General features: G+C 47.2%; 1 protein-coding gene across 1 annotated transcript; it reads right to left on the bottom strand.

Moving 5' to 3' along the window:
* Window positions 1-41,067: 41,067 nt before the first annotated feature.
* On the bottom strand, window positions 41,068-43,472 carry LOC123401998 (protein LYK5). Its single transcript, XM_045095851.1, has one exon. It carries the CDS (start codon window positions 43,357-43,359, stop codon window positions 41,314-41,316), a length of 2,046 nt encoding a protein of 681 aa, XP_044951786.1. The 5' UTR covers window positions 43,360-43,472; the 3' UTR covers window positions 41,068-41,313.
* Window positions 43,473-72,089: the final 28,617 nt, after the last annotated feature.

Raw genomic sequence — 72,089 nt, 5'->3', positions numbered from 1 at the left:
ACGTCGTGGCAGCATCTACATGTGAAGCGGAGTACATAGCTGCTTCGGAAGCGGCTCATGAAGGGATATGGATGAAGGAGTTCATCATCGACCTTGGAGTGGTTCCAACTACTTCAGGTCCAATGACACTCTTCTGTTATAACACTGGAGCCATTGCCATAGCCAAGGAGCCCAGATTTCACCGGAAGACCAAGCACATCGAACGCCGCTACAACTCCATCTGGACTAGGTCCAGAGAGGAGTAATAGATATTTGTAAAGTACACATGGATCTGAATATTGCAGACCCGTTGACTAAACCTCTTCCTTGAGCAAAACATGATCAACACAACAATGCTATGGGTGTTCGATACATCACAATGTAACTAGATTATTAACTCTAGTGTAAGTGGGAGACTGTTGGAAATATGCCCTAGAGGCAATAATAAAATGGTTATTACCATATTTCCCTGTTCATGATAATCGTCTAGTATTCATGCTATAATTGTATTAACAGGAACGGTAATACATGTGTGAATAAATAGATCACAATGTGTCCCTAGAAAGCCTCTAGTTGGCTAGTTCGTTGATCAATAGATGATCATGGTTTTCTGATCATGGACATTGGATGTCATTGATAACGGGGTCACATCATTAGGACAATGATGTGATGGACGAGACCCAATCCTAAGCATAGCACTAGATCGTGTTGTTTGTATGCTAAAGCTTTTCTAAAGTCAAGTGTCTTTTCCTTCGACCATGAGATTGTGCAACTCCCGGATACCGTAGGGCTTTGGGTGTATCAAACGTCACAACGTAACTGGGTGACTATAAATGTGCACTATGGGTATCTCCGAGAGTGTCTATTGGGTTGGTACGAATCGAGATCGGGATTTGTCACTCCGTGTGACGGAGAGATATCTATGGGCCCACTCGGTAGAACGTCATCATAATGAGATCAGTGTGACTAAGTAGTTAGTCACAGGATGACGTGCTACGGAACGAGTAAAGAGACTTACCAGTAACGAGATTGAACAAGGTATAGGTATACCGACGATCGAATCTCGGGTAAGTTCTATACCGACAGACAAAGGGAATTGTATACGGGATTGATTGAATCCCTGACATCGTGGTTCATCCGATAAGATCATCGTGGAACATGTGGGAGCCACCATGGGTATCCATACCCCGCTGATGGTTATTGGCCGGAGAGATGTCTCGGTCATGTCTGCATGCCTCCCGAACCCGTAGGGTCTACACACTTAAGGTTCGATGACGCTAAGGTTATAGGGCATTGTTATATGAGGTTACCGAAGGTTGTTCGGAGTCCCGGATGAGTTCCCAGACGTCACGAGGAGCTCCAGAATGGTCCAGAGGTAAAGATTGATACATAGGATGGATGGGTTTGGACGTCGGAAATGTTTCGGGCACCACCGGCAAAGTGTCGGGACCGCCGGAAGGGTTCCGGAGGCCTACCGGGAGAAGCCAGCAGCCCCAGGAGGCTAGATGGGCCAAGTGTGAGACGGAACCAGCCCCTGGGTAGGCTGGTGCACCCCCCCCCACACACACACAGCCCATGGCACCTAAGAGGGGAAGGGGGAACCCTAGTGCAGGTGGGCCTAACGCCCACCAGGGGGTGCGCCACCCCCTCCTCCCCTCCTGGCCGGCACCCCCTCCCCCCCATCTAGGGCTGCCCCCCCCCTAGGGGTGTAAACCCTAAAGGGGGCTTCACCCTCCCTTCCCCCTATATATAGCGGGGGTTTTGTCCATTGGAGACACGGAATTCCATCTCTCTCTCGGCGCAGCCCTGCTCTTCTTCTTCCTCCTCTCCCACGGTGCTTGGCGAAGCCCTGCCGAGAGACCTCGTCTTCCATCGACACCACGACATCGTGTTGTCGGAGATCTTCCCCAACCTCTTCCTCCTCCTTGTTGAATCAAGGTGCAGGAGACGTCACCGGGCTGCACGTGTGTTGAACGCGGAGGTGCCGTGGTTCGGCACTAGATCGGAATCGCACCGCAATCTGAATCGCCGCAAGTATGACTCCATCAACCGCTTTCTAGCAACGCTTCCGCTTAGCGATCTTCAAAGGTGTGAAGATGCACTCACCCCTCTCTCGTTGCTGGTCTCTCCATAGTAAGATCTGAATATGGCGTAGGAAATTTTTTGATTTTTGCTACGTTACCCAACAATATATAATTCAAGATATAGGTTCATAAGTTAATCAAGTTCGCCAGTTTTATTACGTCCATGCAACCTACACGCTAATAGGTAAAGATAGGTCCTAATCCCAACCGAGTATGTGTAGATTGGGTTCGTTTTCCCATGCTCTGCTCCGGATCCAACACAAAATTCCGGCAACACCTCCCCATTGTTCTCCTGATACACGTCTCGGCAATAAACAGAGAGGATGTGTATCCGTAGAACAACAGGGAGGCGCTGACGAAATTCTGCATCCGATCCAGAACAAAGCATATGGGAAAACGAACCCAATCTGCACATACTCGGGCTGTCCATGGATAACGTTGGCCAATTTGTAAGAATCACCGTTATAAATATATGCAAATGCATGCATATTTATAACTCTAACCCTTTCGAACAGGAGACGCATACTGGTCACGCATACTGATAATTTAATGTACCTATATCTAGGAAGTCTCATGTACAGACCGACCCAGAGCAAATCAAGGGGCGAGGAGGAGATGTCATTTGTACTCACCCACGAACGCAGGGGCGGAGCTCGTCGAACGCACGGGGAGGTCTTAAAACAGCAGACGAGACAATTGCACATGTAAATCCATCTGATCCACACAAATATTTTGTGTTCAATAATAAAATAAAATAAGAATATGATCTAACACAAATATATGACCTATATAGATGTCATCTAGGGTTCCATCGACGTCGAGTAACCCCCTAAATCTCTCGTCCCCGGCTCCCTCAGGTATGGCGATGCATGGTCGAAGGGTCAGCACGCCAACTCTTCAGGTTCCGCAGACCCCTCTTATGTGCCTCTCCTGTCCTCTCCAAGCATTCTCCTGGTGAGGTCCGCAGCCACCTTTTCGGTCAACAAGAGGCCGAAGAGGTGTCGGGGGTTGGGGTCAGTGGCGTCGGGGGCGGCGTATTAACAGTTGCACGGAGTTTTGTGCCAGGATGTCGTGGGATGTCGTGTCGGGGTATCGGGCGTCGTGCCGGGGTGTCGGGGCGTTGTGTCGTGGTGTCGGGGCATCGTGTCGGGGTGTCGAGATGTCACCTTCTTCTTCCTCTTCTTCTTCTTCTTCTTCTTCTTCTTCCTTCTTTTCCTTTTTCCTCTTCTTGTTCTTCTTATTCTTCCTTATTTTCCTTTTCCTCTTATTTCTTCTTCTCCTCCCTCCTCCTTTTCTTCTTCTTTTTCTTCTTCTTCTTCTTCTTCTTCTTCTTCTTCTTCTTCTTCTTTTCTCTTCCTCCTCCTCCTCTTCCTCTTCTTCTTCTTCTTCTTCTCCTTCTTCTTTTCCTTCTTCTTCTAATTCTTTTCTTCTTTTCCTTTTTTCTTTTTCATTTTTTCCATCTTCTTTTCTTCTTTTCTTCTTCTAACCTAACTTACTAACCTAATTGACCTAATAAACTAACTTAATAAACTATACTTATACTAATTAGGCACTTCCTAAAAATTCCCACATTAATTAGATTTTATGAGCCGTTAATCTGGTGGGTCCAAATTATTACGGTGTAGATTGACTCATAAAAAAAACTCACGAGTCCTTCTCCCATGACGTAACTCTCTTAATCTCTCCACAAAAAATTCTCACAATCTCTTACGTCTATTTATCTCTCCAACGATAAAAAATAACTTATCTCTCTCCCGAGACCCAAACTCTCACGCATCTCTAAGAAGCTCTCACACGTATTTTCAAAGAAAAGAACTCTCTAGTTCTCACATCCAACTCCTTTCTCATGTATCTCTCCCCCACAAACCAACTCTCTCATGTCTCAACTAGCTCTCAAATAAGCTTACATGGCTCTAAAAATATCTTTCACGTATATCTCTCAAGCTCTCACGTCCAACACTCTCACGAATATATCTCCCATGAACCAACTCTCTTATATATCAACTAGCTCTATAAATATCTCATGTATCCCTCTCAAGCTTTCACGTCTAACTCAAATCCCCACGGAAAAACCCAATATTAAAGCATTTTATTTCTATTATGCACTGTTGTAAAATTCATGTTTGGAATGACTGAGTTTTTTTTAAAACTTCCCTTTTAACCAAGTGATAGTGTTTGTTTATTCAATGACAATGGAAAAATAAGCCATGTAGTTCAGATGAAAATAAAAATTTGTCACCTAAGACCATCATCGATATATTATATCCATAGTAGCTACGATGCATCTTTTGAATTTATACATATTCCAACATGTGATTCAAGTGCATGTAATACATCGATTATATGTAAGGATCTTTGCTATTTGACAAAAGCTCTTTCAATGTTGTCGCTTTCTTCAAAATCTAAACCTATCAAGTTGTGTCACTTCTTTTAATTCCAACTTATTGGTGGTATCATTGCTTGGTTTTGAACTGAAAATATTCCATACGAAGTGTCGAGCATATCAAATATCTAAAAATATTCTTCTTATTATTTTCACTAGAATTAGTTAATTTATAGGAGAAACATTTTCTGTTATTGAGTAAAACATATGATTAGCTTATCACAGGCAATACAATATAGTCAGAGAGGATTGTACTCGGTAAAAATGCTAATATTGTGTGATAGTACACGTATAAAAGTCCACGAATATACATAAACAGAGTAGACCTAAGCAAATAAGAAATATATTAGGCTACTCTCGGCATACTTTGAAAATGCAATATATTTTTTCAAACTTCCCCATATATATAAAGGATAGTGAAATCATATGAAAAATTAATATCAAGTTAACCAGTTATAATTATTGTATTTTCATGCAACTTACTCATTTGCGGAAATGCCCTCTCCTATGAATCCCAATGTTGCATGTCCTTTATGACTTATTAGATGTCACGTCTAAATTTAACTGTACGCAACCCATCGCTATATATATTAATTATCTAGACCGTGCGAATGCACGGGTTGGCGACTAGTACTAACCTAATTAGCCTAATAAACTAATAAAACTAACCTAATTATAAACTAACTAAATTAACCGAAAAAACATAAAAATGGAATAAAAGGAGGCGGCCGGCAGAGGTACTCACCGGCAGGGGGCGGCGGGGCGGCATGGGCGGTGGTGGACGGGGGCAGCGCGGGAACGCCGGGGACGCCGCAACGGCAGGGGCGTCGGCGGCATCGTGGCGGCTTGGGGCAGGGTCGCCGGGGGGCAGGGGCGGCGATTCCTGCCGGGCAGTGGAAGGCAGGGGCGTCAGGGGGCAGGGGAGCCGCGGCGCGGGGCTGTGGTGACGGTGGTGGGCAGGGGCGTAGGGTTGTTTGGGCGGCGAGGGTCAGAGGCGACGGGGCCGGATGGGCGGCGGGGGCGGCCGAGGAGCGGGGCGGCGCAGCACGGGGTGAGAGCGAGAGAGAGAGAATGAAAGAGAGCAAGAAAGAGAGAGGGTGGCGGTGACGACCTTAGGTATAGGGCAGCTTTGCCATCTGCTCGCGGACGGCAAAGAGCCCCAGGCAGACGGAAAAGAGTCTGTATACGGCACGCCACACCCCACGGGACCTCTGGGGCCCAAGTGGGGTCTTTGCCATCTACCTTCGGGCTCTTTGTCGTCCGCTGGCTGACGCAAATCCGTGTGGGGCCCTGATACGTCTCCAACGTATCTATAATTTTTAATGGTTTCATGCTATTATCTTGTCAAACTTTGGATGTTTTGTATGCCTTTTATATCTTTTTTGGGACTAACTTATTAACTGAGTGCCAAGTGCTAGTTCCCGTTTTTTTCTGTGTTTTTGACCCTTTTCAGAGGAGCATTTTAAGTGGAGTCCAAACGGAACGAAACTTCCAAAAATATTTTTTCCGAAATAGAAGAAGATCGGGGAACTTGAGAACCAAGGCAGGGGGGCACCAAGGACCCCACAAGCCCCCTAGCCGCGGCCAGGGGGCCCGCGCCTCCTAGGCTTGTGGGCTCCCTGGGCCACCTCTGCCCTAGGTCTTTCGCCTATATATTCCCAAAAATTCCAGAAAAAATCAAGAGATCATCGAAAGTACTTTTCCACCGCTGCAAGCTTCTGTCTCCGCAAGATCCCATCTGGGGCACGTTCTGGTGCCCTGCAGGAGAGGGGATTCGGATACGGAGGGCTTCTTCATCAACACCATGACCTCTTCGATGATGCGTGAGTAGTTCACCATAGACCTACGGGTCCATAGCTAGTAGCTAGATGACTTATTCTCTCTCTTGGATCTTCAATACAAAGTTCTCCATGATCTTCATGGAGATCTATCCGATGTAGTCTTTTTTTGCGGTGTGTTTGTCGAGATCCGATGAATTGTGGATTTATAATCAGATTATCTATGAATCTTATTTGAGTTTCTTCTGATCTCTTATATGCATGATTTCATATCCTTGTAATTCTCTTCGAGTTGCGGGTTTTGTTTGGCCAACTTGATCTATGATTCTTGCAATGGGATAAGTGCTTTGTTTTGGGTTCATACCGTGCAGTGACCTCACCCAGTGACAGAAGGGGTAGCGAGGCACGCATCATGTTGTTGCCATCAACGGTAAAAAGATGGGGTTTTCATCATTGGTTTGTGTTTATCCCTCTACATCATGTCATCTTGCTTAAGGCATTACTCTGTTCGTCATTAACTCAATACACTAGATGCATGTTGGATAGCGGTGGATGTGTGGAGTAATAGTAGTAGATGCACAAAGTATCGGTCTACTTGTCTCGGGCGTGATGCCTATATGTATGATCATTGCCTTAGATATAATCATGACTTTGCGCGGTTCTATCAATTGCTCGACAGTAATTTGTTCACCCACCGTATTATTTGCTATTTTGAGAGAAGCCTCTAGTGAACACTATGGCCCCCGGGTCTACTTCACACCATATTTTCAGCCTTACTCTTTTACTTCGTTGCACTTTCCGCCTTCAGATCTCACTTTGCAATCAATCTTGAAGGGATTGACAACCCCTTTATAGCGTTGGGTGCAAGCTCTTTGTGTTTGTGCAGGTACTCTGGACTTGACGAGATTCTCCTACTAGATTGATACCTTGGTTCTCAAACTGAGGGAAATACTTACTTCTCTTGTGCTGCATCACCCTTTGCTCTTCAAGGGAAAAACCAACGCAAGCTCAAGAGACGACAGAAGGTTTCTGTCGACATAGCAGGCCCAGGTTGGTTCTTTGCCGTGTGCCTTAGGGCTCTTCGCCGTCAGCTGGCTGACAGCTAAACCCTGGCACATGGCAAACAAAGTCTTTGTCGTCAGCCTTCCCTTTGCCGTCCGGTCTTGCACAGCTGATGGCATAGGCTTTCCTTTCCATCCGCCAGTCGACGACAAAGAGCTGGCTGACTGCAAATTACTGAATTCCAGTAGTGTATGTTTATCTTTTTTATCCGGTTTGGCAATTCTAGAAGCTTCATCATAGAAGTAAATAACATGCCCATCGATATTATTGACAAAGAGATCTTTAATCATAGCAACACTAGGTTCAACTCTGATTTGTTCACCTAGTTTGGGTGTTCTAACATAACTTTTGTTAACCATAGTTGAAGTTTTAGTATGTTCCTTCATCCTAACAGGCAAAGGTGGTTTTTCAATATAAGAAGTGGGAACAACTGGATCAACGTTGTAAATGATAGTTTCTTCTTTAGCTTTTACCGGTTCTTTAATTTATTCTTTAATAGGTGGGTGATATTTAAATCACTTATCCATAGGGAGATCAACACGAGTAGCAAAATATTCACAAAAGGAAACTCCTATCTTAGAGTCAAGTCCGTATTTAGTGCTAATCTTTTGAAAAGCATCGGTATTCATAGAAGATCTAACACAATCAAACTTAGGTTCAATACCTGACTCTTTACCTTCATCGAGTTCCCAATCATCAGATTTGCATTTAATTATTTCTAAAAGATCCCACCGGAATTCAATAGTCTTTTTCATAAAAGAACCAGTACAAGAAGTATTGAGCATGGATTGATCATTACGAGAAAGTCGAGCATAAAAAGTCTGAATAATAATTTCTCTTGAGAGCTCATAATTGGGGCATGAATATAACATTGACTTAAGCCTCACCCAAGCTAGAGCGATACTTTCTCCTTCATGAGGCCAAACATTATATATATAATTCCGATCACGATGAACTAGATGCATATGATAAATTTTTTTATGGAATTCCAATTTCAACCGATTCCAGTTCCAAGATCCAATATCATCTCATAGCCTATACCATGTCAATGTTTTCCCTTCAAAGATAAAGGGAAAACCTTCTTCTTAGCTTCATCTTCGGATAAACCTGCAAGCTTAAACAATCCACAAATTTCATCCACATATATCAAGTTTATATCAGGATATTCGGTTCCATCTCCTGCATAAGGATTAGCTAGTAGTTGTTCTACCATATCCGAAGGAATTTCATATTCAATATTTTCAGTGGGTGCAGTAGGTTGAGGGTCAACTAATTGTGGTTTCGGTCGAGGTGAAGATACCCTGAACAAACCCCTCAAAGGATTGTTTTCCATAGTAGCAAGTGACAATAAATTTCAGCACGTGGTAATAATATTTCCTTACCAATTTCCACTTAAGAAGAGTGCTTCACTCACCGGAAACGGTGCCAGAAAATAGCCTTGATGACCCTCAAGTATGTGGAGTCAATCGTAGCCTTTTCTATAAGTATGAGTGTCGAACCCAACGAGGAGCAGAAGGAAATGACAAGTGGTTTTCAGCAAGGTAATGTCTGCAAGTGCTAAAATTGTAAGTAAGGGAGTAGTTTCATAGCAAGAGAATTTGTAACGAGAAAGTAACGATAGTAGTAACAAAAGTGCAGCAAGGTAGCCCAATCCTTTTGAGGAAAAGGACAGGCCAAAACGGTCTCTTATGATAAGCAAATTGTTCTTGAGGGTACACGGGAGTTTCATCTAGTCACTTTCATCATGTTGGCTTAATTCGTGTTCGCTACTTGGATAATTTGGTATGTGGGTGGACCGGTGCTTGGGTGTTGTTCTTACTTGAGCAAACCTCCTACTTATGATTAACCCTCTCGCAAGCATTCGCAACTACAAGAAAAGTATTAAGAATAAATTTTAACCATAGCATTAAACTTTTGGATCCAATTTGTCCCTTACGGAATAGCGCATAAACTAGGGTTTAAGCTTATGTCACTCTCGCAACCCATCGTCTAATAACTACTCCACAATGCATTCCCTTAGGCCCAAATATGGTGAAGTGTCATGTAGTCGACGTTCACATGACACCACTATGGGAATCACAACATACATATCATCAAAATATCGAACACATATCAAGTTCACATGATTACTTGCAACATGATTTCTCCCATGACCTCAAGAACAAAAGTAACTACTCACAAATGATAATCATGCTCAAGATCAGAGGGGTATTAAATAGCATAATGGATCTGAACATATAATCTTCCACCAAATAAACCATATATTAATCAACTACAAGATGTTATCAACACTACTAGTCACCCACAAGCACCAATCTATAGTTCGGGTACAAAAGATTGAACACAAGAGATGAACTAGGGTTTGAGAGGAGTTGGTGTTGTTGAAGATGTTGATGAAGATAGCCCACCCCAAGATGGGAGAGTTGTTGGTGATGATGATGACGATGATTTCCCCCTCCGGGAGGGATGTTCCCCGGCGGAATCGCTCCGCCGGAGGGCAAAAGTGCTTCTGCCAAGTTCCGCCTCGAGACGGCGGAGCTTCGTCCCGAAAGTCCTCTCCTTTTTTCTAGGTCAAAATGAATTATATACCAGAAGAGGGGCACCGAAGGTGGACCTAGGTGAGCACAACCCACCGGGGCGCGCTTGGGCTCCCTCGCTTGCCCAGGTGGGCTGCGCCCACCTGGTGGGCCCCCTCTAGTACTTATTTGCTCCAGTATTCCTTAAATATTACATAAAAATTGCTCATAAAGTTTCAGCTCTTTTGGAGTTGTGCAGAATAGGTAGCGTGACATAGCTTTTTTAGGTCCAGAATTCTCCCCCTTTGTGTATACCTTGCATATTATGAGAGAAAATACATTATAATTACTCCAAAAAGCATTATTATACAATAAAACAACATAAATAACAGTAGGAAAACATGATGCAAAATGGACGTAGCAAACCCCGGCTCAGGGCCGTGCTTCAAGGGAGACGTCCTGTCGAGGAGATTGTGCCTCCGCATTTACTGGGATACGAATAATTGTACAGGCTTACCCACGCGCTCAACGGCTCGATAATTTTTTGGAAGTGGGTGGCGGAGCAACTGACGCAGTAAAAGGGACCCTTGGCATTGTAGTCCCTTATAAAAGGAACAAAGATCCCAAGATCTTGACCATCTGCATCCTCGGCTTGTCTCTTGCCTCCTCCGAGCTCAAGCGCCCATATCTAACCCTTTCTCCGCTCACCTCTTACGTCGCCATCTTTGAGCTCGCACCATGGCAGGTTCTCATGGAAAGTGGGAGGTGTCTACCATCTCCAACGCCAACATCCGGGAGCTGAAGCACTATAGATAACTCTCCTTTGACATTGCCCATCGGGCGGCAGAGGCAGGCCAGGTGATCCCGACTACAATACCGGGTGAGCGAGTAGTGTTCATTCCCCATTTCCTCCATGGTCTAGGTTTTCCCCTTCACCCTTTCATCAGGGGCCTTATGTTCTATTACAGGTTGCATTTCCATGACCTCCCTACTAACTCCATTATGCACATCACCTCCTTCATCATTGTGTGCGAAGCATTCTTGCGGGTTTATCCACACTTCGGGCTCTGGCTTAAGACGTTCAACGTCAAGCGAAAGTTCGCCAGTAGCCAGCACGCTGATTGCGGCGGGGCGGTGATAAGAAAGCTCTGCAAGGTCACATGGCCGGAGGGCACCTTCATAGATACTATCAAGGGTTGGTAGAAGGAGTGGTTCTATATCATCGAACCACGGGAGGTGAACTAGGCGGCACCTATCGATTTCAGGTCCAACCCTTCGGAGAGGCTAAGCCCCTCGGTCATGAAAAACATGGACCAGGGGTTTGCCAGGGACGTGAAGATGGTGCAGAAATGCCTCAAGCAAATGGTGGATGCAAACATCCACATGACAGATGTGATCCAAGTCGCACTACATCGGCGCATTATACCGTGTCAGCATCGGGCGAACCCGATGTGGGTTTACAAGCCTGAGGATCCCAAGGTCATAATAGAGTTCTTCTGGACGACCCATGAGGACATATGGAGGGCTTTGTTCAAGCCCCAACAAACGTGGCCGGCCGAGGAAGAAGATAGAGGCTTAGATGACCGGACTCCTCCTGTCGAGGTACGCTCAAATAGTATTCCCGTCTCAAAGTTCTGATCCCCTTTACACAGATCTCACCTATCCCCAATTTTTTTGACAGGTGTGGTTGTCCATGGCGAAGAACATCAACGAACCAACTCCTCTACTTGAAGAACCAATGTCAGAGTTGTTGGCCGCAATGTTGGTTCCGAAGCCGTACAAGGCATGGAGCCGAAGAAGAAGGATACACGCGAAGGTCTCTGTTCTAGGGGTCCCCCGGACAATAAGTCCAAGGACACGCATGTTTCCTCTACCCATGAGGTGGAGGAGGTGGAAGAGGAGGAGGACATGGATTCCTCCCAGTCCAAGAAGAGAGCATCGCAAGAGGCGAATAAAGAAGCCCTACCTCCTAGGGACCCGAAGAGGCCTTGCAAAGGCAAGGCCGCCTCTCTTGGCACTTGTCCGTATTTTGACGACGAGATCGGGCAATTCGAGATGGTTCCTCGCCGAGCCCCCAAGGTTAAACCACTGGACCGAAGGTAGGAGCTCCTATGACTTTATTAAGTGCACTTATACTGAATCCTATTTGGATCGAATGACATATACATTTTTACTTATTCAGCCCCCTCCAAGATCTACCAACGGATCGGGTCTCGGAGAGAGACTCACTGCCAGTCAAGGTGGTGGAGAGTGGGAATGCGTCTCGCACCTCCCTTCCCCAAGCCTTTGAGGAGGCCGTTGAGGTGGCCTCTCATCCAGCCTCGCTTAATGTGGGGGGTGAGGAGGCGATGGCCGAGGTGAATGCCTCGGGAGCCAGGACCGCGGGGTCCTGGTTACAAAAGATGTGTCTAACGCCGAAGACCAGGAGGCCCTGGCCAAAGCTAACTCTCCGGCTGACATAGCCCACGAGACCGGCCTTTTTGGAAGCGGCAGGGGCATGCGATCTTCTCCGGAGCTACCCCCAATGTCTTCGGCACCCCCCTCAGCACTGCCCGTACTGGAGAGGGTCTCAGTTGCGGGGTTGGCGAAGATGGAGGAGATCCTATCTGACGCCTCCATTGCTGATGAACATCGCACCTTAATGGGTACAGTGTTGCGGAGCATTCAGTCCGTTAACAGCGGACGGAATGAATCCTTTAGCTGCTTATTGAGAGGTTTTCAGGTAAACCATGTATGTTTTTTCATATTATATTATATATGTGGATTAACACTTCTAGTGCTATAATAGCCCCGAGCGAGGGGTGAGTTTGAGAAAGCTCACCCGTGGCTCAAAGAAGAGAATATATGAAAAATTTCCCAAAGACTTTGATTAGTCTATTTATTTTCAAGAAATTTGGCCGATCACGGTAAATAAGAAAAACCTCATGCTTGAAAAATTGTGCACTTTGTAGGCCTCGTCGTCGGCTGCCAATGCTAATGCATTGAAAATAGCCAAACTAAATCGGAAACTAGAAGTATCAGATAAAGAGCTGGATCAAATCAATGCTCGGTTCGAGGATAAACAGGGTAAGCTTGCATGAAAGCATTGTCCCTTAGTCTTATATGACAAAAAATCCTGGCCCTGCCGTCTAACCTCTGTCGCTTTATCTTTAATCAGCAGCCCACGACAATGAGCTTGAAAAGGTCAGTGCCGAGGTGGAGAGGGCCAAACAAGAGGCTGCTTCCCACAAGGTGGCAGCTGAACAGGCGGCTGCCGAGCTGGACACCCTCAAGACCGTCAGCAAGCGACATCAAGCTAGGTTGACAGAGGCCCAACAAGAGCTTCAGGAGGCGAGCTTAAAGTACAAGGCCTTGGAGCAAAAACCAGTGAGCAAGTGGCCTAGCATGCAAAGCTCTCAGCCGAGCCCCAAACTGAGCGGGTGGAGCGAAGGTTTTATGAAGAAGAAGTGCGCCAAGCCAAGCGTATAGCAACCGGTAAGCCATACTTATTGAAGTGTGCTTTTGGCAGGAACTAGTTCGCCTATCTTACGAAGATTTGGCATTCCGCACTCGCCTTCACCAACCTCCCACTCAGTGCAACGGATGCTGCTAAGTACTTTGCGACGCACGACGGGGATGTCGAGCAACGACTCTTCTAGACTCAGTTCGAGAACCCTGAGGCTAACATTATTCTGAGCAACCAGATGAAGTAGCTACTCGAACTTCATAGGATGGTTTAGCCAGCCATGAAGGACTTGTAGGTTCCACTCTGGCCTACCGAGCTCTTACCGAACAGTTACTTCGCCTTGGTGCGGAAGCTCATCGACGCATCTCCTCGGATCACGCAGTTGCATCAATATGCATGTATAGAAGGTGCTCGGATGGCTTTTGCTCGGAAGATGGTGCACTTGCTGGGGATAAAGCCCCTTAAGATGGCCACCGATCCACCGCCCTCTAGAAAGGAGCATAGGCGACCCAAGTTGTACTTCACTGCTACTATGGATGGTGCTCTGGCGATCGCGTTCGAATGCTCGAAAGATGTAATTTTAGAATGAATTTGTATTAATGTACCTCAGAAACTTATGTCTTATGAAATGCAGATTCTAAGTTTGAGTATCCTTTTGTGTTGCTTGAATTCCTGTATTGATAGTTTTAGTCTGAAAATTACCAGTCGTCAGCTTCATCCCCCAGGTAGATGCTACTCTGGGTGTTCCAACAGCCTCAGCACTTTATCCAATTACTGGGCACCCAAGAGTGGTAGTGTTGGGGGGCGAGGCAATCAAACTATGGGGCTTATCACTTTCACTTAGTCTTAGGGATGTTTTGATGCCGGGGCTCATGACGAGCTCCTAGCCCTATTTTCGCAGTAATCGGAAAATCCGAATATCGGAATGATTACCGCAGGATTTGCTAAGTGCAAACCCATACGTACAACACGGAATAGCCTCTATCGACTTCAAATGATCTCAAATTGCACACCATTTCTCGCTCATTATGATGGCCAGTTTTTAGCTTTCTCCACTGAGTTATTTCAAAACCAGGTAAGTTGGGAATACAACCGCGGTGGTTCTCCCTTTTGCCCCTTTAGCCGAACTAGCGGAACGTAAAGGGGTAAGCACGGGAGTGGGGCAATCCAACTATTGACCGAAGACATAATTCGGAACCGACTCATATAAAGCAAAATCCTGAGAAACCGAACACATACAAAAAGAAATAGTGTTAGTGTAGTGCTCGGGGCGGTGATTTTAATCCAGCCCCCGGTTCAGTAGCCAGTCGCACTGTAGTGAGCATAAAAGAGGTGTGTCCTGTCAGGGCCATGCGGTAAATAAACATGCATAAAAATAAGTAATGTAGACGAAAAATAGTATATATGACAGATATGGGCAAGGAATTTTTATAATTCTTTGGCACCAAGGCCACTGAGTACAGGAAACTATTGAGTTTAAAAACTACATAACTCTAAGCAACATGGTTAAGTAATGCCTCCGTTGCAGCCCTTTGCGAGTGACTTGACGTACACCTCGCTCCTGGCCGCAGCAACTCTCCCAATCATAAGAGGAGGGGGGTTAGGTCCCCTAAAGGTTGTTGAGGATGGCAGACCGGTCTTCAAGAAGAACCATGAGAAGCTGTCAAAAACGTAAAGCTTGACGCGTGGGAGTATCTTTATGATGTCCCTTCTGTGTCCGAGGACATGTTAGGTACCATGGTGTGGCCTGCCCGAACACATGGTGCTCGTTCGAGTGCCCCCACAGCCGCCCATGCTATGCGTGGAATGAAGTTGTGTACACGAGGAACATACCTTGAGCGTGTTCGAGGCGTGCTGTGGAGGGCTGATACGTCTCCATCGTATCTACTTTTCCAAACTCTTTTGCCCTTGTTTTGGACTCTAATTTGCATGATTTGAATGGAACTAACCTTGACTGACGCTGTTTTCAGCAGAATTGCCTTGGTTTTGTTTTTGTGCAGAAATCAAAGTTCTCCAAACGTCTGAAAATTTACGGGGAGCATTTTTGGAAAATATGAAAAATATCTGCGCCAAGATCCACCTGAGGGGGTGGGCCAGTGGGCCACAAGCCCTGCCTCCGCCACCCCCCCCCCCCTGGTGGCGCTGGGCAAGCTTGTGGGGCCCACACGGCTCTGCCGCCCCCAATCTCAGCTCTATAAGTTCACTTTCATCCCAGAAAAAATAAAAAGAGAATATTTCGTCGCGTTTGCGATACGGAGGCGCCGGCACATCCTGTTCTTCATCTGGAGGGCAAATCTGGAGTCTGTTTTGGGCTCCGGAGAGGGGAAATCGTCGACATCGTCATCATCAACCTTCTTCCCACTCCAAATCCATGAAGTGCTTCGTCGTTCGTGAGTAATCTATTCGTAGGCTCGCTGGGCAGTGATGAGTAGGATGAGATCCATCATGTAATCGAGTTAGTTTTGATGGGGATTGATCCCTAGTATCCACTATGTTCTGAGATTGATGTTGCTACTACTTTGCCATGCTTAATGCTTGTCACTAGGGCCCGAGTGCCATGATTTCAGATCTGAAATTATTATGTTGTCACCAATATATGTGTGTTTTAGATCCGATCTTGCAAGTTGTAGTTACGTACTATGTGTTATGATCCGGCAACCCCGGAGTGACAATAACCGGAACCACTCCCGGTGATCACCATAGTTTGAGGAGTTCATGTGTTCACCAAGTGCTGATGCGTTGGTACGGTTCTTTATTAAAAGGAGAACCTTAATATCCCGTAGATTCCTTTTGGACCCCGCTGCCACGGGAGGGATGGACAATAGATGTCATGCAAGTTATTTTCCCTAAGCACGTATGACGACACACGGAATGCATGCCTACATCACATTGACGAACGGGATCTAGCCACATATCTCTCCGTGTTATGACTGTTGCATGATGAATATCATCCAAACAAATCACCGACCCATTGCCTACGAGTTTGTCCTACTGCTGCTGTTACGTGTCTTGCTCTGCTGCCGTTACTTGTCTTGCTCTGCTGCTATTGTTGCTACTACTGTCGCTTGCTACTATTGCTACTTGCTACTACTGTCACTACTGCTGTTCCTTGTCGCTGCTATTACTCGTTACACTGCTGCTACCTGCTACAATCTTGATCGCTGGTCGTTGACGGGAAAAGACAATTTCCGTCAACGGGCAACTTGGCGCCATTGATACAATCATTAGAAATAGTCTGCCGTGTCAACAGATCGTTTCTGACACGGTTGTTATCATACTTCTTTGCTGTTACTACTTTGCTTGCAGATACTAATCTTTCAGGTGTGGTTGAATCGTATAAATTCAGCTACAAATACTCGAGAGTATCCTCTCACCTCCTATCTGGCGAATCAACAAATTTTTGTCGAATACTCTATCCTTGAAAACTGCTACGATCCCACGCGCTGGTGGGCCGTCAAGAACATTCTTCTAGTTTCGATTGCCGGAGAGTGCTAGCAGCATTCTTCTGGTGCCGTTGCAAGGGAAGGTCTGCTGTTACGGAGTCAGCATTTTTCTGGCGCCGTTGCCGGGGAGGTATTGCTATATTCTCTGAGTCACTTGGGATTTATATCTGCTGATCACTATGATGAATCTAAAGGATCCAAAAACCAAAGTCTTGCCCTCAACTACGAGGGGAGGTAAGGAACTGCCAACTAGCTCTGCACTTGATTCACCCTGAGTTATGAGTAAGTTTGCGACATCACCTCCTGCTAGAAATCTTGATATGTCGCATGTGCTTGATGATGCTTATGATGCTACTGCTAGAGATGCTATGCTTGATACTATGCCTGATACTGCTTTGCCTGATACTGCTAGAGATGCTATGCATGATGATACTATGCTTGATACTGCCAAACATGCTATGCTTGATACTGCTTTGCCTCATGATGCTAGAGATGCTATTATGCTTGATGATGCTATGCTTGATACTGCTAGAGATGCTACTTTGCCTGATGTTCCACTAGGGGTATTCCTTGATGCTCATATTGCTAGAGTTACTGCCAATGCAAGTGATGCTTCTGAAACCGCCGATACTATTGAGATAGAACCTGCTTTTGCTCCTGTTAGATCTAGCTCTCCTAGATATGAATTGGCTGATATACCTGAGGGTTACATTATGGAGGGAGAGATAGCTAAGGATTTTCTTGCGTGTAAGGATGCCTATGACGCTGAGAAATTACTTCTCAAGTGGAAGGAAAAATCTCTGAAAGCTAGGATGAAATACGACCCGAAGTTTGCCACTTCACCTATCATTATCACCGATAAGGATTATGAATTCTCTGTCAATCCTGAGATAATCTCTCTAGTCGAATCTGATCCTTTCCACGGTTATCAGTCTGAGACGGTCGTAGCCCATCTTGCCAAACTACACGATATAGCCACCCTTTTCACTAATGAGGAGAAGATCCGCCACTACTATATCCTTAAGTTGTTTCCTTTCTCTCTATAGGATGACGTTAAAGCTTGGTTCACCTCTCTTGCCCCTGGATGTGTGAGTAGTCCCCAGGATATGGTCTATTACTTCTGTGAGAAATATTTCCCTGCCCATAAGAAGCAAGCTGCCTTGCAGGAAATATACAACTTTGCTCAAATCCAAGAAGAGAGTCTCCCACAAGCTTGGGGGAGGCTCGTCCAGCTACAGAATGCTTTGCCTGATCACCCTCTTAAGAAGAACGAGATACTTGATATCCTCTATAACGGACTTACCGATGCCTCTAGAGACCACCTAGATAGTTGTGTCGGTTGTGTTTTTAGGGAACGAACTGTAGAACAAGCTGAGACCCTATTGAATAACATCTTGATCAACGATAATGCTTGGACTATTCCCAAACCACCTCCTAAGCCAACTCCTAAGAAAATAGGTATTCTATTCCTCAGTCCTGAAGATATGCAAGAAGCCAAGAAATCTATGCAAGAGAAAGGCATTAGATCTGAAGATGTCAAAAATCTACCACCTATCGAAGAGATCCATGGTCTCGATAACCCGATACAAGTAGTAGAAGTGAATTCTCTGCGTAGGTTTGATGAGAGTGATATTCCTTTTGACAAACCTGCTAGCCTATGCTTTGATGAATTTGACAGCATTATTATGTTAGCAGACATTTGGGACAAAGTACTCGTATGCTTAGCCATTTAAGTGCTTGTGTAGATAGAAATGTCAATGATCTGAAGCTTCTGAGTAAACATGCCTCTATGATTACTACTCAGGTAGAATAAGTACTTAAAGCTCAGAATGACCTGCTCAATGAATTAAATGACAACTCTGTCAGAGTCATTACTAGAGGAGGCAAAATGACTCAGGAACCTTTGTATCCTGAAGGTCATCCTAAGAGAATTGATCAAGATTCTCAAGGAATCAATGCTGATACACCTAGTCATCCTAAGGAGAAGAAGAAGGATGATAGAAGCCTACATGTTAGTTCACCAAATACTGTCACACCTGAAGAACCTAATGATATTTCTGCGTCTGATGCAGAAACACAATCTGGTGATGAACATGAACCTGGTGACAATATGGACAGTGATGTTCATAATGATGCTCAACCTAGCAATGATGAGGATGTGGAGATTGAACCTACGGTTAATCCTGATAACCCACAACCTAAGAGATACGATAAGAATGACTTCACTGCTAGGAATCATGGTAAATAAAGGGAACCATGCGTTCAGAGATCTATGCCCTTTCCTCCTAAGCCATCCAAGAAAAAGGATGATGAGGATTTTGAGCGTTTCGTTGAGATGATAAGACCCATCTTTCTGCAGATGCGTTTAAGTGATATGATCAAGATGTCTCCGTATGCCAAGTACATGAAAGATATCGTGACTAATAAACGGAAGATACCAGACTTGAGATCTCCACCATCCTTGCCCACTACACTTTTAAAGGTGGAACTCCTAAGAAACTTGGTGATCCCGGAGTGCCCACTATACCTTGCTCCATTAAAGGAAACTACGTAAGAACTGCCTTATGTGACTTTGGAGCCGGTGTTAGTGTTATGCCGCTCTCTCTTTATCGTAGACTTGAATTGGATAAGTTGACACCCACTGAAATTTCTCTGCAGATGGCCGACAAATCAACTGCTTTCCCTATCGGCATTTGCGAGGATGTGCCTGTTATGGTTGCTAATACCACTATCTTAACATACTTTGTTATCTTTGATATTCCCGAGGACGATGCCATGGTTGTCATCCTCGAAAGACCCTTTTTAAACACTGCAGGGGCTGTTATAGATTGCAACAAAGGCAATGTCACTTCCATGACAACAGTAATGAGCACACAGTGCACTTTCCGAAGAAACGATATCAAGTGCATTGCATCAATGCTATCGAAAAGACTTCATCGATTCTTATTGGGAGCTTTGAATGCCCTATTCCTCGTGTCAAGATGAAGTATGATTTGCTTGTTGGGGAGATACATATCCCCATTGAGGTGACTTAGTGGCTATTTGAAAATTCTTTGTTCTCTCTTGCGATTCGAGAAGGTTTTGTCATGAGGACTTGATCAACCCCATTGACGGATTTCTTTCGATGACCATGAAATGGATGAATCAAAGAATCACATACCTCTGTTTTGAGCTTTCATTTTCTGTTGCTTAGAAGAAAAATGATAGAATTAGTTTAGTTTTTCCTATTTTCTGTTTTAGCGTCCCGGAGAAAAATACCTCGAAAATAAAAGTTCTCCGATGGTCCTGAAAATTTAGTATGATTTTTTCTGGAATTTTTGAAAATTACTAGGCCTGAGAGCTGGCCTGGGGGCCAGACCAGTGGGCCACAAGACCTGCCACCGCCACCCCCTGGTGGCGGAGGGCAAGCTTGTGGGGCCCACAGGGACCCCCTCCACTTATTCCAGCTCCCAGCCTCTTCTTCCACCTCTAGAAAAAATTGTTTCGCAGCTCAAACCCGTGTTCTTGCTCATTTGGCTGTGATTTTCGATCTCCTTGCTCAAAGCACCATTCTCCGAACCGTTTTGGGGAAATTACTCCTTGGTAAGTGACTCCTCCATTGGTCTAATTAGTTTTTCCTCTAGTGCTTTATCCTTCGCGTATTCTTGCTACCTTGGTGACCCTGTTCTTGAGCTAGAAATGTTGATTTTAGATGGTCCCAAGTAGTTTTAGCGCGTGATATGGTCTCTAGGCACTAGTAGGAGTAGTTGCTACAAGGTGTGGTGGGTCTTCATTCACTTTTCTCTTCAACTTCAATAATTTCCGCAAAAGGAAATTATGTTGAGGAGGAAGTTTCATGGTGGTTCCTCAAGTAAGAAGGGTCCTCGTCTTTCTTTTCGGGAGCCCGAACCTTTTGAACTAAGGGACGGACCGGTACAACCATGTGAATGGCCTTCCGATGAGTTCATGATCGAAGCAGGTTTCAAGGATGAGTTTGATGCACTTGTCCGCAATGCCGGGTTAGAAGAGTTCCTCTCAGATAAATGTGAACAGTATGCTATGCTGGCCGTGATTCATCCATACTGTTTGATCTGTACGATAAATCCTATACTATGGATTTGGAGGACTTCAATAGGATTTGCAAGATACCCGATGGGGGTAGTATTAATGATCCTTCTAAGTCTTCGGTCAGAGACTTTGTCTCTAGTATAACTGTTGGAGAAACCAGAGATATCACGCAAGACACCATAGGAAGCATCCATTTCCCTGCCTTGCACTACATTGCCCTCTTCATAGGTAGGTGCATTAACGGCAAGGGTGCACATTGTCACCTATGCGCTTCTGAACTTAGTATCCTTAAGAGCGCAGTAACAGGTGACAAGAGCTTCAATATGGGAGCTATAATAGCAAGGAGGCTGAATAAAAATGCCAGTGAGGGGAATTTCTTTGGTGGAGTTTATGTTACACGCTTAGCAAATTTTCTTGGAGTATCCATCCGTCCAGAAGACCCTCCTCTCCATACAGCCTACCTTGATCGTGTCGCTCTAACACGCTACCAGTTCCTTGAGAGAGATCAAGGATCCCTCCTATACCGCTTGATATTTAACCGGCACCATGTTTTCCATATTACCCTTCCTACTCCTGCTTTCTTTAACTTTCAGGTAAAACGAAGATACTACATAACCATAGGAGAGGCAGAGGAGTATGAGAGGGAGGCGACGGTTGCTCGACTTCGTGAGGCAGCTATTCAGGCAGTGGCTGCAGCACTCCCGTATAACACCGATTATGATTTTGGGTTTCGCCAGGACCATCCATGGGAGTAGACCAAGCTAGGCCAAAAGCCTAAGCTTGAGGGAGTACGTGTTCTCACCGACTTTACATTCATGCTTATGCTTTCACTTTGTTAGCCGGTGTTTACACTTTGCCACTGTATTATCCATGCTAGTTTATTTTCGTTTTCTTGTTTTCTTGTTTTGTGTCCTTTTGAGAAAACCCAAAAAGATTTTTCTTTCTTCTTTTGCTTGTTGGGAGCTTTCCCGTGTAAATAGTTTTCTTTCTCTTTGGGTCAAGGTTGAAGATATTGGTTACAATGTTTAGTGGCTCTTGCATGCATACCTGTTTAGCTTTCAAAGAGCCACATTACTTTGTCTTCTCCTTTGTGTTTTCCTGCAAATTCCAGCGTAGTCCAATGCATGAGCACGCTTATTATTGTTCACATTGTTCGGTCGTGCAAGTGAAAGGCAATAATGACGATATATGATGAAGTGACTGAGCCTGGAAAAGCTGGTATGAACTCGATCTATTTTGTTTTTGTAAATATGACTAGCTCATCATGCCTGACTCAGCTTTGTTGTGAGAGAAACATGTTTGCAATGACAACTTAGAGATCATAGTTGCTTATGCCATGCTTACTTAGCTAGGAGCTTATAATGGTTTGTCTTGGATGCCCACATGAATGTTGAGATGACTATGATGTAGTATGATAGGATGGTATTCTCCTTTGAATGTTTCAAGTGGCTTGACTTGGCGCATGTTCATGCATGTAGTTGAAACAAAATCAACATAGCCTCTATGATGTTCGTGTTCATGGTGATTTATATCCTGTTCATGCTTGCATTCAATGTTAGTAAAACTCATTGCATCTTGATGACTGTTCTCGCTCTCTAGTTGGTCGCTTCCCAATCTTTTGCTAGCCTTCACTTGTACTAAGCGGAATACTGCTTGTGCATCCACTTCGATAAACCCAAAAAAATTTCCATGAGAGTCCACCATACCTACCTATTTGCGGTATCTACCTGCCATTCCAAGTAAATTTGCATGTGCCACTCTCTAAACCTTCAAGAAATAATCTGTTTTGCATGCCTGAACCGCTCACGTGGCGACAGGGGGCTATTGGTATCTTCCATGCTAGGAGTGTTATCCTCGACATGTGTTTATTCACTGTCATTCACGAGAAAAGGGTCGGTAATTGGATTGCCCAGTTCCACGCTTAAATCGAAAACATAACTGTAAAACAAGACTCCCCCTGGATTGATGTTAGTATGGACGGTACCCGAGGATTCGGCTAGCCGTGGAGTGTGATTGATTGGTGGTGGGGGGGTTAAAACTTTACTTTTCTGTTTGGGAACCTCCTATAGCATGAGTAGCATGGAAGATATTGAGAACTCTTGGTCATTGCGTTGACAATGAAAGCATGCCACCCAAAATTATTATCTCTGTTTTCAAAGCTTGAGCTCTGGCACGTCTGCAAATCAATGCTTCCCTCTGCGAAGGGCCTGTCTAATTATTTTCCTGTTGAGTCATCCTCTTCTTTCACAAGCACCAATTAGAGAGCACCTCTGTCATTTTTATGCTTTGCTTTTGATTGATATTGAGTGTGACTGTGACTGGATCTTCGTTGCTATGAATTACAATGTTTAGTCAGCCCTTGATCTTTGAAAGTGCTCTGCATTTATGTTTTGCGGTCTCAGAAAGAGCTAGCGAGATACCACATATTCATATTGCTTCATGCTTGTGTTTGATTGAAGTGTTGGTATTTGAAACTCATTATTATTTGCTCGTTAGCTAATTATGCCATTGATATTAGTTTACCGTGAGACCTTTGTGTCACTTGCTTATGTGGTTAACTTGTGATCTTGCTGAAATTCTGGTTATGAGTTAGACATAGTTGCAACAATAAGACCAAACAGAGATTGTCAAAGTTTTTCTTTCTCTCTCAGTTTGTCAACTGAGTTGCTTGAGGACAAGCAAGGTTTTAAGCTTGGGGGTGTTGATACGTCTCCATCGTATCTACTTTTCCAAACTCTTTTGCCCTTGTTTTGGACTCTAATTTGCATGATTTGAATGGAACTAACCTGGACTGACGCTGTTTTCAGCAGAATTGCCTTGGTGTTGTTTTTATGCAGAAATCAAAGTTCTCCAAACGTCCTGAAAATTTACGGGGAGCATTTTTGGAAAATATGAAAAATATCTGCGCCAAGATCCACCTGAGTGGGTGGGCCAGTGGGCCACAAGCCCTGCCTCCGCCACCCCCCTGGTGGCGGTGGGCAAGCTTGTGGGGCCCACATGGCTCTGCCGCCCCCAATCTCAGCTCTATAAGTTCACTTTCGTCCCAGAAAAAATAAAAAGAGAATATTTCGTCGCGTTTGCGATACGGAGGCGCCGCCACATCCTGTTCTTCATCTGGAGGGTAGATCTGGAGTCCGTTTTGGGCTCCGGAGAGGGGAAATAATCACCATCGTCATCATCAACCTTCTTCCCTCTCCAATTCCATGAAGCTCTTCGTCGTTCGTGTTGGAGAACGTCGCATGGGAAACAAAAATTTTCCTACGCGCACGAAGACCTATCATGGTGATGTCCATCTATGAGAGGGGATGAGTGATCTACGTACCCTTGTAGATCGTACAGCAGAAACGCTAGTGAACGCAGTTGATGTAGTGGAACGTCCTCACGCCCCTCGATCCGCCCCGCGAACAATCCCGCGATCAGTCCCACGATCTAGTACCGAACGGACGGCACCTCCGCGTTCAGCACACGTACAGCTCGACAATGATCTCGGCCTTCTTGATCCAGCAAGAGAGACGGAGAGGTAGAAGAGTTCTCCGGCAGCGTGACGGCGCTCCGGAAGTTGGTGATGACCTTGTCTCAGCAGGGCTCCGCCCTAGCTCCGTAGAAACGCGATCTAGAGGAAAAATCGTGGAGGTATGTGGTCGGGCTGCCGTGGAAAAGTCGTCTCAAATCAGCCCTAAAACCTCCGTATATATAGGTGGGAGGGGGGGACCTTGCCTTGGGGCTCAAGGAGCCCCAAGGGGGTCGGCCGAGCCAAGGGGGGAAGGCTCCCCCCCCCCCCGAAACCGAGTTGGACTTGGTTTGGTGGGTGGGAGTCCTTCCTTCCCTTCCCACCTCCTCTTTTTTTTCTCTTTGATTTTCTTTCCTAGGCGCATAGGGCCCTTTTGGGCTGTCCCACAAGCCCACTAAGGGCTGGTGCGCCACCCTCAAGGCCTATGGGCTTCCCCGGGGTGGGTTGCCCCCCCCCCCCCCCCGCCCGGTGAACTCCCGGAACCCATTCGTCATTCCCGGTACATTCCTGGTAACTCCGAAAACCTTCCGGAAATCAAATGAGGTCATCCTATATATCAATCTTCGTTTCCGGACCATTCCGGAAACCCTCGTGTTGTCCGTGATCTCATCCGGGACTCTGAACAACATTCGGTAACCAACCATATAACTCAAATACGCATAAAACAACGTCGAACCTTAAGTGTGCAGATCCTGCGGGTTCGAGAACTATGTAGACATGACCCGAGAGACTCCTCGGTCAATATCCAATAGCGGGACCTGGATGCCCATATTGGATCCTACATATTCTACGAATATCTTATCGTTTGAACCTCAGTGCCAAGGATTCATATAATCCCGTATGTCATTCCCTTTGTCCTTCGGTATGTTACTTGCCCGAGATTCGATCGTTAGTATCCGCATACCTATGTCAATCTCGTTTACCGGCAAGTCTCTTTACTCGTTCCGTAATACAAGATCCCGTAACTTACACTAAGCTACATTGCTTGCAAGGCTTGTGTGTGATGTTGTATTACCGAGTGGGCCCCGAGATACCTCTCCGTCACACGGAGTGACAAATCCCAGTCTTGATCCATACTAACTCAACTAACACCTTCGGAGATACCTGTAGAGCATCTTTATAGTCACCCAGTTACGTTGCGATGTTTGATACACACAAAGCATTCCTCCGGTGTCAGTGAGTTATATGATCTCATGGTCATAGGAATAAATACTTGACACGCAGAAAACAGTAGCAACAAAATGACACGATCAATAGGCTACGTCTATTAGTTTGGGTCTAGTCCATCACGTGATTCTCCTAATGACGTGATCCAGTTATCAAGCAACAACACCTTGTTCATAATCAGAAGACACTTACTATCTTTGATCAACTGGATAGCCAACTAGAGGCTTGCTAGGGACGGTGTTTTGTCTATGTATCCACACATGTAAATGAGTCTTCATTCAATACAATTATAGCATGGATAATAAACGATTATCTTGATAGAGGAATTATAATAATAACTATACTTATTATTGCCTCTAGGGCATAATTCCAACAGTCTCCCACTTGCACTAGAGTCAATAATCTAGCCCTCACATCATCATGCGAATTACATTGTAATAAATCTAACAACCATACAGTTCTGGTGTTGATCATGCTTTGGTCGTGGAAGAGGTTTAGTCAGCGGGTCTGCTACATTCAGATCTATGTGCACTTTGCATATATTTACGTCCTCTCCCTCGACGTAGTCGCGGATGAGGTTGAAGCGTCGTTTGATGTGTCTGGTCTTCTTGTGAAACCGTGGTTCCTTTGCTAAGGCAATGGCACCCGTGTTGTCACAGAACAAGGTTATTGGATTCAGTGCGCTTGGCACCACTCCAAGATCCGTCATGAACTGCTTCATCCAGACACCCTCCTTAGCCGCCTCCGAGGCAGCCATGTACTCCGCTTCACATGTAGAATCTGCTACGACGCTTTGCTTGGAACTGCACCAGCTTACCGCACCCCCATTAAGAATAAATACGTATCCGGTTTGCGACTTAGAGTCGTCCGGATCTGTGTCAAAGCTTGCATCGACGTAACCTTTTACGGCGAGCTCTTCGTCACCTCCATACACGAGAAACATCTCCTTAGTCCTTTTCAGGTACTTCAGGATATTCTTGACCACTGTCCAGTGATCCACTCCTAGATTACTCTAGAATCTACCTGCCATACTTATGGCCAGGCTAACATCCGGTCTAGTGCACATCATTGCATACATGATAGAACCTATGGCTGAAGCATAGGGGACGGAGCGCATATGCTCTCTATCTTCATCAGTTGCTGGGCACTGAGTCTTACTCAATCTCGTACCTTGTAAAACTGGCAAGAACCCTTTCTTGGACTGTTCCATTTTGAACCTCTTCAAAACTTTATCAAGGTATGTGCTTTGTGAAAGTCCTATCAGGCGTTTTGATCTATCCCTATAGATCTTAATGCCTAGAATGTAAGCAGCTTCTCCTAGGTCCTTCATAGAGAAACTTTTATTCAAGTAATCCTTTATGCTCTCCAAAAACTCTACGTTGTTTCCAATCAGCAATATGTCATCCACATATAATATTAGAAACGCCACAGAGCTCCCACTCACTTTCTTGTAAATACAAGATTCTCCAACCACTTGTATAAACCCAAATGCTTTGATCACTTCATCAAAGCGCTTGTTCCAACTCCGAGATGCTTGCACCAGTCCATAAATGGATCGCTGGAGCTTGCACACCTTGTTAGCATTCTTAGGACCGACAAAACCTTCGGGTTGCATCATATACAATTCTTCCTTAAGGAAACCGTTAAGGAACGCCGTTTTGACATCCATCTGCCAGATTTCATAATCTAAAAATGCATCTATTGCTAACATGATTCTGACGGACTTAAGCATCGCTACGGGTGAGAATGTCTCATCATAGTCAACTCCTTGAACTTGCGAAAAACCCTTTGCCACAAGTCGAGCTTTATAAACGGTCACATTGTCGTCAGCGTCCGTCTTCCTCTTAAAGATCCATTTGTTCTGAATAGCCTTGCGGCCCTCAGGCAGTACCTCCAAAGTCCACACTTTGTTCTCATACATGGATCCTATCTCGGACTTCATGGCTTCTAGCCATTTGTTGGAATCCGGGCCCACCATTGCTTCTTCATAATTTGCAGGTTCATTGTTGTCCAACAACATGATTGACAAGACGGTATTACCGTACCACTCTGGAGCAGCACGTGGTCTCGTCGACCTGCGTGGTTTGATAGAAACTTGAACCGGAGTTTCATGATCATCATCATTAACTTCCTCCTCAACCGGCATCGCAACGACAGAGGTTTCCCCTTGTCCTGCGCCACCATCCAGAGGGATGAGAGGTTCCACAACCTCGTCAAGTTATATCTTCCTCCCACTCAATTCTCTCGAGAGAAACTCCTTCTCGGGAAAAGCTCCATTTTTAGCAACAAACACTTTGCCCTCGGATTTGAGATAGAAGGTGTACCCAACTGTCTCTTTTGGGTAACCTATGAAGACGCACTTTTCCGCTTTGGGTTCCAGCTTTTCAGGCTGAAGCTTTTTGACATAAGCATCACATCCCCAAACTTTAAGAAACGACAACTTTGGCCTTTTGCCATACCACAGTTCGTATGGTGTCGTCTCAACGGATTTTGCTGGTGCCCTATTTAAAGTGAATGCAGCTGTTTCTAATGCATAACCCCAAAACAATAATGGCAAATCGGTAAGAGACATCATAGATCGCACCATCTCTTAATAAAGTACGATTACGACGTTCGGACACACCATTACGCTGTGGTGTTCCAGGCGGTGTTAACTGTGAAACAATTCCACATTGTCTTAAGTGAGTACCAAACTCGAAACTTAGATATTCACCCCCACGATCAGACCGTAGGAATTTGATATTCTTGTTATGATGATTTTCAACTTCACTCTGAAATTGCTTGAACTTTTCAAATATTTCAGACTTGTGCTTCATCAAGTAGACATAACCATATCTACTCAAATCGTCAGTGAAGGTGAGAAAATAACGATATCCGCCGCGTGCCTCCACGCTCATCGGACCACACACATCGGTATGTATGATTTCCAACAAGTCACTTGCATGCTCCATTGTTCCGGAGAACGGAGTCTTAGTCATCTTGCCCATGAGGCATGGTTCACACGTGTCAAGTGAATCAAAGTCAAGTGACTCCAAAAGTCCATTAGCATGGAGTTTCTTCATGCGCTTTACACCAATATGACCTAAGCGGCAGTGCCACAAAAATATGGCACTATCATTGTTAACTCTAACTCTTTTGGTCTCAACGTTATGTATGTGTGTATTGCTATCAAGATTCAATATGAACAATCCTCTCACATTGGGTGCATGACCATAAAAGATGTTACTCATAGAAATAGAACAACCATTATTCTCTGACTTAAAAGAGTAACCGTCTCGCAATAAACAAGATCCAGATATAATGTTCATGCTCAACGCAGGCACTAAATAACAATGTTTTAAGTTCATCACTAATCCTGATGGTAACTGAAGTGAAACTATGCCGACGGCGATTGCATCAACCTTGGAACCATTTCCTACGCGCATCGTCACTTCATCTTTTGCCAGCCTTCGTCTATTCCGCAGTTCCTATTTCGAGTTGCAAATATGAGCAACAGAACCGGTATCGAATACCCAGGCACTACTACGAGAGCCGGTTAAATACACATCAATAACTTGTATATCAAATATACCTGATTTTTCTTTGGCCGCCTTCTTATCTGCCAGATACTTGGGGCAATTGCGCTTCCAGTGACCCATACCCTTGCAATAGTAACACTCCGTTTCAGGCTTAGGCCCAGCTTTGGGTTTCTTCGTCGGATTGGCAACAGGCTTGCCGCTCTTCTTTGAATTACCCTTCTTGCCTTTGCCGTTTCTCTTGAAACTAGTGGTCTTATTCACCATCAACACTTGATGCTCTTTACGGAGTTCAGACTCTGCGACTTTCAGCATCGCAAACAACTCGCCGGGAGACTTGTTCATCCCTTGCATGTTGTAGTTCAACACAAAGTCTTTATAGCTTGGCGGCAGTGATTGAAGGATTCTATCAGTGATAGCCTCTTGCGGGAGTTCAATCCCCAGCTCAGCTAGACGGTTTGAGTACCCGGACATTTTGAGCACATCTTCACTGACAGACGAGTTTTCCTCCATCTTGCAAGCATAGAATTTATCGGAGGTCTCATACCTCTCGATCCGGGCGTTCTTCTGAAAGATAAACTTCAACTCCTGGAACATCTCAAATGCTCCATGACGCTCAAAGCGACGTTGAAGTCCCGGTTCTAAGCCATACAAGACTGCACATTGAACTACTGAGTAGTCCTCCTTACGTGCTAACCAAGCGTTCTTAACATCCTGATCAGCCATAGCGGGTGGTTCATCTCCTAGCGCAGCATTAAGGACATAATCCTTCTTCCCAGCTTGTAAGATTAGCTTAAGATTACGAGCCCAGTCTACAAAGTTGCTTCCATCATCTTTCAACTTAGCTTGCTCTAGGAACGTATTAAAATTCAGGGTGACTGTCGTGTGAGCCGTGATCTACAACACAAATATATTCAAAGTGGACTTAGACTATGTTCAAGATAATTTAGAGTTTAACTTTAATCAAAATTATACGCTAAACTCCCACTCAAAAAGTACATCTCTCTTAGTCATTTGAGTGGTTCATGATACACTTACACTAGCTCAAGTCCGATCATCACGTGAGTTGAGTATAGTTTCAGTGGTAAGCATCCCTATGCTAATCATATCATCTATATGATTCATGATCGACCTTTCGGTCTCATGTGTTCCGAGGCCATGTCTGCACATGCTAGGCTCGTCAAGCTTAACCCGAGTGTTCCGCGTGCGCAACTGTTTTGCACCCGTTGTATGTGAACGTTGAGTCTATCACACCCGATCATCATGTGGTGTCCCGAAACGACGAACTGTAGCAACGGTGCACAGTCGGGGAGAACACAATTTCGTCTTGAAATTTTAGTGAGAGATCACCTCATAATGCTACCGTCGTTCTAAGAAAAATAAGGTGCATAAAAGGATTAACATCACATGCAATTCATAAGTGACATGATATGGCCATCATCACGTGCTTCTTGATCTCCATTACGAAAGCACCGGCACGATCATCTTGTCACCGGCGCCACGCCATGATCTCCATCAACGTGTTGCCATCGAGGTTGTCGTGCTACTCATGCTATTACTACTAAAGCTACATCCTAGCAAAATAGTAAACGCATCTGCAAGCACAAACATTAGTATAAAGACAACCCTATGGCTCCTGCCGGTTGCCGTACCATCGACGTGCAAGTCGATATTATCTATTACAACATGATCATCTCATACATCCAATATATCACATCACATCGTTGGCCATATCACATCACAAGCATACCCTGCAAAAACAAGTTAGACGTCCTCTAATTTTGTTGTTGCATGTTTTACGTGGTGACCACGGGTATCTAGTAGGATCGCATCTTACTTACGCAAACACCACAATGGAGATATATGAGTTGCTATTTAACCTCATCCAAGGACCTCCTCGGTCAAATCCGATTCAACTAAAGTTGGAGAAACTGACACTTGCCAGTCATCTTTGAGCAACGGGGTTACTCGTAGCGATGAAACCAGTCTCTCGTAAGCGTACGAGTAATGTCGGTCCAAGCCGCTTCAATCCAACAATACCGCGGAATCATGAAAAGACTAAGGAGGGCAGCAAAACGCACATCATCGCCCACAAAAACTTTTGTGTTCTACTCGAGAAGACATCTACGCATGAACCTAGCTCATGATGCCACTGTTGGAGAACGTCGCATGGGAAACAAAAATTTTCCTACGCGCACGAAGACCTATCATGGTGATGTCCATCTACGAGAGGGGATGAGTGATCTACGTACCCTTGTAGATCGTACAGCAGAAGCGTTAGTGAACGCGGTTGATGTAGTGGAACATCCTCACGTCCCTCGATCCGCCCCGGGAACAATCCCGCGATCAGTCCCACGATCTAGTACCGAACGGACGGCACCTCCGCGTTCAGGACACGTACAGCTCGACGATGATCTCGGCCTTCTTGATCCAGCAAGAGAGACGGAGAGGTAGAATAGTTCTCCGGCAGCGTGATCCAGAGGTTGGTGATGAACTTGTCTCAGCAGGGCTCCGCCCGAGCTCCGCAGAAACGCGATCTAGAGGGAAAACTGTGGAGGTATGTGGTCGGGCTGCCGTGGAAAAGTCGTCTCAAATCAGCCCTAAAACCTCCGTATATATAGGTGGGAGGGAGGGGACCTTGCCTTGGGGCTCAAGGAGCCCCAAGGGGGTCGGCCGAGCCAAGGGGGGAAGGCTCCCCCCCAAACCGAGTTGGACTTGGTTTGGTGGGTGGGAGTCCTTCCTTCCCTTCCCACCTCCTCTTTTTTTTCTCTTTGATTTTCTTTCCTAGGCGCATAGGGCCCTTTTGGGCTGTCCCACCAGCCCACTAAGGGCTGGTGCGCCACCCTCAAGGCCTATGGGCTTCCCCGGGGTGGGTTGCCCCCCCCCCCCCCCGGTGAACTCCCGGAACCCATTCGTCATTCCCGGTACATTCCCGGTAACTCCGAAAACCTTCCGGTAATCAAATGAGGTCATCCTATATATCAATCTTCATTTCCGGACCATCTCGGAAACCCTCGTGACGTCCGTGATCTCATCCGGGACTCCGAACAACATTCGGTAACCAACCATATAACTCAAATACGCATAAAACAACGTCGAACCTTAAGTGTGCAGACCCTGCGGGTTCGAGAACTATGTAGACATGACCCGAGAGACTCCTCGGTCAATATCCAATAGCGGGACCTGGATGCCCATATTGGATACTACATATTCTACGAAGATCTTATCGTTTGAACCTCAGTGCCAAGGACTCATATAATCCCGTATGTCATTCCCTTTGTCCTTCGGTATGTTACTGGCCCGAGATTCGATCGTTAGTATCCGCATACCTATTTCAATCCCGTTTACCGGCAAGTCTCTTTACTCGTTCCGTAATACAAGATCCCGTAACTTACACTAAGCTACATTGCTTGCAAGGCTTGTGTGTGATGTTGTATTACCGAGTGGGCCCCGAGATACCTCTCCGTCACACGGAGTGACAAATCCCAGTCTTGATCCATACTAACTCAACTAACACCTTCGGAGATACCTATAGAGCATCTTTATAGTCACCCAGTTACGTTGCGACGTTTGATACACACAAAGCATTCCTCCGGTGTCAGTGAGTTATATGATCTCATGGACATAGGAATAAATACTTGACACGCAGAATACAGTAGCAACAAAATGACACGATCAACATGCTACGTCTATTAGTTTGGGTCTAGTCCATCACGTGATTCTCCTAATGACGTGATCCAGTTATCAAGCAACAACACCTTGTTCATAATCAGAAGACACTGACTATCTTTGATCAACTGGCTAGCCAACTAGAGGCTTGCTAGGGACGGTGTTTTGTCTATGTATCCACACATGTAAATGAGTCTTCATTCAATATAATTATAGCATGGATAATAAACGATTATCTTGATACAGGAATTATAATAATAACTATATTTATTATTGCCTCTAGGGCATAATTCCAACAGTTCGTGAGTAATCTATTCGTAGGCTCGTTGGGCGGTGATGAGTAGGATGAGATCTATCATGTAATCGAGTTAGTTTTGATGGGGATTGATCCCTAGTATCCACTATGTTCCGAGATTGATGTTGCTACTAATTTGCCATGCTTAATGCTTGTCACTAGGGCCCGAGTGCCATGATTTCATATCTAAAATTATTACGTTGTCACCAATGTATGTGTGTTTTAGATCCGATCTTGCAAGTTGTAGTTACCTACTATGTGTTATGATCCGGCAACCCCGGAGTGACAATAACCGGAACCACTCCCGGTGATGACCATAGTTTGAGGAGTTCATGTGTTCACCAAGTGCTAATGCGTTGGTCCGGTTCGTTATTAAAAGGAGAACCTTAATATCCCGTAGTTTCCTTTTGGACCCCGCTACCACGGGAGGGATGGACAATAGATGTCATGCAAGTTCTTTTCCCTAAGCACGTATGACGACACACGGAATGCATGCCTACATCACATTGACGAACGGGAGCTAGCCACATATCTCTCCGTGCTATGACTATTGCATGATGAATATCATCCAAACAAATCACCGACCCATTGCCTACGAGTTTGTCCTACTGCTGTTGTTACTTGTCTTGCTCTGCTGCTGTTACTTGTCTTGCTCTGCTACTGTTACTTGTCTTGCTTTGCTGTTGTTACTTGTCTTGCTCTGCTGCTACTATTGCTACTACTGTCGCTTGCTACTGTTGCTACTTGCTACTGTTGTCACTACTGTTGTTCCTTGCCGCCGCTATTACTCGTTACACTGCTTCTACCTGCTACAATCTTGATTGCTGGTCGTTGAGGGAATAGACAATTTCCGTCAACGGGCAACTTGGCGCCATTGATACAATCGTTAGAAATAGTCTGTCGTGTCAACAGATCGTTTCTGACACCGTTGTTATCATACTTCTTTGCTGTTACTACTTTGCTTGCATATACTAATCTTTCAGGTGTGGTTGAATCTGATAAATTCAGCTGCTAATACTCGAGAGTATCCTCTCACCTCCTGTCTGGCGAATCAACAAATTTGGGTCGAATACTCTACCCTCGAAAACTGCTACGATCCCACGCGCTGGTGGGCCGTCAACAACATTCTTCTAGTTTCAATTGCCGGAGAGTGCTAGCAGCATTCTTCTGGTGCCGTCGCAAGGGAAGGTCTTCTGTTACGGAGTCAAGGGCGTACCCCTATGTACACATACCCAGGGAAGACTCCAGGGGCCTGATTGAGCTCGGGCTCGCTTACCTGCTTGTCGCAACTTGATCGGCTTGTAGCTTGGCGCTTAGCTGTCGTGCTTGCATTCGACTGCAAGAGCGGACGTGTGTCCTTCGGTCCTAAGAGAGCGTTCTGTATTGCCGTTGGTGGTGATGACTCCTCGGGGCCCGGGCCTTGAACTTTAGATAGGAATAGTGAGGCACATCGTTGAATCGGGCGAAGGCGGTGCGACCGAGCAGTGCATGGTACCCGCTGGGGAAGGGGACAATGTCGAAGAACAAATCTTCGCTACAGAAGTTGTCGGGCGACTCGAACACTACTTCCGAAGTTATGGTGCCCGAGCAGCGGCCTTCGACACCCGGAATCGCTCCTTCAAAGGTAGTGTTGCTTGGTTTTATTCTGGATGGATCAATACCCATATTTTTCATCGTATCTGCGTAAATCAGATTAAGGCAACTTGCTCCGTCCATGAGGACTCTGGTGAGGTGGTATCAATCTATGATGGGATCTAGAAAGCGATCGATACTACGTGACGGATACTGGTCAGATGATCCCTGCAATCGAAAGCGATCGAGAAAGCCGACCATGGATCATACTTTGGAGCTACGGGCTCTACAACGTAGACTTCCCGGAGGGCTCGCCTCCCCTCCTTCTTGGGTATGTGGGTTGCGTAGATCATGTTAACCATTTTTACCTCAAGAGGGAACTGTTTTTGGCCGCCATTCTTTGGGCCACAGGGATCCTCGTCATCTTCGCTTCGAGGGCTTCTGCCGTGGTCTTTGGCAGCCACCTTGCTTGCCTTCTTGAAAACCCAATAGTTATTGTTGGTGTGATTAGTTGGCTTGTCTTGGTGTCCTGGATTTGATAGGGTCGTTCCATGATTTTTTTCCATTGGGTTGGCCCATCCTTGTTCCCTTTAAAGGGTTTATTTTGCTCTCCCGGATTGAAGGTGCGGAATCCGGCATATACTGTCGTGTCTTCGACATCACCATTATGGAGGCGGCGCTTGTTCTTATTTTTCCTCGGCTTGCCATTTACGTCCCGAACGTTAGAGGTTCCAGGGTCCTCCGAGTTATGACTACGTCTAGCTAGCTAGTTATCCTCACCCGCGCAGAAGCGTGTCATGAGGGTAGTGAGGGCAGACATGGTCCTCAGTCTGTCCTATCCGAGTTGGCGAGCCAACCACTCTTCCCGGTTGTTTTTCCTAAAAGAGGCTATTGCTTCGGTGTCCGGACAGTCCATGAGTTGATTTTTCTTTGTCAAGAACCGGTTCCAGAATTGTCTAGCCAATTCCCGTAATTAAAAATACGACGTTGCTTAGGTCGGAAGAATCTGGGGGCTGAACATAGGTCCCTTGGAAGTTGGATAGGAAGGCGTCCTCGAGCTCTTCCCAACTCCCGATCGAGTCCTCAGGCAAGTTGTTTAACCAGTGTCGAGCCGACCCTTTTAACTTGAGTGGTAAGTATTTAATGGCGTGGAGATCATCTCCTCTTGCCATATGAATCTGAAGAAGGAAGTCTTCAATCCACACGACAAGATCAGTTGTCTTGCCGTACTGTTCTATGTTGACAGGTTTGAATCCCTCTGGAAATTGGTGCTGCATTACTTCGTCTGTGAAGCAGAGTGGGTGTGCGGCACGTCTTTGGGTTGAGTCCGGTATGAGTCCCCGTCCCTGTTGTAGTAGGGGTCCAGAGGTGTTTCTCCTTCCCGTCTAAGGGGGGAGTATTTCCAGTAACCGTAGATAGACCTGTTATGGGTCCTGTTGTTCGAGATTAACTACGGGTCGTGTCCGCCCCGGGGGCATGCTTTATCCTTCCCCTTTATCCGGGGAGGTCCGGGGTTGTAATCGACTTCAAGAGCCGCTCTATCGCGCCCTCGAGGTGGGCGGTCAGGTTTTTCATAATCCGAACGCTTTGGAGATGTGGGCTCTAAGGCGTCATCATCGAATTGTGGGAGTAGGCGGTGGCATGGGTAGCTCTTTCTTTGATCCGGCCACTCTTGCTCGTATGGTTCTTCGACAGCTAATACCTTGGTCCACCTATTGTTTATGGTATCTTGTTCGGCCTTAAGTTGTCGTTCCTTTAATTTGAGGCTTCGTGCGGTGGCCAAGAGAACCTCCCGAAGTTCCTCTTGATCTCCGACGTATTCGGAGACCACGAAGACCTCGTCGTCCATATCATCATCGATGGGAGGGAGGTAGTTATCGTCGTCCGTCTTAAAGGCGTCGTCGGGGTCGCTCTGCTTCTCGGGCTTGTCCGGATCCTCTTGAGGGTGATATGCATCCTCGGGGTGGTCGCGGTCTTCTAGGGCTTTATTTTCCCCATTACCCTGAGCGGAATTCTTTCCTTTGCTTGCCTTGGCACGCTTATGCTACTTTCGGCGCTTTGACGTCTCCCCATATTTATCGTCTGGCAGGGGGGTGATTTCTCCATTATTGCCGGGTGTGTCAACCCTGTAGACATCGTACGAGGTGATTGCAGTCGATCGCCCTGTGTTTGTGGGGGTTGGTTCTTTGGTCTCGTTGTCCATGCCCTCAAGCTCATCTGAGCCATAGTCCAATGCATTGGTTAGGTCTTCGATGGTGTCTACCAAGTGGGTGGTGGGCGGGCCGTAAAAGTCCCCATATTTCGACTCAAAGCCGTATTGTGAGCAGGTCGGCCTGGCTGAGATGTGCAACGATTGGATCTGCCCGAGCACCTCGTTTAACACTAAGGGCTCGTCTCGGTAAGTTTCTAGATGGTTTTCGGAGTTGACCTCCGATGCATCCGCGAGGAAGGCGTGTTTGGCGCTGGCCGCTGGCTGAGATCTAGGCAGCAAAGTTGAGGCTGATCTAAAGGCCAACTCCTCGAGGGAGAGGGGTCCGAAGAATTGGTCAGACGCTGAGTCTGAAGTTAAAGCCTCGGAGCCTTTGTCTCATCGGTCGAAACCAGAATTTCTGCAAGGATTAGATATTCCCGCACATTGGTTGGGAATTCGAGATTCCCTAGCCTTGCTTGATGGTCGGGGGCAAAACCTCCAGTATGGCCGAGGCGGCCAGTCGAGTCTGCACGTAGCGTGTTGCTGCCGAACGAGAGGACATGTCCGGGGACGAAAATGTCCATGTTGCTGATCCTGTCGCTGATGATTACACGAGCCATTGACATCTTTGGTGAACCAACAACAGAACTCTGAATGAAAGCACCAATGTCGGTGTCAAAACCGGCAGAACTGTGGTAGGGTGTCACGAACTGTGGACCTAGCTTCGATGGGTTGCAAGAAGAAGGGGACATGATGGTTTTACCCAGGTTCGGGCCCTCCTATGGAGGTAATACCCTACGTCCTCCTTGATTATATTGATGAAGATGATTACAGAGTAGATCTACCTCAAGATCTTATATGCTAAACCCAAGATGATTCAGCCTTCTCTACACGGATAAGGGTCTCTAGTTTATATAGACACGAGGGACCCTAGGGTTTACAAGTTACCAACTACCGCCAAGGGGTAGATGAGCCGACCAAGTACTTCCAATCTTCAAGTACACACCAATCTTCGGATATTGCTTCCAGAATAGAGGTCATCATAAGGCCCGGTCTTCGACAATGCGGCCCAACGAGCCCACCCGGTATCGACTAACCGGCCACCCGAGGACCCCAGAATCCTCAACTCCCTCAACCGGGGTGCTCATGATTTATAAATTATGCTAGTAAGAATAAGCATGACATGCTATGTGATTTTGTAGGGATAACGTTCTTTAGCATTGTTATTCTGAAAGACATGATTGTCTGTTGGTATGCGTCAGTATTGATGTCTTTATGGAGACGATAACTATTGCCTTGAAACACTTGTATCATAATATTCATGTCATGATTCAACATTTGATCAACATTATGTTAGGTAGCATACCGCATCAAAAATTATCTTTTTATCATTTATCTACTCGAGGACGAGCAGGAATTAAGCTTGAGGATGCTGATATATCTCCGATGTATTGATAATTTTTTATTGTTTCACGCTAATACTCTACAACTTTCATATACTTTTGGCAACATTATATAAAAATTTTGGGACTAACTTACTCATCCAGTGCCCAGTACCAGTTCCTATTGCTTCTCCATGTTTTGCCAAAAATCCAACGGAGTCCAATTGTGATAAAAAAATATGGAGATTTTTTTGGAATATATGTGAACTTTAGAAAGAATAATCAACACATCATGGTGCCCAAGGCCAACAGGGCTCGGCCAAAGGGTGACCATGTAAGTCGGTTGGGGCCCTACTTTTGATGTAGGAAAGATAATTTCCCGATAAAAATCACCTCCAAATTCTAGCCCAACCGGAGTTACGAATCTCCGAATATTTAAGAAATGGTGAAGAGAGAGAGAGAGAGAGAGAGAGAGAGAGAGAGATCCAATCACGGAGGGGCTCCTGCCCTCCGGGAGCCATGGTGGTCATGGACCAGAGGGGAAACTCTCCTCCCATCTAGGGGGAGACCAAGGAAGAAGAATAAGGAGGGGGTCTCTCCCCCTCTTTCACGATGGCGTCGGAATGCCGCCTGGGCAACCATCTTGACGACGATCTATACCTACAACTTTGCCGCCGTCACCACCAACTATCCCCCTCTATGCAGCGGTGTAAAACCTCTTTTTTGCCCATTGTAATCTCTACTTAAACATGGTTCTTAATGCTATATATTATTATCCAGTGACGTATGACTATCCTGTGTCGTTTGAGTAGATTTCTTTTGTCATGTGGATTGATAGATGATCATGATTGGTTTGTCTGTATGTTTCATCTTGGTGTTGTCCTATGGTACCCACTGTGTCGTGCAAGCGTGTGGGATCCCCGATGTAGGGTTTGCGGTATGTTCATGATTCGCCTCTAGTGGGTAGCTAGAGTGACATAACCTTACACCCGAGTAAGGGGGTTGTTTACGTATGGGACTAAAGGGGACTTGGTTCTTAATGCTATGATTGGGTTTTCCCTTAGTGATCTTTAGTAGTTGTAGACACTTGCTAGAGTTCCAATCATAAGTCCATATGATCTAAGTACGGAAAGTATGTTAGCTCATGCGTCTTCCTCATATAAAACTACAATTATGATTACCGGTCTAGTTATCGATTGCCTAGGGATAAATCCTTCTTTTGTGTTACAAAAAGCTTTCTACTAAACATCTAACTTAATTAATCTTTATCTAAACAGCCCCTAACTTTTATTCACTTGTTCATTGTATTCTTGCGAAACTATCTATTGCACCTACTAAGTACTTCTAGTTTTATTTCCGCAAAGTAGTCCATTTCTTGTACTTGGTATAGTGAACATTGTTGCGTGTAGAGTTGTATCGGTGGTCAATAGAACTTGAGAGAATATTAACTCTGCCTTTAGCTCCTTGTTGGGTTTGACACTCTTACATATGATCCCCTACACTTGTAGATTATCAATTCCACACATACCTTTTCAATGTGGATCCCCTCTTAATAGTACGGTTGTCCTACAACTTACAAACCACCGATAGAGAAATCGGAAGAAGCAACCGTCTTCACATGTTATCATCGAGGTGTACGCACCGTCTTGTGCCAAGGCATAGAACCTGAAATAGTTAATGCACATGGTTAGTCCGCCAATTGCATTGTCATCAATCACCAAAACCACTAAGGGAGAAATATGCGGTAAGAGATAGCCAACCCGACCCCACATAGATTCCTCCTGATCCGCTTCGAGGCCAAATCCTAGCCACTCCACTCCCCTTCCCTTCCCTCCACTTCCCTTCGCCACCCAACCTCTCCGCTGGCGAACTCCGGCCTTCCCCGGTATGGCACACAGCGGATCTGACTCCGACCAGTCCGGATCCATCGACTGGGGTGTCACCCCGTTCGGGCTAGAGGAGGCAATGACCACCCGCATTGCCCTACGATGCTCCCGGGAGGACAGCGCCTGACTGCCGACATGATCTGTCTGGCGCGACTCCACGGTGTCGGCTCAACGGGCGCTTGGATCCTTCGGGGCTGGATCGTCGCGGGACCTGAGGCCTTCAAATCCCTCGTTCCCCATCACCGGTTGGGCGAAGTATGAGTCCCACCGTGACCGATGTGCCCATCGTGGGAAGGAGAGGATAAGGGTCGCCGAGGCCCGACTCATTCCCGACATGGCGGCGGCGGCCGCCGCTCATGCGGCGACGCATGCGGCTGTAGAGGAGGAAGCCATTTGTGCCCGCATTGTGAAGAAGCTACATCGGATGAACACGCGTGTCCTTGTCCGAGAGCATAATCGAACGGTCTATGAAATGGTCGGACTACTCCCAAATGAGGACAGCGACTGTGAGGGCCGCTCCAACGAAGAGCAGATCCGGCTCGATCAGTACTGCTTCTTTGATCGGTACTTCCACGAGAAGGATCACAATGGCGTCAGAGATGATATTCTCCACCATAGCCAAACATGCCAAAATTTAATAGTGTAATGTCGTGTTGTACGTAGTAGCCGAACGATGTGTATGCGTAGCTTTACGTAGTTGCACAAGATTTTTTGAATTTGAGGTATGCTAATTAAGGTGTCCGGTTGTAAGAAGGAGAATTTAAGACCAGTCTAGTTGCATAAGATTGTTTGAATTTGAATTTGAGATATGCTAATTAAGATATCTGATTGTAAGAAGGAAATTAAAGATGCCACAGATAAGTGCGATTGTAAGAAGGAGAATTTAAGACCAGTCTAGTTGCATAAGATTGTTTGAATTTGAATTTGAGATATGCTAATTAAGATATCCGATTGTAAGAAGGAAATTAAAGATGCCACAGATAAGTGCCCTCGCACGCGTCCGGATTTACTAATCATGGATGTAGATGCTCTAATCATATGAAACAAATTTAATCATGAAATTAAAAATTACATAGAACCATATCTTTTTTTTATCATTTATTTGACAATTCTCCTAATCAATTAATTTGATTGCTCTCCTGTCAACAACAACACATTATAATAATCGAACATAAGTTAATAACGTGTACACATGAATCTACATAGCTACCGTACAAGACTCGAGTCCCATTACATAAATTTACTCTCGCTACACCAACAGATTACACATGGAAGTGATTTTGCTCTGCAAAACTAACACAATCCGAATCGAAATAATCTGTCCATAACCGAAAATGACATCTTTGCATTCAAAGTAGGAGTACTCCGTATAATGCTTAGTACTCCTACTATCTCCCGACGATCGAAGAGCGGGAGTTGCTGTAATCCGATGGATCCCAATCCAGCGTAGAGTTGTACACCGCCGACAGCGTCACGAACACCTCGTACATGGACGGTCGTCCTCTGGGCTCCCTCGCTACGCAACGCAGTGCCAGCGACGCCACGGCGACGGCGAGGTCGAGAGGGTAGTCGCCGCTCAGCTGCGGGTCCATGAACGCCCGCACCTTGCTGCGCGCGTCCTCGCCGTCGACGACCAGCCCCTCCGCGGACTCCCACAGCAGCTTCTCCCCCCTTTTGTCGCCGCCGTTGAACGTTGCCTCCTTCCCGGACAGCAGCTCGAGGAGGATGACGCCGAAGGCGAAAACGTCGAGCTTGGGCGTTATGAGACCGTGCTCCAGGTACTCCGGGGCCAGGTACCCCTGGGTGCCCACGACGTGGCGGGTGAGCTGCGCGTCGCCGCCTTCGGCGCCCGTGGGGACCGACCGCGCCAGCGCGAAGCTTGACACCTTGGCACGGAGGTCGGCGTCGAGGAGGACGTTGCTGCTCTTGAGATTCTTGTGCACGCACGGCGGGGTGCTGTAGTGGTGGAGGTAATTGAGGCCGTCGGCGACGTCAAACGCCGCCTGCACGCGCTGCTTCCACACGAGGGTGGCGCCGCCGCCGTGTAGCCAGTCGCTAAGCGCGCCGTTCTCGGCGAACTCGAAGACGAGGTAGGTGTCGCCGTGGTGGACGCAGAGACCGGAGAGGCGGACGAGGCTTGAGTGGTTTACGCGCTTCAGGATGCCCACCTCGCCGCTCACATCGCCGGCCACCCGCTTCACGGCCGCCGTGTCCCCGTTGATCACCGCGCGATACACGGACGCGTCCTTGACCCTCCGGTCTTCGGAGAACCCTGCCGTCGCCTTCTCGAGTTCCGAGTACTTGTACACGGTCAGGGACTCCACCGCCGCGCGCGCGTCGCTGGACACAAATGCCGACGAAGACGAGGAGGTCGTCGTAGCCGACGACGTATGCTTGCCCGACGCAAGAGGGTCGTAGTCGGCAGATGAGGGCACGTCGATAACGACCTTCCCCGGATGGCCGTTTTCCCCAACGCCGGGCCGCAGTCGCCGGCGCCGCCGGACACATAAGAACATTAGGCCAAGAAGGCCCGCCAGCGCCAGAACGCCGACACCAACACCGACCCCGATGGCAACCCCCTTCCCGCTGCCCGACCCCCCAGTCGGCAGCGGCTGCTGGGCCTGCGGTGGCACCGGTGCGGGCGGCGGCGCCGGCGATACGAGCATGTCCGGCGTGGGCGCGCTCTTGAGCGGGATGAGCAGCGTGGTGAAGGGGTATATGTTCTCGCTGTCGGTGAGCCTGTTGGCTCGGAGCACCGCCTGGGCGTCGACGCGGAAGCGGGTGGCGATGTCGGCGATAGTATCGCCCGACGCGACGAGGTAGGTGAGCAGGTGCCTGACCCCGGAAGCGGCCTGCGCCGGCGAGGGGCACGCGCAGCGGATTGGCACGGTGAGGTTGTTCCCGACGACGAGATTGCGGCTATCGTGGTTGGGATTCTGCGCCATGAGGGCCTGGCAGGTGGTGAGGCCCTGGTAGGTGATGTTGGCGGTGATGAAGTAGGTCTCGTTGCTGAACTGGAGGGTATAGGACGCGTTGTGCTGGTAGTAGCCGCCGGGCGCGCAGCCGCAGTTGAGGGGCGCGAGCACGAGGCGGGAGGCGGCGACCGAGGAGACGGTGGGCACGGCGTTGGCGTCCGCGAGGGCGGCGGGGGTGGTGTTGAGGAGGTAGGAGATGGTGATGGGAGATTCGTAGGGTGGGGAGGAGCGGAAGACGACGTAGGAGGCGCAGGGGCGGACCGCGGCGGTGGCGTTGCAGGTGTAGCCGAGCACGGAGCTGCCGTTGTTGCCGTAGCAGTTGTTCTGCGCATTGGCCTCGTACTCCTGCTGCCCGCGCGCGACGGGGCACCAAGGCGCGGCGACGGCGAGGAGGACTAGGAAGGCGAGCGCCGCCCTGCCGACGGCGGCGAGCCCGCGCCAGCGCGTCGGAGTAGCCATTGCTTCGGTTGCGGTTGTTGGAAACGGGATGGATGAGTGGGCACGCCAGGGAGGGAGGGGCTCAGGGTGGTGGTGTGCCGTGCTCGGTCGGTCGGGTAATGTGTGGTGCGATGGTTGGACGGAGTCAAAGGTCGTTGCTTCTAGTTTTTCCATGGGTGGCGGCCGGCACCCGGCAGGGGCGGGGTGTGCACAGCTGGAACAACAAGGAAGGTCAACTAGGACGACGAGTCAAACCTTTCGCTCTCCTTTGAGTCCTTCATTTCTCTTAGTTAATACGGAAAACATAACAAATACTCTACGGAAGCTCAGGTATCATGACACCAATTGGTTAGAGCATATCCAATAGCTTATTTATATTTGGATGTTTATATATTTATATAAACAATGGTTGACAACGAATTTTTTATATACACGTCCAGTTTTACAGCAGAATGTCTATATACAAACGTTTTATAGACAATGGTTTAAAAAGATTTTTCTATATACATGTTCGTTTTACAGCAGAATGTCTATATACGAACGTCCATATTCTCTTTTTTATATTTTAATATTATTTTAACAAAAATTTAATATGAGAGTAACCTATTGCAAAAATTACACATCCAGACACACATATTTAACATCGATGAGAGGAGCGTCAAAATCCCCAATTCAGAAAGTGGCAGTAGACATGGGAGTCAAAATCCCCCAACACCGAGCACGCAAAGCATCCATCGAGCAGTAGGAGTGGCGCAACGCATCCCCCGAGTCCCAGGTCGACGCAATCGAGGAGCAGTAGCAACGCGGCACATCCCCCCCCCCTACCTACCGGCGCCATCAAGCAGTAGGAGCGGCACCCCTCAACCCCGCGGCGAGCGGCGCCCCCCACCCCCACCGCCGCAGCGAGCGCCCCCCCCCCCCACATCGACCTAGGCGCGTCGGCGGTGGTGACCCACATGGGGCGGCGGCGGCCCAGACGGAGCGGTGGCGGCGGCCTAGACGGAGCGGCGGCGATGGCTTGATCGAGTGCGGTAGCGGTAGGATCCTCTCCTCTCACCGCTCTCTCTCCCTCCGGAGACGTACCTCGGCTCTGGATGCTTTGGTGTGGCGCAACGACGACCTTGCAACGACGTATTTCTCGTCTTCACAGCAAGCAAGTTGGCGGGAGAGGGAGCGACGGATTTGGCGGGATGGAGAATCGTGGCTTCTGTTGCGCTTTAGACGACGCCTTCATGCCGTCTAGGTCTGGACATCTTCAAGGCTAATTTGGAGGATGTGTATGTTTGCATTTCTTGTTAGACGAGCTGTTGGACGTCAGTTTTTGGTTTTGGTCGTTTAAAACGTGTATACACGTTCATTTAGACGTGTTGTTGGAGATGCTCTTACTCGGTTCCTTAGGTCAACTTTTTGCTCCTACTCGTACCTTTAGGACAAGAAAATAAACACGTTAGTCCGTTTGTGATCGTATGACCACTCGTGCGCCCAACCGACCCACCGCTTCAATAATGTACGTGTATGGACTTTATTTTTACGTGCAAAACAACCCAAATAAACATTGTAAATAATATAAAAACATAAATATAAACATTAAAAGATCCACACGTTCAAAGTAGCCAAGTTTAACACAGTTCTTAATTAAACTAAACCTCAAAATACTTAAATTAAACTAGATAAGGCATGTCGCCGGTGAGGCCATAGTCGTCTTGAGTAGCCACCATCCTACATGTCGTCGTCTCCGGTGAGGTCGACGTACGAAGGTGGCTGCCAAAGTTGGGCTGGCGGCCCCTGCCGAACCGGAGGCACCTGCACCACCTCCTCCTATGGCTCCCGCTTCTGCTCTGGTGACCGCGACGGCGTGGGTGACCATGGCTCAACACCCGGCGAGTCGGGCATCTCTGTAGCCGTGGTCGACCAGCTCCATCGCTGGCCCACCAGACACGGGTTCCACGCGGCAATGGGTGGTTCCTCCTCCACCTCCTAATGTACCTCCTCCTTGACGACCATGTCCAGCCCTAACATAGCCACATCGTCGGCCGGGGAGAGGGCCAACTAGGTTTCGAGACCCTCCCATCGACGCTCATCATGGGTGTTCATGAAGTCCTCCATGAGATGCCTCATGAACCCGGCCTCCTCCTCCTCGGTGATGGGAGGTGGCGGTGGCGGGTACGGGGACAGAGATGGTGTCGGCTTGAGGCCACGCACACATGTACGCCTGCGCTTTTGGGGCGGGTTCTCAGCACGAGCAGGACGCGGGCGGCCTGGGCTCAGAGGACGACAACTAAAAAAGGAATCCCGCCATAGGTCATGCCGGTCGTCGAGCCACGTATCCCATAGTGGTGAATCAATGGCATACCTAGGGTCGTAGAGCAGATCCGGTGGGAGGTGGGAGCGGTGACGGACGGTCTCCTTGCGGCGGGCGCACCCGCTCACCCGCACTGGTGGGATTGGCACCCGATCCATGGAGAGATGCCAATTGTTGGGAAGGTGGGAATCTCTCCATGGCAATGGCATCACCGTCTTCCAATAGCAACGACAGATGTCGGCGCTGACGTAGGGGTGTGTGCGCTATGGGGCGTCCGACGGCGTGATGGCAAACACGGGCGGAGCAGGTGGTCCGAGCGATGCAGATCGGGTGGAGCGGTGGCGACCAGAGGAGGAGCCAGCCTCATGGTTATGCTTCCCCTTGTTTATCCAATGTCAGCCCATGCCGTAGGTGAAAGCGCATTTGCTCCCTAAGGTGCTTTTGGTAATTAATAACAACATATGTGTCACTGAACTAAGATTCTATCTAACTATATTTCAGAAAAGTTCAAAGATGCATTGGCTAAAGGATTTTGATGAGAAACCCCTTGATGCAAGGAAAGGAATAGGATTGGCCAAGCTTCAAGCTACAAGACTCTACATTTTATATTTGTGAGAAATCACACTTGAGTCCATAGGAAAGCCAATACTACTAAAAGGGGGTGAGGCATCTATGATGAATTGGTTGCTCATGTGCTTAGAGATACCCACCAAAAATACTCACCCATTCTCCCACAAAATACTCTGTCCAAAGCCTTAAAATCGGATGCCACCAATAATTTCCACTCAGCCCTACCAATTATTTCACAAACAGAACCTATGACAAACCCTAGAATCTCGATACCACCAACCTCCACTTTGTGCCATCGAAAATCAATGGCCAACTTTCTGGTCTATTGATTTCAAGAATCGGAATTTCCAAGTTTTGAAATCGGTCTCACCGAGATTTGGAAACTGCCCTAGGTCACCATATCGGTACCACCAAGGTTCCTGTATCTGTATCACCGAGAATTCAAAATTTGCCACATTTAGTGCAACTCGGTGCCACCTTGATTCATTTCGGTTTCACCGAGTTGGGTAATAATGTTGTAACAGTTGGATTCTTGGAGATGCGTATATATACCCATCCACCACCACTCATTCGTAGAGGAAGCACTCAGAACACACACACACACATTTGCCATATCCATTTTACTGAGAGAGATCCACCTACTCACGTGTTTAGATCAAGATATTCCAATCCATCCATTAGAAACTTGATCTCTAGCCTCCCCAAGTTGCTTTCCACCAAATCAATCTCTTCCACCCATGCCAAATCTGTGAGAGAGTGATTGAGTGTTGAGGATACTATCTTTCGAAGCACAAGAGAAAGGAGTTGAGCGTTCTACCACATCGATTACCTTTTGGAGGGTGGTGTCTCCTAGATTGGTTAGGTGTCGCTTGGGAGCCTCCTACTTTGTGTTTTGGAGTTGAACCAATAAGTTTGTAAGGGTAAGGAGATCGCCTACTTCGTGAAGATCTACCCCGAGTGAGGCTAGTCCTGTGTGGACATAAGCCATGGTGGAATAGACAAGGCCACTTCTTCATGGAACCCTTGTGGGTGGAGCCCTCCGTGGACTCTTGCAGCCATTACCCTCCGTGGGTTGAAGTCTCCAATGGACGTATGATAGCATCACCTACTGAAACCATGCAAAAAATGACCGTGTCAACCTTTGCGTTTGATCTTCCTATCCCTTCCCTCTACTTACATTTTCATGTCATTACTTCCCACTACAATACCCTTAGATATGCATGTGTAGAGTGTGCTTGACTCGCTATAACTGCTAAAACTAGCCCACAACTAAAATTGGGAAAAGGCTAAGTTTTTATTTGGTCTATTAGTCTAATCACCACCCTCTTGACATACTTTGGATCCTACAAGTGGTATTAGAGCTTTGGTCTCCATTGCATTGGTTTCACAACCTAGGAGATTATGGCGTCTATTGAGGGAAATTACCACCATAGATGTCCATATTTTTGTAGGGGAACGTAGCATGGGAAACAAAAAATTTCCTACGCGCATGAAGACCTATCATGGTGATGTCCATCTACGAGAGGGGATTTCCGATCTACGTACCCTTGTAGATCGCACAGCAGAAGCGTTAAGAAATGCGGTTGATGTAGTGGAACGTCCTCACGTCCCTCGATCCGCCCCGCGAACCGTCCCACGAACCGTCCCCCGATCCGTCCCACGATCCGCTCCGATCTAGTGCCGAACGGACGGCACCTCCGCGTTCAGCACACGTACAGCTCGACGATGATCTCGGCCTTCTTGATCCAGCAAGAGAGACAGAGAGGTAGATGAGTTCTCCGGCAGCGTGACGACGCTCCAGAGGTTGGTGGTGATCTAATCTCAGCAGGGCTCTGCCCGAGCTCCGCAGAAACGCTATCTAGAGGTAAAACCATGGAGGTATGTGGTCGGGCTGCCGTGGCAAAGTCGTCTCAAATCAGCCCTAATAGCTCCATATATATAGGAGGATGGGAGGGGAGGCTTGCCTTGAGGCTCAAGGAGCCCCAAGGGCTGCGCCACCAAGGGAGGAGGAGTCCTCCTCCAATCCTAGTCCAACTAGGATTGGAAGGTGGAGTCCTTCTCTCCTTTCCCACCTCCTTTTTTTTCCTTTTCTCTTTGATTTTCTATCTATGGCGCATAGGGCCTTCTTGGGCTGTCCCACCAGCCCACCAAGGGTTGGTGCGCCACCCCCAAAGCTTATGGGCTTCCCCGGGGTAGGCTGCCCCCCCGGTGAACATCCGGAACCCATTCGTCATTCCCCGTACATTCCGGTAACTCCGAAAACCTTCCGGTAATCAAATGAGGTCATCCTATATATCAATCTTCGTTTCCGGACCATTTCGTAAACCCTCGTGACGTCCGTGATCTCATCCGGGACTCCGAACAACATTCGGTAACCAACCATATAACTCAAATACGCATAAAACAATGTCGAACCTTAAGTGTGCAGACCCTGCGGGTTCGAGAACTATGTAGACATGACCCGAGTGACTCCTCGGTCAATATCCAATAGCGGGACCTGGATGCCCATATTGGATCCTACATAGTCTAAGAAGATCTTATCGTTTGAACCTCAGTGCCAAGGATTCATATAATACCGTATGTCATTCCCTTTGTCCTTCGGTATGTTACTTGCCCGAGATTCGATCGTCAGTATCCGCATACCTATTTCAATCTCCTTTACCGGAAAGTCTCTTTACTCGTTCCGTAATACAAGATGCCGCAACTTACACTAAGTTACATTGCTTGCAAGGCTTGTGTGTGATGTTGTATTACCGAGTGGGCCCCAAGATACCTCTCCGTCATACGGAGTGACAAATCCCAGTCTCGATCCATACTAACTCAACGAACACCTTCGGAGATACCTGTAGAGCATCTTTATAGTCACTAGTTACGTTGCGACGTTTGATACACACAAAGCATTCCTCCGGTGTCAGTGAGTTATATGATTTCATGGTCATAGGAACAAATACTTGACACGCAGAAAATGGTAGCAACAAAATGACACGATCTACATGCTACGTCTATTAGTTTGGGTCTAGTCCATCACGTGATTCTCCTAATGACGTGATCCAGTTATCAAGCAACAACACCTTGTACATAGTCAGAAGACCCTGACTATCTTTGATCAACTGGCTAGCCAACTAGAGGCTTGCTAGGGACAGTGTTTTGTCTATGTATCCACACATGTATATAAGTCTTCATTCAATACAATTATAGCATGGATAATAAACGATTATCATGAACTAAGAAATATAATAATAACTAATTTATTATTGCCTCTAGGGCATATTTCTAACAATTTTGATGGTACAAACTTTGCTAGTTGGAAGCATAAGATGAAAATGCATATTATTGGTCATAACCCCGCCGTTTGAGCTGTTGTTTGTGTTGGATTGCAAGGTGATTTATTCAGTGATGGCAAGGAAACAGATCGCAAAGCGACAACGAAAGAATTGAAGATGTTGCAATACAACGCTCAAGCATGTGACATTCTATTCAACTGCATGTGCCCCGAAGAATTCAAAAAAAAATCATCTGCCTTGGTAATGTCAAGGAAATTTGTGACACTTTTATTGATATTCATCTGGGAATCTAAGTTGGATGTGCTACAAAGTCATCTTGACAAGTTCAAGATCAAGGATGGTGAAGGAGTCGCTCAGATGTACTCTAGGCTAGCTCTCATCAAAAATGATATTACCGGCTTAGGAAGCGAAGAGATGACCGACAAATTCATCATCAAGAAGATACCTAGAGCCTTGTATGAGAAGTGCGATATTGTTGGCACATTGATCCAAACGATGCCAAACTACAAGGATCTCAAGCCAACAGAAGTCATTGGAAGCATTGTCGCTCATGAAATGTCACTCAAGGACAAAGAAGAGCTACACAACAAGTCAAGCGGTGCTTACAAAGCTTCAAGTGACGCTCCCGCTACTTCAAATGAAAACGTTGTCACCAATGAAGAGATAAGCCTCATGGTTAGGAAATTCAACAAGTTCTACAAGAGTAGAGGCAAAGAGAGGACCTCTAGCTCAAGATATGAAGAGAAGCATTCATCTAGTCGTGATAGAAACTGCTACAATTGTGGAAAGTCGGTCACTACTCGAATTAGTGCTTGTCTCCCCACAAACGAAGAGAAGAGTCACCTAGAAGACAAAGCTCAAGATCGTTATGAACGAAGACCCTCCCGGAGAATTAATGAATCGGAGAAGAAGGACAAGTACACCAAGAGCGACTCAAGAAGAAGAAATCAAGCTCATGTTGGTGAACGGGTATCCAACTCTGAGTCCGACAATCAATCTGAGAGAAGCTACCACTCCAACTTCGACTATAGTCAAGACGAAGGTGTTGCCGTTCTTGCACTCGTATCCTCCAACTCCTATGATATATTTGATTCACCAAATGAAGGGATTGGAATTTGCTTCATGGCTAAAGGCCCCAAGGTATCACACTGTGAGTACTTTGACTTTAATAGTGAGGAGGATGACTTGTTAGGAGAAGTTGACTTGCTCTTCGATAAAACTAGTGATAACAATGAAAATGAACTTGATGATAATCATGCTAGTCATGATAAGTCCTATGATGATGATAAGAAAGAGATTGAACGACTAACTAAAGAATTAAACACTCTTAAGTTAGCTCATGAAACTACTATAGAAGAGCATAGAGAGCTTGCAAAAACTCATTAGAAGCTACGCTTCGATAAGCTAAATATAGAGCAAGATCACGAATTTCTAAAAGCAATCAATGATGATCTTCGAAAGAAGAGTACTTCTTATCTAGCCAAATGATTACTCTTGTCTACTTTTCTTACACAATCTAAACCTAAGCACACTAGTAACAAATGCAAGAAAGTTTCTTCATCTAGTAACAACAATTCTAAAGTTAAATCAAATGATGTTATTGTTAGTAGCTCTCTTGATTCCGCTAATGATTCTCTTAGCCAAGTTACACTTGAGCAAGAAATAAATTTATTGAAAGGAATTATAGAGAGAGGTGTCTTCAAGAGTCTTGCTAAAAGTAAGCAATTCGAGGAGATTGTAGGCAAGCAAGGAGAACACCCGAAGAAGCAAGGTGTTGGCTACATTAATGCCAACGGAGTTAAATGGGAAGAAGATCAATACCACATCCCGAAGTTTGTCCCCCAAAAGGAGAAGTATGATCCTACTCTCCCTAAGGGAACAAGCTCTCAAGATGACCTTCCACCACAAGACCACAAGGGCAAGGACAAGCTTCAAGAGGAGATTGACTCATTTGAGGAAGAACCCCAAGCCAATGTCAAGTGGATTCCCAGGGACACTACTAGGTCTACTTCATCTAGTGCTACCACAACTCCAAGGATCCCCATCAAGGTTATGTGGGTCCCCAAGAAGAAGAACTAGAGAAGTTCGTGAGGAGTGACTCCGCCAATGAAATACACTCTTATTCATTTTGGCAAGAACTATATGCAATCAACTCCAACCATATGCATTAGTTCAATGAGTCACACATTCCCTCAAAGGTAAGCAAGGGACAAGGTAATTAATGTATCATTGGACATCATCACACATGTACTTCACTCAATGTCCATATATATCCTTGTATTTGTTTCTTGTGCTTGGGACTAACCCATGTAGGTCAGAAGAGTAAGAAACAACAAGGACTTCTCCCAACTCAAGATGATCTTCATCATCAATGAGCATCCACCACTACTACACCTACATGAAGTCTTCTAAGACAAAACCCAAGGTTAGTTTATCCCTCTTAAGGGGGATTTCACATAAAGGGGGAGGTTTACTCTAATACTTGAGTATAAGAATCTCGTAAGATGTGAACACATTGAAAGCTTTATGAAAAAGTGGCAACCCCACTTGTTCTTACGATGAGAATGGCACATGATCAAGTATTCTTGCTTGGATCTTAAGTCAATATACTCATATATAGATGACTTTGTCATCGCCAAAGTGCTTGGTAGATACTAGAGTGGTTGTGCATGTTTGCCATATTTTATTTGACATCTTATTGTTTGAGCATGTTGGTATGCATATTTTTTACTTATTTAATGATATCCAATTGTTTTTATTTGGATTTCTATTTTATTTGGCCAATTGGATATACATGAATGTCTAATTACCCCTCTCTAGCTATATATGATTTCTTGTCTCAAATTCTATTCATGCTACATCACAAAATTTGAGCAAACACTTTAGGGACACTTTGTGTGAGAAGCGTTCGGAGATTCGTATCGACAAGAGTTATCTTGCAAAACCTCCCATGTGCTACTCGGTGTGACCAACTCCAAATCTTGGTCCCACCGAAGCACTAGGGTTGATCAGGTTTTATGATCTCGGTACCACCAATAGGAAATTCTCGGCCTCACCGAGTTTCACTGTCACGACACAGTTATGGAACTCGGTGGCACCGATATTTACATCTCTCTGTCACCGACAGGAGGGGATATAAATATCCAGCGGACCCGACTCTTGAAATTCAATTGTCAAACGTCACATCCGCAACCCCCTTGCTGACGTGTTGTCGTCTCCACGACACCATCGTTCACCTCCCATGTGACCTCGCTGCAGGAGCCCTTGTCATCGTTGGTAATCTCTCCCACCACCACCGCCGTAGGAGGTCTTCACCGAATGTAGGGTAAAGACCTCGTGAATGCACATATGCTCCCTTCGTGGTTTTGATAATTCATGACAACAAACATTGTCTCTAGGACTAACACTTTTACCTGGTATATTTCAGGCATAGTCCATAGAGAGCCTTGGCTATAGGATTGTGAGGAGATGCCCCTTAATGCAAGCAAAGGAATAGGATTGGCTCAAGCTTCAAGCATGAAGACTCTACATTTAACATTTGTGAGAAATCACTTTGAGTCCATAGGAAAGCCAATACTATCAAAAGGGGGATGATTTATTATGATGAATTGGTTGCTCAAGTGCTTAGAAGTAGCCACCACAAATACTCAGCCATTCTCCCAACAAATATCTCCACCCAAAGCCAAACCAGCAAAATCTGTGCCACCAACAATTTACACTCGGCCCTACCGATTTTACACTTTATAGATCCTATACCAAACCCTAGCATCTCGGTACCACCAACTTTTTTGAGTGACCAACTTTCTGTTGATATGATTTCAAGAATCGGAATTTCTGAGTTTGAAATTGGTCTCACCGAGATTTGGAAACTGGTCTAGGTCATCGCATCCGTTCCACCAAGATTCCTATATTGGTCTCATCTAGAACTGAAAAGTTGCCAGATTTAGTGCAACTCAGTACCACCGAGATTATTTTTGGTGTCACCGACTTGGGCAATAATGTTGTATCGATTGAATATTGGGGCATGCCCATATATACCCCTCCACCTACCTCTCATTCGCACAGAAAGCACGCTGAACACACTTACACTTGCGAGATCCATTTTTCTGCGAGGGAGCCACATACTCATGTGTTGAGATCAAGAGATTCCATTTCAATAATTTGAACCTTGGTTTCTAGCCTCCCCAAGTCGCTTTCCACAAGTTCAATCACTCCTACCCCTGCCACATCCGAGAGAGAGTGATTGAGTGTGTTGGAGACTATCTTTAGAAGCACAAGAGCAAGGAGTTCATCGTTCTACCACATCTATTACCATTTGGAGGGTCGTGCCTCCTAGATTGGTTAGGTGTCGCTTGGAAGCCTCCTACTTCGTGTTGTGGAGTTGAACCAAGAAGTTTGTACGTGAAAGGAGATTGCCTACTTCGTGAAGATCTACCGTGAGTGAGGCTAGTCCTTTGTGGATGGAAGTCGTGGTGGAATAGACAAGGTCGCCTCTTCATGAACCCCTTGTGTGTGGAACCCTCCATGGACTCTCGCAGTTGTTACCCTCCATGGGTTGAAGTCTCCACTAACATGCACGTATGATAGCGCCACCTATCAGAACCATGCCAAAAATTGTCGTGCCAACTTCTTTGCATTTGATCTTCCTATACTCTACTCCTTACTACATATGCAAAGTCTTTACTTTCCGCTGCCATATTTGTTGACTAGCATGTGTAGGGTGCACTAGACTTGTTAGAACTGCTAAAATCTGCCAACCATTAAAATTGGGAAAAGGCTAGGATTTTAATTTATGCAAGTAGTCTATTCACCCCTCCTCTAGACATCCCTTCTATCGATCCTACAATTGGTATGAGAGCAAGGTCTCCATAACCTTGGTTTAAACACCATTGGAGGAAGATTGATGTGCCTAATTTGGGGAATATTAGTTGTAGAGTGCCTATTCTTGATGGGGAGTATTATAGACAATGGAAAGATGAAGTTCTTGATATATTTGATGAATTCCATTTGCGATGGTATATTGAATATCCCTATGAGCGTCCCATTGATCCTTTGCATCCTTATCATGATGAAGAACTTGATATGCTTGGTAATCTTAAAACTATAAATCTAATAATTAGAGGGCTCCCAAGAGATGTGCTTAATCAATTGCAAATTTTGAGTGTGCTCATACCTTGTGGAAAAACTTAGAGAAAAGATATCCCGACTATTCCTTGAAAAATCTTGATATCATTTTCCATAAATGCATTGCCTTTCAGAAAATGAAGCCAACTGATCCTAATTTTGGTAAATGCCTATTTGAGCTTCGTGACCTCATGCGTGCTAAAGGAGATGTCATTACCATCAACAATGTCATTGTTGAAGCCATTCACATGCATAAATATGAACATTGTCATAGTCAAAATTCTGATGAAATTCTTGTTTCTTATGACGAGGATATTTCGTCCGACGACGACAATGTGGAGATGGCTGATATGTCTCAAATGTATCTATAATTTTTGATGGTTTCATGTAGTTATCTTGTCAACTTTGGATGTTTTATATACCTTTTATATCTTTTTTGGGACTAACTTATTAATTCAGTGCCAAGTGCCAGTTCCTGTTTTTTCTGTGTTTTTGACTCTTTTCAGATCTGATTTTGGAACAGAGTCCAGACGGAATAAAATCCCCGAAATGAATTTTTCCAGAACGGAAGAAGATCGGGGGACTTGAGGGCCAAGGCAGGAGGCCCACAGGGAGCCCACAAGCTCTGGCGCCACGACCATGGGGGGGGGGCACTAGGCTTGTGGCCTCCCTGGCGCTCCCCTGCCCTAGCTCTTTGGCCTATATATTCCCTAAAATCCCAGAAAAAATCAGGGCGTCCACGAAACCACTTTTCCGCCACCTCAAGCTTCCGTTTCCGCAAGATCTCATCTGGAGACCCTTCCCGGTGCCCTGCCGGAGGGGACTTTGGAGCTGGAGGGATTCTACATCAACATCATTGCCTCTCCAATGACTCGTGAGTAGTCCACTTCAGACCTATGGGTCCGTAGTTAGTAGCTAGATGGCTTCTTCTCTCTCTAGGATATTCAATACAAAGTTCTCCATGATCTTCATGGAGATCTATCCGATGTAATCCTCTTTGGCAGTGTGTTTGTCGAGATCCGATGAATTGTGGATTTGTGATCAGATTATCTATGAATTATATTTGAGTCTTTGCTGATTTCTTATATGCATGATTTGATATCCTTGTAAGTCTCTCCGAGTCATGGGTTTTGTTTGGCCAACTAGATCTATGATTCTTGCAATGGGAGAAGTGCTTGGTTTTGGGTTCATACCGTGCGGTGACCTTTCCTAGTGATAGAAGGGGCAGCAAGGCACACATCGTGTTGTTGCCATCAAGGGTAACAAGATGGGATTTCATCATAGATTTGAGATTGTCCATCTACATCATGTCATCTTGCTTAAGGCGTTGCTCTGTTCTTTTGAACTCAATACACTAGATACATGCTGGATAGCGGCCGACGTGTGGAGTAATAGTAGTAGATGCAGAAAGTATCAGTCTACTTGTTTTGGACGTGATGCCTATAGATATGATCATTTCCATAGATAACGTCATGACCTTGCGTGGTTCTATCAATTGTTCGACAGTAATTCGTTCACCCACCGTCTACTTGCTTTCATGAGAGAAGCCACTAGTGAACACTATGGCCCCCGGGTCTATTCACAACTATCGTCTCAGCTTTCACTTTTACTTTGCTTTGTTTAATTTTTGCTTTCAGTTCTCACTTTGCAAACAATCTATAAGGGATTGACAACCCCTTCATAGCGTTGGGTGCAAGCTCTTTGTGTTTGTGGAGGTACTTGTGACATGACGGGATCCTCCTACTGGATTGATACCTTGGTTCTCAAACTGAGGGAAATACATAGTGCTTCTGTGCTGCATCACCCTTTCCTCTTCAAGGGAACACCAACGCAAGGCTCCAAGGTCGCGGGGAAATCCTTTGCATATTTGCCAAGGAAATCCCTATAGGCGTCGCCAGTAGCAGAAGGACCTCTCACGCCGTTGCCGGGGAAGGTCTTTTGTTGCCGTAGCAATGGCTACTACAATGAAGATGGAGAGCTTGATATCGAGTATGAGAAGACCATGAGGAATGTTAGTCTTATGGCGAATCTTAGAGACTACATGGTCGGAGAAAAAGAGTGGATAGTTGATAGTGGATCCACTGATCACAAGATCGGAGATAAAGACACGTTCCATGAGGTCACGCCAAACTGTGGACCTCAAAGGTATGTGACCTTTGAAGACAACTCCAAGGGTAAGGTCTTGGTAAGGTGGCCATATCTGATGATAGTTCCATTCAAAATGTCATGCTTGTTGAATCCCTTGGCTACATTCTTCTGTCCGTATCTAGATTAGCTGAGTTTGGTTTCAATGTGCTATTTATGGAAGTGGATTTGTCGGTGTACTAAAGACTGGGGTCCCGGTGCCCCAGACTTGTGCGCGGACACCGACAACCCCTCCGCAGCAGAAAGGCGTGTCGCTGAGGCTTAGGGTGGAAGCAAGACTTAGAAACCACCAAGTGCAGATTGCAAGCCCCGGCAAGCACTCGCTTGCTGGAAAGTAAGAAGAGATCCCGGCAGGAGTTCCCTGCTGGGGAGATAGACAATGCCACGGCGAGACCCACCCGCTAAGGAAGAAGGACTGAGCGACGACAAGCCATCCTTGCCGTGAAGGCAGACAAGGCCTCGACAGGCCATCGCCTCCCTGCCGAGAGGAACAAGAAGAGCCCCGACAAGGTAACCGTGCCGGGAAGAAAGAGAAAGGCCCAAGGAGAGGCGCGGGCCCAGGGCGCCCTCACGACCTGCGAACGCCTCCACCGACGAGCATGCCACCGACGATGCATGCGCCACGTGTCCGCCCGCATGCCAGCGCAACGCCTCGGAGTTGCCACGTGTGTGTACGTGTCCAACCCCCCCTGACGAGGTCATGGAAGTTTGTCGAAGCATTTATTGCACCTCTCACAAGGCAGTAACACTGTAACTGTCGGTCGGCGCTGTTTCACCCGTTCACCCACCGTTCACCCACTAAGCCACTACGGTGACCCCTTCGCCTATAAAAGGAGGCCCGAGGCTCAGTAGTAGGGCCTTTTTGGATTTTTGGCAAATCGAAAGGCTGTAAAAAAGGGACAGATCTACAGTAACCCAAAACGAATAACTAAACGCATGTAGGAGTAGGGTTTTACGCACCACGCGGCCCGAACCTGGGTAAAAAGATCTTGCTGGCCCCTGACTGTTGGTTTTGCTCTTGCCGCGACCCGTCTGCCCGCCAAACCATCAAAAGTGGACCGTTGAGGCGCCCATAGGTGTCGATCCTTCACCGACATCTTTGGCACGCACATAGGGGAAAGGAGGGTCGCATCGACCTGATCTAGCGGTCAGCGGCCGGATTTCTTCATCAACACCACCGCCATGGCTCCCTAGAGGAGGACCGCGATGGCGGCCGAGCCACCCGCGCACAGTACACCTCCCACGGCGTATGCAGGAGGGGGCACGGGTGCGGGAGGTGGAGCCCCGGAACTCCCACAACATTTCGGAAATCAGACGAGGGCGAGCGGACTCGCCCACGGCCCTGGCGGCCCAGCGCGTGCCGGATCGTCCAAGGACGGAGCTGCGCAGCTAACACGCGGCATGGATACTTCTAAGGAGACCGGAGGGCCTGCGGCGACGCCTATGCTACGGCCTTACCAGGACACACATGACAGGCGGCCCTGGGATGGCGACCCTCCGCCACCGCGACGACGAACTCCTGGTTCTCAAACCCAGGACACACATAGGAGGCAGACACGCACTGCAGCGGGGAAGGGTGGCGCACGCTCGCGTGGCCAAGGAGGGGGCCCTTTTGGCACTGCCAGGAGCAAGAGCCCCTCGCGTTCCACCCACGTGACAGCTCCCCCTCGCGGGCGGAAGCGCTGAGGCGCACGCAGTTGCTCCTAGATTTTCCTGCGATGGCGGACAAGCTCGAGGAATGGAGGGCCACTATCGAGAGCCTCATCTCCCTCGCCAACGGAGACGGGCCAGAGCAGCTGGAGACGTCGAAACGACCCTCCAACGGGCCTGCCCGCGAACGCACGGAGAAGGGCAGAGATGGTGCCGCCATGGTGCATTCCCTGCCGAGGCGGAGGCAACAGGTCATCGTCTCCGACGACTCCACTGGATCCTCCGACCCGCGCACCCGCCACGACCAGCGTCATGTCCTGCGGAAGAGACGCAAGGAAGATGCTAGGACTCTCATCAAGCGGCGATGGGAGACACGCTGCCAGTCAGACAAGCGAGCTGAGGCCGTCGCGGACGCGCCATCCTCGGGGTACCCCAGGGCTCTACCCTACGAGGTGGGTTGCCTGGCCTTTACCCCCGAGCTCCGGCGAGTCCAGTGGCCCAGCTCTCGTATCTTCAAGACGGAGATACCTGAGAAGTACGACGACAAGACTCACCCGTCCGAGTTCCTCGGCATCTACACCATCGCGGTGCAGGCTACCGGGGGCCGGGATGACAAGATACTCGCCAACTACTTCCCCTTGGTGCTTAAGCCCAACATGAGGTCTTGGTTGATGCACCTGCCCAAGAACTCCATATCCTCTTGGAAGGACCTGTGCCATGATTTCGTTGGCGCCTTCACTGCGGCCACGGAGCCCCTGGCCACGAGAGCGACTTGCACATCATCCCCGAGAAGGAGGGAGAAACACTGCGCAAGTACATCCAGAGATTTAGCCGCATTCAGCACAACATCCTGGATGTCCACCCAGCCGCCGTCATCAGCGCATTCCATTAGAACGTGCGCAACCGGAAGATGCGGGAGGAACTGGTGATGAACAATGTTCGCGCCATCGCCGAGATCTATGCTCTGGCCGACAAGTGCGCACGAGCAGAGGAAGGGAGGAGGCTTCCTGGTGAAGGTGCCAGTGCAGAAGCTGACTCCAAAGATGAAGACGCCGACCCTCCATCAAGGAAGGGGAAGAAGCGCAACAAGAAGAGAAAGGCAAAGTCGTGTTTGCCTCGAGATTTCCGGCGACGCCGATGTTGACAAGAAGGCTAAGGCGGAGACCCCCGGTGAAGGCGCTCCCGGGTGCGACTCCTGCCATGCTTTGGCGGCCACCGACAAGCCGAATGGCTCCGGCAAACAATACTGCAAGATCCATCGTACCAAGGGCCACGACCTCCAGGACTGCCGCCAAGTCGAGGAACTCGCCGAAAAGCAAAGGGCTGAGTACGAGAGGCGCGACAAGGAGAAAGCACAAGATGGTGTAGCGGGGTCCGGCAGGAAGAAGGGTGGCCTCGGGGGATACCCCGGCAGGGCCCGAAACAAGCGGGAGGTGCCCGCGCAACGACGATACAAGAAGGATGAAGATGAGGACGAAGGCGGCCCGGAGGATGACTCCAACGACCATGAATTTCAGAGGGCCACTGATATCATGTGCCTCGACGGAGGCGCGTCGCTACGCTCTTCCCACCGCCAACAGAAAAAGTGGGCGAGAGAAGTGAGCGCGGCCGAGCCTCCGTCGGGATCTATAAGCCCCTGAAATGGTCAAGCACACCCATCATCTTCGACTCTAAGGATCACCCTGACCGAGTTATTGCGGTCGGATATTTTCCATTGTTGGTTTCGCCAACGATCCGCAACCTCAAGATGATGAAGATGTTGGTGGATGGCAGAGCCGGCCTGAACCTCATCTCCCGTGACATCATCCGGAGGCTGCAAATCCCAGACATGGATCTCGAGGAAATGGGAGCGTTTCAAGGGATCAACCCCGGGAAGATCCAGCCAAAGGGGAAGATGATGCTGCCTGTAACCTTCGGCAGCGACCAGGACTACAGGACCGAGAAGGTCATTTTCAACGTCGCCGACAACCCATTCGCCTACAATGGGATCCTCGGGCGCCCCGCATTGGCCAAGTTCTTGGCGGCATCACACTACGCCTACAATACGTTGAAGATGCCCGGTCCCATCGGCATCATCAACGTTAATGCCAACAAGAAGGACGCGCTTGTTTGCACCAACCGCCTCTACCGGGAAGCAGTCGCAGCGTCCCCTGATAAGGCGCCCACTCCCGCCACCTCGGCTCTCGGCAGTAGGAAGAGGAAGACCGGCAAGGAGGCCCGTCAAGCCGGCCCTGGCAAACGCACCTCCTCGGAGTGATGTGCTGCTGGAGCAGAGGCACGAGAGAGCTCCGCCGGCAAGGACAAGAAGTAACAAGCAGCCCCGCCTGAGGCCAAGAAGATGCCCGCCAAGGAGGATGGTATGGGTGGGACTTTCACCATAAGTTCCACCCTCGACAGCAAATAGGAAAGCGCCCTCATCGCCTTCCTGCGGGCGAATCTCGATGTGTTTGCCTGGCAACCATCAAATATCCCCAGCGTTCCCAGGAAGGTGATCGAGCACCACCTAGCTGTCTGCCCTCACGCGCTGCCGGTCAAATAGAAGGTGAGGAAACAAGCTCTGGATCAGCAAGAGTTCATTGCCGAGGAGATCAAGAAGTTAGAAGCAGCAGGCCTAGTTAGGGGAGTTATCCATCCTACATGGTTGGCCAATCCGATCATAATGCACAAGGCGAACGGGAAGTGGCGGCTATGTATCGATTTTACTGATGTCAATAAAGCTTGCCCAAAAGACCCTTTCCCTTGCCGCGCATCGACCAGATTGTCGACTCCACTGCTGGTTGTGATCTGCTATCCTTCCTCGATGCCTATTCAGGATATCACCAGATTTTCATGGCCGAGGAAGATGAAGAGAAGACCGCGTTCATTACCCCGTGCAGCACCTACTGCTTCATGTGTATGCCTTTCGGGTTGAAGAATGCCGGATCCATGTTCGCGAGGGTGATCCAGATTAGTTTTGAGCCCCAGATCCACAGAAACTTCGAAGCTTATATGGATGACATAGTGGTCAAAACCAAGGACAAGGGCACGCTCATACAAGATTTGCAGGGGACGTTTGCCAACCTACGCAAGATCAACCTCAAGCTCAACCCTGAAAAGTGCGTCTTCGGTGTCCCATCCGGCAAGCTTCTTGGGTTGTTCATGTCCCAGTGGGGAATCGAAGCTAATCCCGACAAGATCAAGGCCATCGAACAGATCGAGGCACTGAAGCGCGTCAAGGACGTATGGCTCCTAGCCGACTGTGTTGCCTCTTTGAGCAAATTCATCTCCAAGTCCGCTGAACGCGCGTTTCCCTTTTTCAAAATCTTGAAAAAGGCATGGCCCATGAAGTGGACCCCGGAGGCAAAAGCGGCATTGCAAGACCTGAAGAAGTATCTCTCCACTGCGCCAACCCTGGTCGCGCCCAGGCCACAGGAGCCATTGCTCCTGTACCTGGCCGCGACCAACCAAGTGGTCAACACCACTTTGGTGGCATAGAGGGAAGAGGCTGAAGCTACACCGGCAGAAGTTCCACCATTGATCGAAGGAGAGCCGGCCCATGAGCAAAGATCCCCAACAGAGGAGGGGACCAGTGATGCCAGACCGCTTCCATCCGGCGAGCCGACGCGGAAGAATAAAGTGGTGCAGCACCTCGTCTATTTCGTCAGCTCCCTCCTACAGGGTGCTTAAATTGCTTTTCGGCCTCCTCATGGCCTCAAGGAAGCTAAGCCATTACTTCCAAGCACATGAGGTCACCGTCGTCACCCGTTTCCCGCTACAAAGGGTTATGCGAACCCTGATGCCACCGGTAGGATAGTGGAATGGGCATTGGAGTTATCCAGATTCAGCGTAAAATTCGAGAGCACATCAACCATCCAGAGCAGAGCCCTGGCAGAGTTTATTGCTGAGTGGACTCCAAAACCCGATGACGAGATTCAAGAATCAGCCCTCTCGGGCAAGGAAGCAAGCCAAGAATTGATCATGTACTTTGACGGTGCGTTCTCGCTCCAAGGGGCAGGGGCCGACATGTTTCTTGTCGCCTCCACTGGAGAACACCTGAAGTACGTGGTGCAGATGTATTTCCCCCGGGAGCAGTCGACCAACAATACTGCCGAGTAGGAGGGGCTCCTCGCCGGTCTTAGGATCGCGATAGACCTCAGAATTAGAAGGTTGATCATCAGAGGCGACTCGCAGTTGGTCGTCCGGCAAATCAACAAGGACTACCAGAGCCGGCTGATGGAGGCGTACGTCGAAGAAGTGAGGAAGCTGGAAGAGCGCTTTGAGGGTCTACAGGCACAACACATCCCCCGTGCCGAAAATACTATCACCGATGACATGTCGAAGCATGCATCCCTTAAGTTACCTGTGGAACCAGGGACTTTCGTGCTACGGCTCATGCAACCATCCGTGACGACATCAACTCAACAAGAAAAGAGAAGGAAGTTGGACTTCGACGAGTACTTCCCAGCAGACCTGCCGAGAAATTCTGGCAAGGGTCCTACCGGGGGAGAGGTTGTCGGGGAAGGCCTCCAGCCTGCCGGGGGATACCACCCCGGCGGAAGACATGCCTTTGGTCCTTGCCGTCAAACCACGCGCTCCTCCATGGGCACAGCAAATCATCCAGTACCTTCAGACTAGGGACCTGCTCGAAGAGCAGGAAGAAGCAGAAAGAGTAGCCCGTCAGTCCAACATGTATCGGTTTATCGATGGCACTCTATACAGAAGATGACTGAACAGAGTGAAATTGAAATGCATCCCCCAAGACGAAGGTGTGGAGCTGTTGGACGAGATACATGGAGGCATATGTGGCTCCCACATAGGGTCAAGAGCGCTTGCCGGCAAAGCATTCCGTCAAGGTTTCTTTTGGCCCACAGCTCTCAAGGATGCAACGACACTAGTACCAAGTGTGAAGCGTGTTAGTTCCATTCGAAGAAAGCTCACCAACCAGCTCAAGCACTCCAGACAATCCCTCTCTCCTGGCCATTTTCTGTCTGGGGGCTCGATATACTCGGCCCCTTTCCCCGCGTTGCCGGGGGCTTTGAGTACTTGTACATGGCAATTGACAAGTTCACAAAGTGGCCAGAAGTGGAGCCAGTGAGGAAGGTGACTGCACAATCAGCCATTAAGTTCTTCAAGGGAATAGTTTGCTGTTTTGGTGTCCAAAACAAAATCATTACGGACAACGGCACCCAATTCACGAGCCGTGCTTTCATGCAGTACGCCCAAGATTTCGGAAGCCGAATATGCTTTGCTTCTGTTGCCCACCCTAGGAGCAATGGGCAAGCGGAAAGGGCAAATGCTGAAGTGCTGCGAGGACTAAAAACAAGAACTTTGCTGCGCAAACATGGAAGGAACTGGATTGACGAGCTGCCGGTGGTTCTTTGGTCAATTAGAATGACACCAAATTGAGCCACCGGCCAGACACCCTTCTCCCTGGTCTATGGGGTGTTGGCAGTTCTTCCCACATAACTCATTTATGGATCGCCTAGGGTGCTCGCTTACGATGAGCTCGAGCAAGAGTAACAACGCCAAGACGACTCCGTGCTCCTCAAGGAAAGCCGTCTTCAGGCAACTGTGTGAGCCTCTCGCTACCAGCAAGCCCTGCGTCGCTACCACAGTCGCAAGGTGCGAGCCCAAAGTCTTGAGGAAGGCGACCTTGTACTTGTTGGAAATATGCCCTAGAGGCAATAATAATTAGTTATTATTATATTTCTTTGTTCATGATAATCGTTTATTATCCATGCTATAATTGTATTGATTGGAACCACAATACTTGTGTGGATACATAGACAAAACACTGTCCCTAGTAAGCCTCTAGTTGACTAGCTCGTTGATCAAAGATGGCCAAGGTTTCCTGGCCATAGGCAAGTGTTGTTACTTGATAACGGGATCACATCATTAGGAGAATCATGTGATGGACTAGACCCAAACTAATAGACGTAGCATGTTGATCGTGTCATTTTGTTGCTACTGTTTTCTGCGTGTCAAGTATTTGTTCCTATGACCATGAGATCATATAACTCACTGACACCGAAGGAATGCTTTGTCTGTATCAAACGTCGCAACGTAACTGGGTGACTATAAAGATGCTCTACAGGTATCTCCGAAGGTGTTCATTGAGTTAGTATGGATCAAGACTGGGATTTGTCACTCCGTATGACGGAGAGGTATCTCGGGGCCCACTCGGTAATACAACATCACACACAAGCCTTGCAAGCAATGTGACTTAGTGTAAGTTGCGGGATCTTGTATTACGGAACGAGTAAAGAGACTTGCCGGTAAACGAGATTGAAATAGGTATGCAGATACAGACGATCGAATCTCAGGCAAGTAACATACCGAAGGACAAAGGGAATGACATACGGGATTATATGAATCCTTGGCACTGAGGTTCAAACGATAAGATCTTCGTAGAATATGTGGGATCCAATATGGGCATCCAGGTCTCGCTATTGGATATTGACCGAGGAGTCACTCGGGTCAAGTCTACATAGTTCTCGAACCCGCAGGGTCTGCACACTTAAGGTTCGACGTTGTTTTATGCGTATTTGAGTTATATGGTTGGTTACCGAATGTTGTTCGGAGTCCCGGATGAGATCACGGACGTCACGAGGAGCTCCGGAATGGTCCGGAGGTATAGACTGAGGTTTAGAGAAATATAAACTGTCGTTTCTTGAAAGTTTGGGGCTTCGACACTTATGTGAAAAAGTTTCAGTCTGTTAAGCTCGAACCCAAAGCGGATAAATGCATCTTCATAGGATATCCAAAACAGTTGGGTACATCTCCTATCTCAGATCCAAAAGCAAAGTGTTTGTTTCTAGAAACGGATCCTTTCTCGAGGAAAGGTTTCTCTCGAAAGAATTGAGTGGGAGGGTGGTGGAACTTGATGAGGTTATTGAACCATCACTTCAACCAGTGTGTAGCAGGGCGCAGGAAGTTGTTCCTGTGGCGCCTACACCAATTGAAGTGAAAGATGATGATGGTGATCATCGAGCATCGGATCAAGTTACTACAAACCTCGTAGGTTGAGAAGGTCACGTACTACTGCAGAGTGGTATGGTAACCCTGTCTTGGAGGTCATGTTGTTGAGAAACAGTGAACCTACGAGTTATGGAGAAAGCAATGCTGGGCCCGGAATCCGACAAATGGCTGGAGGCCATGAAATCCGAGAGAGGATCGATGTATGAAAACAAAGCGTAGACTTTGGAAGAACTACTTAATGGTCATAGGACTATTGAGTAAAGATGGATCTTTAAAAGGAAGACAGACGATGATGGTGATAAGTGACTATTAAGAAAAGCTCGACTTGTCGCAAAGATGTTTCCGACAAGATCAAACAGTTGACTATGATGAGACTTTCTCACTCGTAGCGATGTTGAAAGTCTGTTAGAAATATGTTAGTAGTTGCTGCATTATTTATGAAATATTGCACATAGGATGTCAAAACGTTGTTTCCTCGACGGTTTCCTTGAGCAAACATTGTATTTGATACAACCAGGAGGTTTTGTCGATCCTAAAGATACTAGCAAGTATGCAAGCTCCAGCGATCCTTCAATGGACTGGTGCAAGCATCTCGGAGTTGGAATATACACTTTGATGAGATGATCAAAGATTTTGGGTTTGTACAAGGTTTATGAGAAACTTGTATTTCCAAAGAAGTGAGTGGGAGCACTATAGAATTTCTGATAAGAATATGTGGTTGACATATTGTGGATCAGAAGTAATGTAGAATTTCTGTAAAGCATACAAGGTTGTTTGAAAGGAGTTTTTCAAAGGAATACCTGGATTGCGCTACTTGAACGTTGAGCATCAAAGATCTATGGAGATAGATCGAAAGCGCTTAATGGAAGTTTCAACAAGATGCATGCCTTGACAAGTTTTTTAAGGAGTTCAAAATAGATCAGCAAAGAAGGAGTTCTTGGTTGCGTTGTAAGGTGTGAATTTGAGTAAGACTCAAAACCCGACCCCGACAGAATAAAGAGAATAGACGAAGGTCGTCTTCTATGCCTTGGCCGTAGAATCTGAAGTATGCCATGCTGGGTACCGCACCTGATGTGTGCCTTGCAGCAAGTCTGTTAAGAGGTACACAGAGTGATCCAGGATTGAATCACTGATCAACGGTCAAAGTTATCCTTAGTAACTAAATAAACTAAGGAATTTTTCTCGATTATGGAGGTGGTTAAAGAGTTCGTCGTAAAGGGTTACATCGATGCAAGCTTTGACACTAATCCGAATAACTATGAGTAGTGAAATGGATTCGTATAGTAGAGTAGATATTTGGAGCATTTCCGAATAGCACGTAGTAGCAGCATCTATAAGATGACATAAAGATTTGTAAAGAACGCACAGATCTGAAAGTTTCAGAACCGTTGACTAAAACCTCTCTCACGAGTAAGACGTGATTAGACCCCAGAACTATATGGGTGTTGAATTCGTTGAAATCACATAGTGATGTGAATTAGATTATTGACTCTAGTGCAAGTGGGAGGCTGTTGGAAATATGCCCTAGAGGCAATAATAATTAGTTATTATTATATTTCTTTGTTCATGATAATCGTTTATTATCCATGCTATAATTGTATTGATTGGAACCACAATACTTGTGTGGTTACATAGACAAAACACTGTCCCTAGTAAGCCTCTAGTTGACTAGCTCGTTGATCAAAGATGGTCAAGGTTTCCTGGCCATAGGCAAGTGTTGTCACATCATTAGGAGAATCTTGTGATAGACTAGACCCAAACTAATAGACGTAGCATGTTGATCGTGTCATTTTGTTGCTACTGTTTTCTGCGTGTCAAGTATTTGTTCCTATGACCATGAGATCATATAACTCACTGACACCGGAGGAATGCTTTTTGTGTATCAAACGTCGCAACGTAACTGGGTGACTATAAAGATGCTCTACAGGTATCTCTGAAGGTGTTCGTTGAGTTAGTATGGATCAAGACTGGGATTTGTCACTCCGTATGACGGAGAGGTATCTCGGGGCCCACTCGGTAATACAACATCACACACAAGCCTTGCAAGCAATGTGACTTAGTGTAAGTTGCGGGATCTTGTATTACGGAACGAGTAAAGAGACTTGCCGGTAAACGAGATTGAAATAGGTATGCAGATACTGACGATCGAATCTCAGGCAAGTAACATACCGAAGGACAAAGGGAATGACATACGGGATTATATGAATCCTTGGCACTGAGGTTCAAACGATAAGATCTTCGTAGAATATGTGGGATCCAATATGGGCATCCAGGTCCCGCTATTGGATATTGACCGAGGAGTCACTCGGGTCAAGTCTACATAGTTCTCGAACCCGCAGGGTCTGCACACTTAAGGTTCGATGTTGTTTTATGCGTCTTTGAGTTATATAGTTGGTTACCGAATGTTGTTCGGAGTCGCGTATGAGATCCAGGACGTCACGAGGAGCTTCGGAATGGTCCGGAGGTAAAGGTTGATATATAGGAAGTCCTGTTTTGGTCACCGGAAAAGTTTCGGGCTCATCGGTAGTATACCGGGAGTGCCGGGAGGGGTGCCGGGGACCATCGGGAGGGGTGTCACGCCCCAAGGGGTCTCATGGGCTATGGGAAGAGATAAACCAGCCCCTAGTGGGCTGGAATAAGTTCCCACTAAGGCCCATAAGGTTTGAGAAGGAAAACCACAAGGTCGAAAGAGTTTCCAAGTGGGAAGGTGGAATCCTACTCCAAGTAGGATTGGAGTAGGACTCCTCCACCTCCAGTTTCGGCCAAACCTTGAGGGTTTGAGGTTGCCTCTTCCCTCCCCCTCCCTCCTATATATACTGAGGTATTAGGGCTGATTTGAGACAACTTTTGCCACGGCAGCCCGACCACATACCTCCACGGTTTTACCTCTAGATCGCGTTCTCCGGAGCTCGGGCGAAGCCCTGCTGAGATTAGATCACCACCAACCTCCGGAGCGCCGTCATGCTGCCGGAGAACTCATCTACCTCTCCGTCTCTCTTGCTGGATCAAGAAGGCCGAGATCATCGTCGAGCTGTACGTGTGCTGAACGCGGAGGTGCCGACCGTTCGGCACTTGATCGGAGCGGATCGTGGGACGGATCGCGGGACGGTTCGTGGGACGGTTTGCGGGGCGGATCGAGGGACGTGAGGATGTTCCACTACATCAACCGCGTTTCTTAATGCTTCTGCTATGCGATCTACAAGGGTACGTAGATCATAAATCCCCTCTCGTAGATGGACATCACCATGATAGGTCTTCGTGCGCGTAGGAAATTTTTTGTTTCCCATGCGACGTTCCCCTACAGTACTTCGACACGTTCAGTCGGTCAAGAACTCAAACAAGCTGATGCCAAAGTGGGAAGGCCCATATAAGGTAGTACTAGTCACCAGGCCTCGCGCAGTCCAGCTAGAGACACAGGATGGAATTCCGGTGAGCAACTCGTGGAACATCGAACATCTTCGCAAGTTCTACCCATAGGGAGAGGCCGCTGGTGTTGGGGAACGTCGCATGGGAAACAAAAATTTTCCTACACGCACGAAGACCTATCATGGTGATGTCCATCTACGAGAGGGGATGAGTGATCTACGTACCCTTGTAGATCGTACAGCAGAAGCGTTAGAGAACGCGGTCGATGTAGTGGAACGTCCTCACGTCCCTCGATCTGCCCCGCGAACAATCCCGCGATCAGTCCCACGATCTAGTACCGAACGAACGGCACCTCCGCGTTCAGCACACGTACAGCTCGACGATGATCTCGGCCTTCTTGATCCAGCAAGAGATACGGAGAGGTAGAAGAGTTCTCCGGCAGCGTGACGGCGCTCCGGAGGTTGGTGATGATCTCGTCTCAGCAGGGCTCCGCCCGAGCTCCGCAGAAACGCGATCTAGAGGAAAAACTATGGAGGTATGTGGTCGGGCAGCCGTGAGGAAGTCCTCTCAAATCTGCCCTAAAAGCCCCATATATATAGGAGGAGGGAGGGGGACCTTGCCTTGGGGTCCAAGGGATCCCCAAGGGGTCGGCCGAGCCAGGGGGAGGACACTCCCCCCCCCCAAGCCGAGTCCTACTTGGTTTGGTGGGAGGGAGTCCTTCCCCCTTCCCACTTCTTCCTTTTTTTTTCTTTCCTTTGATTTTTTCTCTCTTGGCGCATAGGGGATTGGTGGGCTGTCCCACCAGCCCACTAAGGGCTGGTGTAACCCCCCCAAATGCCTATGGGCTTCCCCGGAGTGGGTTGCCCCCCTCCGGTGAACTCCCGGAACCCATTCGTCATTCCTGGTACATTCCCGGTAACTCCGAAAACCTTCCGGTAATCAAATGAGGTCATCCTATATATCAATCTTCGTTTCCGGACTATTCCGGAAACCCTCGTGACGTCCGTGATCTCATCCGGGACTCCGAACAACATTCGGTAACCAACCATATAACTCAAATACGCATAAAACAACGTCGAACCTTAAGTGTGCAGACCCTGCGGGTTCGAGAACTATGTAGACATGACCCGAGAGACTCCTCGGTCAATATCGAACAGCGGGACCTGGATGCCCATATTGGATCCTACATATTCTACGAAGATCTTATCGTTTGAACCTCAGTGCCAAGGATTCGTATAATCCCGTATGTCATTCCCTTTGTCCTTCGGTATGTTACTTGCCCGAGATTCGATCGTCAGTATCCGTATACCTATTTCAACCTTGTTTACCGGCAAGTCTCTTTCCTCGTTTCGTAATACAAGATCCCGCAACTTACACTAAGTTACATTGCTTGCAAGGCTTGTGTGTGATGTTGTATTACCGAGTGGGCCCCGAGATACCTCTCCGTCACACGGAGTGACAAATCCCAGTCTTGATCCATACTAACTCAACTAATACCTTCGGAGATACCTGTAGAGCATCTTTATAGTCACCCAGTTACGTTGCGACGTTTGATACACACAAAGCATTCCTCCGGTGTCAGTGAGTTATATGATCTCATGGTCATAGGAATAAATACTTGACACGCAGAAAACAGTAGCAACAAAATGACACGATCAACATGCTACGTCTATTAGTTTGGGTCTAGTCCATCACGTGATTCTCCCAATGACGTGATCCAGTTATCAAGCAACAACACCTTGTTCATAATCAGAAGACACTGACTATCATCGATCAACTGGCTAGCCAACTAGAGGCATGCTAGGGACGGTGTTTTGTCTATGTATCCACACATGTAAATGAGTCTTCATTCAATACAATTATAGCATGGATAATAAACTATTATCTTGATACAGGAATTATAATAATAACTATACATTTATTATTGCCTCTAGGGCATAATTCCAACAGTCTTCCACTTGCACTAGAGTCAATAATCTAGCCCTCACATCACCATGTGAATTACATTGTAATAAATCTAACACCCATACAGTTCTGGTGTCGAACATGTTTTGGCCGTGGAAGAGGTTTAGTCAGCGGGTCTGCTACATTCAGATCCGTGTGCACTTTGCATATATTTACGTCCTCCTCCTCGACGTAGTCGCGGATGAGGTTGAAGCGTCGTTTGATGTGTCTGGTCTTCTTGTGAAACCTTGGTTCCTTTGCTAAGGCAATGGCACCAGTATTGTCACAGAACAAGGTTATTGGATCCAGTGCACTTGGCACCACTCCAAGATCCGTCATGAACTGCTTCATCCAGACACCCTCCTTAGCCGCCTCCGAGGCAGCCATGTACTCCGCTTCACATGTAGAATCTGCTACGACGCTTTGCTTGGAACTGCACCAGCTTACTGCACCCCCATTAAGAATAAATACGTATCCGGTTTGCGACTTAGAGTCGTCCGGATCTGTGTCAAAGCTTGCATCGACGTAACCTTTTACGGCGAGCTCTTCATCACCTCCATACATGAGAAACATCTCCTTAGTCCTTTTCAGGTACTTCAGGATATTCTTGACCGCCATCCAGTGATCCACTCCTGGATTACTCTGGAACCTACATGCCATACTTATGGCCAGGCTAACATCCGGTCTAGTGCACAGCATTGCATACATGATAGAGCCTATGGCTGAAGCATACGGGACGGAGCGCATATGCTCTCTATCTTCATCTGTTGCTGGGCACTGAGTCTTACTCAATCTCGTACCTTGTAACACTGGCAAGAACCCTTTCTTGGACTGTTCCATTTTGAACCTCTTCAAAACTTTATCAAGGTATGTGCTTTGTGAAAGTCCTATCAGGCGTTTTCATCTATCCCTATAGATCTTAATGCCTAGAATGTAAGCAGCTTCTCCTAGGTCCTTCATAGAGAAACTTTTATTCAAGTAACCTTTTATGCTCTCCAAAAGCTGTACGTTGTTTCCAATCGGTAATATGTCATCCACATATAATATTAGAAACGCCACAGAGCTCCCACTCACTTTCTTGTAAATACAAGATTCTCCAACCACTTGTATAAACCCAAATGCTTTGATCACCTCATCAAAGCGTTTGTTCCAACTCCGAGATGCTTGCACCAGTCCATAAATGGATCGCTGGAGCTTGCACACCTTGTCAGCATTTTTAGGATCGACAAAACCTTCGGGTTGCATCATATACAACTCTTCCTTAAGGAAACCGTTAAGGAACGCCGTTTTGACATCCATCTGCCAGATTTCATAATCGAAAAATGCAGCTATTGCTAACATGATTCTGACGGAGTTAAGCATCGCTACGGGAGAGAAAGTCTCATCGTAGTCAATTCCTGGAACTTGTG

The sequence above is a fragment of the Hordeum vulgare genome, chromosome 6H, assembly GCF_904849725.1.
Source record: "Hordeum vulgare subsp. vulgare chromosome 6H, MorexV3_pseudomolecules_assembly, whole genome shotgun sequence".
Classification (NCBI taxonomy): Eukaryota; Viridiplantae; Streptophyta; class Magnoliopsida; order Poales; family Poaceae; genus Hordeum; species Hordeum vulgare.
Note: the sequence above shows the minus strand (reverse complement) of the source record. Positions and strands in the feature narration are given on the sequence as shown.

Coding starts and splice junctions, on each gene's coding strand:
- LOC123401998 (XM_045095851.1), bottom strand. CDS start 43,359: ATGGCTACTCCGACGCGCTGGCGCGGGCTCGCCGCCGTCGGCAGGGCG.